Here is a 72,089-nt window from a genome sequence, read left to right as displayed (position 1 = left end):
ACTTACGAAAGTCCGTGTATAGTTGGCTGTCATTATTTTTTAATACGAAAAACAGCACATACTTGTAAGTCCAACGATTTTGAATTTATATTTTGAGGTATAATCGATGCTACATTTACTGTAGGCACTATAGTAACTGTAAACTTGTGTACGCACGCTTATATTTAATCGGTAATGTCCATATACATATAAAGGTATGCTGTCGGAAGACAAACTGTGAAACTACGAACGATTTCCTTTTCTATTTTCTAACGTCTTAAAATGTATCACTCTATCAAACACTAAGTAGATTTATTCATTCGCACTTATAATCAGTAATAAGCAAGACATACAAATATAAAGGTACTGTGACAATTGTTCATATCGTTTGTAGTTTTTATGCCAGTGTCATTTTATTATACCACTACAATTTGGCTAGTTTTATCTGATTTTTCTTGAAGTTATTTTAGAGGATAAATTATTTTACCAGTACTACAATAAACGATAAATGACAATATTAATTCCAATTTTTTATATTGCACTATTTTGAGTTTTTTTTCGTTTCGGATGGAATTTATCCATTATTTCATTTTAATTACTTTTGTCGTCTCAGCAGTTTCGGATTATTAAGTGACTTTGTAACATTGAACAGCAAACTGGTTACCTATCTTAATCTCGAATTTTAATATTCCGAATATCATAATCCAGAAAACGTTTGGACATTTTTTCATAACCCCGAATTTTAAAATTTCGAAGTTTTGTTTGCCATATAATCGCAACTCCGAATTTCATTTGCCCATTTCTTTATTTGTACGACGTTTTACAATCCAGACGAATGAGTTCCAGACATACGAAATCTAAATGCACAAAATCCAGATGACCGTAATCCATATGCACGAAAGCCAGATTTTTAAAACACAAATTTTTGAAATACAGTTAATTGATATCCAGACAAACAATTTCCAGATTTTTGAAATTCAAATAAACGATATCCAGCAAAACGTAATCCTTCCAGGGGGACGCCGCACGAACCTAACCTAACCTTCTGAATAGATTTTAACACTTTAACCTTTCTGTAATGGGCAAGTAAAACAATATCGAGTCGGTTCTGGCACTCGCCGGCCGCTGTCGCGGCACGCTCGCTTCGCTCGCTCGGCTCGTGCGTAGGGGGTCACAGTTCAAACCTAACCTAACCTACTGAGTCGAATTTGACACTTAACCCTTTCTGTAATGGGCAAGTAAAACAATAGCGAGTCGGTTCTAGCGTGGGGGTTGTAGTTCAAACCTAACCTACTGAGTCGACTTTGACACTAAAACCGGTCTGTAATGGACAAGTAAAACAATAAATTTACTTACTGACAATGTTTATTTTCAGTCGATAGTAAAGGTATAATCACGATTGTATGGAAATCAAATAAAAAGATTATGAAAATCTGGCAATAGTTTATCTGTTAAATGATTATATGGGAACCAAATAAAAAGATTATGAAAATTTGGCAATAGTTTATTTGGAAAATGGTACGATGGGAAACAAAAAAAAGTATTCTGAGAATCTGGTATAATGAGATCTGGATTATGAGAATACGGGAAACAAAAAAATACTTTTAAAAAATCTGGTTTTGGTGCATCTGGAAATTGATTCATCTGGGAAATTAAAAAAGGAATTTTAAAAATTTGTCATTCATTACACCTGTCTTTTAAAAGTTCTAACAACCGTTTTCGGGGTTTTAAGATTCGGGTAATAGAAATTCGAGTTTTTAATAGGTTACCCAGCAAACTACTGAACATTAAAGATATCCAACTCTTTTTTTTTTTTTAACATATATCATGTGCAATTTAATGTACACTAAATTACGAAACTCCCACACGCATACACAAACACGCACGTGTGCGAAGATGTATGTATGAGCATGAATATTTTTTTTTCTAAAACTACAAACGACACGAAATCCAAGGCTCATAATTGTTTTGAATATATTAACTTATTGAACACTAAATTTTTTGTTTTTTATTGCTTACAGGGGTTCAGCAGCCACTACAAACATATGAGTTTAGCTACAATCAACTACATTGTTTGTAGTTTTTCAACAAGTGTTATTTATTTTTTAAAATCTCGTTATTGTGACCTTCTTGCAATAATTTGAGATGAAACAACGCAAATAAAAAATTTTCTTGCCACTACAATAAACTACAATCAATTTGGAACCCATTCCAAAACTAATCAACACGCTATTATTTATATTTTTTACTTCGAACGATATCAATGATGTTTTCTAAGTAACTAATAAGACTACAAAAAATTGACCTATACTACATTTATTGGCATCGTTTGTAGTTTTTGAACAAGTGTTATTTATTTTTTAAAATCTTGTTATTGTGACCTTCTTGCAATAATTTGAGATAAAACAACGCAAATAAAGAATTTTCTTGCCACTACAATAAACTACAATCAATTTGGAACCCATTCCAAAACTAATCAACACGCTATTATTTATATTTTTTACTTCGAACGATATCAATGATGTTTTCTAAGTAACTAATAAGACTACAAAAAATTGACCTATACTACATTTATTGGCATCGTTTGTAGTTTTTGAACAAGTGTTATTTATTTTTTAAAATCTTGTTATTGTGACCTTCTTGCAATAATTTGAGATAAAACAACGCAAATAAAGAATTTTCTTGCCACTACAATAAACTACAATCAATTTGGAACCCATTCCAAAACTAATCAACACGCTATTATTTATATTTTTTACTTCGAACGATATCAATGATGTTTTCTAAGTAGGTAACTAATAAGACTACAAAAAATTGACCTATACTACATTTATTGGCATCGTTTGTAGTTTTTGAACAAGTGTTATTTATTTTTTAAAATCTTGTTATTGTGACCTTCTTTCAATAATTTGAGATAAAACAACGCAAATAAAGAATTTTCTTGCCACTACAATAAACTACAATCGATTTGGAACCCATTCCAAAACTAATCAACACGCTATTATTTATATTTTTTACTTCGAACGATATCAATGATGTTTTCTAAGTAACTAATAAGACTACAAAAAATTGACCTATACTACATTTATTAGCATCGTTTGTAGGTAAAATAGGCTGAAAAAAAGTAAGGTTTTTTTTAAAGCGGGTTCCAGCGTGACGGAGCTCCTAAAATCGCTCGAGGGATAAACATTGAATGGTCTAGTTTATAGAATTGTTTAGGTATTCCGTGTACATGGAATTGTCAAAGTTGTTTGGCTATTCAATAATGACTAAATGAAACGACTAAATTCTGAATTGTTTACCACCTGAAGTTATAGGTACTTCATATTTCAAGAGTTTACTAGAAGCTTCGAATTTTCTATCATGCTCTACTGTATAATTTATTTAAATATGAGCTAATTCTTAGGTTACAATGCGACAAACAAGCGAAAAAAATCACTTAAGTACTCTATACTATTGTTTTCGCCTATATTATTACCTGACGGTTACCACCAGCAATCATATTAAACTTTTTTCATAAAACTGAAAACATTGAAAAAAGTGGTACGTACTCGAGGAGCTAAACAACGTCAAACGTAGGTAGCAACGTTAAGCGTAGCGCGTAATCGAAGTGCACCCAATTAATCAACTCGGTATAACAAGTTTAAACAATCCTCAATCATGGGAAATTGCACGTTCACTGCGATTCAGTGCAGGTCGGGGCAAAGCAAACAACCAAACATCCGGCCATGAATGAAAACCACGCCGTAATGGAAACAAAATGTAATTATACGAGCTTTCCCATGTTTCTATCAATTTGTTTATTCATATTTTATGCATTATAAAATGCCAGGTGTGTTATATTATTTCCACAATTTTCACGCGTGAAGTTTACACAACAGTACACTACGCAATATTTTAATCTGATTAAATCTGTTAACATAATATTACCGTAAGTAATTTTATTTGCTTTTAAAGTTTTATTAATTTTGACTTACGATTATTGCGAATCGATAGCATTATAGGTTCGGGTTGAATGGGCCTTTAACCATTAATGGTGCATATATCAACTTTTGGTTACTATCTAGGTAAATAAAGCATAAAAATAAGTACACATGATAAGATATTATTATGAAAGAGAAACGCATTTGGAACAAGTGTTGCCTCTTGTTGTAATAAGAAAAAGTAATTTAACCCAAAGTACTCTCGTACATAATTTCCTAGCATATTCTCATGTGGCCAGAGTTTTAGTTTTATTATAGTCTAGAATATACACTACACAGATGCGTTGCGAGCATAAACCCTTCTAATAATTTACTTTTAACGGTGTGTGAAGTGGTATGTTTATGTATTTTAAGTTTTATTATACACAGTTTGCATTCCATCTTTGAAACAAACATGTTGTTGACTGTTTTAAATACTAAGAGAGTACTATATATTGGTCAAGCAGTAGATAGTAGTGGCTAAGTATTAATTATTTAGTATTTAGTAATGAGTGGTAGTAGTATGTGTATCATTATTGTAATTTAGGCTACATTTGCCATTATGCTGATGACAAATTCCTAGTAATTACGTTATCATATTGTATTGTAATTTGCTCTACTACTGTAAAGCAAATAACTGAATCAAACAATGTCGTATGCCTTAAAGTTTATGATTATAATGTTTTTTTCATTAATTCAGAATGCTTGGGGCATCAAACTGTACTGGTCTATTTATTGGAAAAATAAATTATTTCATAAATATCTAGTAATAAATAAATCAGCGAGTCTGCATACAAAATAAACCTTACATAGCAGATAAATAAGTGAAGAAGAACTGACAGTTCCGTTATTTACTACTATGGAAATTACCGCCCAAAATGCTCTAATAAATCTTGCCCAACCATTTCAGAGACAACTGGCCTATTACCAAACAATTTTGCCTCCTTTTATGACTGGATTTCTTTAAGAATAAGAAGACCATATCAATGAAAGGATAAATAATTATTATATATAAAACACAAAAATTCAAATAACCTTGCTTACAAAAGAAAAATGTCTTGACATTGCCCTGTTTATTGGAGCTTTGGGTGCATTTATACCTTACATAAATGGATGTTGGAATATAATTATTATTAAAAAGTTTCTCAATAAAAAAAATAAACTTCTATTGATAAACTACGTTAGAGGTATCTTATGAATTTGATATCTGAAAGCGTACTTTGGTTGAATTACCAACTTAAACAAACTTTGTTTTATTTTGAACTTGATTTTCACATCATTTAAAAAAATCTGTGCTATTAAGATATAATAGTTATTAAACACACATAATAGTTATCTCAGATACCTAAAAAATGTATACAAAAAAATTTAAATCTAATATCTCTATTTTATGTTCATTAGATAATACATTTTGACGTATAATTATGCCAGACGATTAAAGTGTTAAAAATTTTGTCGAAAATCTGTCAAAAATGATGAACAAAACGAAATCTTTGAAGATAAAATTAGAAGCGTTCTTTCAATTTTCTAGACGACTAAATATTTTTCTTTCAAGCGAGAAAAATACAAAACAACGAAAATTAATTGTTTCTGTATGGGTTTGAAACAAAGCAAACGGCGCTGTTGATGATCGATAAATCTATTCTGAAAATTTATGAACAAAGGAAATGTTTCGAAAAATTCACTTCCATTCGCGATAAAGGAAGCTCCAAATATTAAATGGTGATTAACTTTTTACCGGCTTATATTGTTTAGGCGCGGGTCAAACACAAGCGGCGCGGGCGCGGGCGTGCCATAAGCGCACCTCTTGAATCTGTTTTGCACCACGTCCTTCTTATACATTTTGTATGAAAGAATTTTGGAAAGGCGACGAGGCGGCACGCCACGGTTGCGCCGCGGGCGTACCGCAGGCGTACCGCAGGCGCGCTTCCCCCATCGCATCCAAATAGAGGTCAATTCACGGTCATACACAATCAAAAACAAATCGGGTGGTAGGAGACGGTAGCCTGTCAGTCAAAAATGTGTTCTCTCTGTGTGGAATTATATAGAGCTGCTATTAAATACCCTTCTTCGTTTTGTTTTTAAAGGTGAATTGAATAAATCGATGAAATGATTTACACAGGTGATGGCAGTAGGGAAAGTGAAAATGAAGAAGAGCATAATGAAAGTTCCCATGTATTTACAATGTCAGAAATAAAGATAATCCTGATTTTGATTGTGTTTTTTATTTATTTGTAATTGTAATAATATTGTGGAATGATCAGTACTGTAAATACTTTTGAACTGAGATTTTAATGATAAGATTTATATGGTTTAAATGTAAACCTGTGTTTGAAAACCATATTTTATCTATACTAATATTATAAAGAGGAAAGGTTTGTATGTATGTATGTATGTATGGTTTTCACGCATAAACTAGGTACTGGACCGATTTTGATGAAATTTGGCACAGATAATCTTTAGACCCTGAGAAAGAACATAGGCTACCTTTTATTGCGAAATATGTACCACGGGCGAAGCCGGGGCGGACCGCTAGTACAATATAAATTTTGTGTTATTTTAACCTTCTTTTCTTCCATCATTACACCAGTACTACTTTAAAATTATGTACTTTAAAAGTACTATAAAATTTTCCAAGTAAATTCCAACATTTCCAACAAAGATATATTTGCAATCGTGGGGTTATCCTCGCTATTTACTTACAAGGAATTATCAAAACAAAATCGTTACTTTCAAATTAACGTTACTTTCAAATCTCTTTTAGCACAAAAAACATAATTTTACTAAATTATGCATGAAGAAAATGCATTTAACCACTCTATATAAATATCATTTTCGGACGCCAACAGCGCGCCCGATGCGCGCCGGCAGCGCGCCCGAGGCGCGCCGGCAGCGCGCCTGAGGCGCGCCGGCTGGCGCGCCGGCTGGCGCGCCCGCGGTGCGCCCGATGCGCGCCGCGCCGCTTGTATATGTCCCGCGCCTTACGAGTGAATTTTGTCAACGTTTCGTGCGCGTAGCAAAGAGGAAAGTGATTGATTTTTCAGTGTTTAATATTCATTAAAACTTCATTATTTTTGTAATGATTAATATAAAGAGCCATCATTTATTCACATTTAATATTTGTATTTACTTATCAGTAATTTAATTTTCTTAAAAGCATTATTGAAAAATTGATTAGTAATTTGAAATGGGATTCATTTTAAATTAGTTCTGTATATTTTAAAATGTTATCCTGTTTATGTTATGTTATGTGAAATATTATGATACAAAAGTAAAATATCGTAAAATATTTCAAGTGAACTTTATAGATAAATAATAACGTTTAAATAATTAATTTATGTTAATTTAAATATTGTACGTTTATGTAATATAAATATCACTTAAATAAATTTGTTTACTCTGCGTTGCACGTTATAAACGGTTAGTTAGTTTATTTTTATAAATAGTTATTCCTAAAGGCTAAAGTGAAGCTGGCGTATCATTAAAAAAACCTATCAATAGTGAGCGTGCATTTCCAATTAATACCTCATCGAGCATTTATGATACTCGCATCAAAGGTTCGATTCATCTATTGTGGTCGAGTTTAATGTTAATAGGGGTCGATTTTCCTGCTCCGTAGATGGGAGAATATCCAAATGAAAGAGTGCTTTGATACATGTATATGTAACTGCAGTGCGGCAATACTATGCCAGAAATAAAAAAATCTAGCAACGTGAGAGCCCAGTGTTTTCCATTACGGTAATGGAGTTACTTTTCACTAACATTTTTGCGACCAAAATTTAAATTACTTGGCTTTTTGGATGACGCAATGGATTAAATAGAGGACAGTTTTATGGATTGTTTTGAATTTCCGAATGTTAGTGGTCACCAGGTGTGCACTCCGCCTAATTAAACCAATTTTAGTTTTTCCATGCATTCCATTTCTTCGTTTGTGTATTCGCGTTCCAAATTTACAATGTATTTTTGGTATTTTTGCTTTTGTATTAATTAATAACTGAAATATTGCTTTGAGATACGTTTGTATCAATCTTTTTCTGTACCTACATGTTTTACGATACGCAATTATAAAGAAGCTTAATCATATTATAATTATATTTAAAATGAAATCATTTTAGTTTGAAAATTATCTCTATAGCATGTAAATCAGCAGTTTGTGGCTTATTATCTCTTCTTAAATCCCCTGTTAATTTTGAGCAGAATTGTTACTATGATTTAGATGCAGTGAAGACTAGGTTATGTAGGTGTGTGCTATAAATTAGCAGCTAATTACTGCTAAGTGTCTAAAGCAAAGCCACAGTGGTGCAAGTTTGGCCCATAAGTCAGTTGCTATCGAGATATAACTACGATATTGCCAAATATTATTACTTCTTCCTTATCACGTGGGAATCAGATGGGATGATTTTATTAATTTGGAAACTAACATATTACTAAACGTTGAGAATTTATTCGTGCCTCTATCCTAAAAGAATAGATTCTTAGCTTCTCCTCATATTTATTGAACGTAGAATGTTCATTGGGAACAACATTTGATTTAAAAAACTATTACGACTACGAATGACTATTCAGAAACACTTGCATCAACAATTGCACTTGCAACAGTTTGCATCAATAAATAATTTGGAAAATCCAAAAGTGCACGCCTCATAATTTTTTTTAATAATTATTTATTAATTATTATTTTTGTTTATTTAATAACAATTAAACCACATCGAATCAGACCCTGAAAAATGAAAGGGTTCTATTCCTGAGCATACTCAAGCGTAAGAGAAAAAAAAGACTGGATTAGTAAAGTATTTCGGTCGCTATCGTGTTAACAAGAAAATCCTCCGCACATACAGACACACGGACGTCCAAGACAGAACTTTTTTAAACTGTTTTTTAACTAGTTTAAATAACAAAAATGACATCAAAAATATCATGAATGTTAAAAATAGTGTTTTTTCTTAATATGTGTATGTATGTATTATCTTACAAGTGCAATGTATGATACATAAAGACATTTTAAGTTTGAAAAATCAGATGTTTTGCACGAAGTGACAGTAGTACCCACCTCAACGCTTCGCTTATGAGGCGTGCAAAAGGTTCCGAGTTTAAATTTGCTTGGATTAAATTTGCAACTGCAATAAATACTATTTTCTTTAAAATATATTATTTCAAAAACTATAGTTTGATTGCGCATTCAATATTGTGAGAGGGAATTATGACAGTAATAAAGGCTGGTATCGTCCTTGTATTTGACGGATGTCCTCGAATATGAAATAAATAGAAAAAATAAGTTTTCAATTAATACTTTCCAAAGTAAGTAAGTTCAAATTGATAAAAACAAAGACGTATTTTCAACGAGAAACTTCCAAACTATCCGTGAAGTAGTAATTATTTAAATCAGTACACTAATGGAGTTTAAATGAGGGTGCCAGCTTGCCCCATTGATACCTCCACGAATACGAACCGTTGACGTTAATCACCCTGTCAGACTTGATTAAATCTGAAATACGAGCCGTGGCGTCTATTGAGACAAGTAAATAAATAGCTGCCTTCAAAATCGTCGCAACTTGCTAACGGGTCAAATATATATCTTTAAGTGACAAAAGCGTTCCCACCTTCGAAACAAAAGAAATACAAACGACCGTGTTGCCATGAAATTAATTTAAAGCCATGGGGACGAAAACGTATACAAAGGCACGCGAAAATAAAAGCAAAAAAATCTTTAACAATTTCCGAGGTCCCTCTAGATAAAGGTCGCAATTACTGATCTTAAATCGACGATCCTTATAATAAATGGAGCAGTGAGCGTTAGCACATACTGTTCAGGAAATTCTTAGTTTCTTGCTTATTTCGTGAACAACATACTCCGAAAGGGACATCGCTTCGGCTGCTAGTGACATAAATGTTGATAACGGTACTTAGACAAGTTTGTGTATTAGATAAATGAAAGTTGTAATAGTTATATGTGAACCGATGGAGCGTAATGCGTATACCGGCAAGTTGTTTCTTTCTCACGCACTCATACTTACTTACAACTAAACGTGCTCGGAGGAGCGTAAAAATCCTTTTTCTAAAACCCTTTTACGATGAGTGAAACAAAATACGTAAAAGAGAACAAACGGAAACATAAATAGAAACGAAAAAGATCCGGAGTCATTAAGTGAACGTTTTGTTGACAAATCTTCCTTTTTGTTTTAATATCAATTTTTATTGCATCATCCTAAGGCATCATCGGTAAAAAAATAAAATTATACCCACCGTTACACAAATGATTTGATCATAACATTTTTTACGTTAATAATGAAAATATTGTTAATGGAACGTTTTTAAAAGAATATAAGCACTTGATTATCGTTTTCAATAAAAATAAGAGCTTGCGAAGCATAAATGGACAATTAAAATTTAAATTCAAGCGAAAAAATTTCACGCAAATTTTAAAAGTGAATTGCATAATTTACCGAAATAAACTGCTTGTCTATCTCACGCCTATTATGATATTTACACGCGGTTTTCATTTGAAAAGCGCTGTTGCATTCACGTCAGTGAAAATACGACGGTACCTACACATACTAGAATTTCCTGAGTTAAAAACCTGAAAAGTGTACATCGAGCACATTGTACGAGTTCCGTCAATTTCACGTTCATGTTCATGAGAAATGTTTTGTGAAATGAAATGTACAGGGATTACAAACAATAAAGTGTTTATCCACTCGCCATATCGCCTATTCATTATTCAGGCTTTGATTTCGAGCGCATTGATGAAATATATAACTCCCTGGTTAATAAATATTACGTCCGACAAGTTCATTTTATAATTTATACGTAATTTAAGTATTCAGATGCAATAACATTATTTAAACCGATACATTTAACACGCATTTAATTTTGTATTTATTAGGGCGTCTGTTTCATACATCTTGGAAAAAGAAAAGGAAACGTATGTTTGTTTAGTCGTAAAAAGCGGTAAGGTAAATGATCTGGAACGACGATATGGTCTGAAACAAGCACTGTCTGCCAAAGATCTAACGGTAAATTCTTTCCAGGGTAATCGACTGAAATTAACACGTACAGTTTTTAACGTAATTAAATCATTAACCATTAAACGTAAGGGTAATAATTTAATTGATTGCATTTCGAATGAGATTCGTCAATCATCAATCATCATCAATGAATCACTATGAATTACTCATTATATCTATAATTTATTATGGTGCAATTGTTTTGAGTGAAGTTATCAATAACGATTAGAATTTATTGCACTACAATAAAGCATTAAATCTTGTACATTTCCGTTTAATTGAAACACAAAAGCCTGTTTAAAGTTGCCTATTTATAGAAAGGAGTATTTGTTTCATAAATAAGCAAGGTAGCTTCCAACTCAATTACGATATTCTAAAAGAACGAGTAATCAACAAACAATGAAATGGAAATATTAATACGGCAAGTTATATGAGTACTTCTATTTTAGCGAAACGGCAAATAACAGGCAAAACAATGCATTATTGTCATAGCCTTATAATTATTACAGGGTACAGGTACACCTTCATTCCTTACGCTCCTAAATCACGTTTTTGTTTGGCGATGGCAGCTCTTTGTTAGAGATCGCAATGCCCAACGACATGTAACCCCGGGCATATACCACGATTCGTTTCACGATCAAGAACGTACGTTATATACCTACAACAAACAAAGGCTCTAAAAACATTTTTTATTCGACCCGCTCGAAACAATGACGATACTACCCAGGCCTCTGGCATATTTAATGACGCCTATTGTGCGGAAGTCATATTTGCAATTATTGCCGAATGCATCTAGTATTTTTCTAACAACTTTTTTCATAGTAACAATTTGCAACTCAAAACAATCACGATGCAGAATCTAAAGCGCTTAGTATCGTCTTGTAAAGTATCCATATCTTTTGTTAAATATCAATGCATTATTCCGGAGAGATTTTAATTTTAAAGAATGATAGTTTAATATTAAGTCGCATATTCTTCTCATCGATATCTTGGCACTTCTCCAGTTTAATGTTTCCGCAACAGTTTTAAACTTTTATTCAACGTATTCAAGTTCCACGTCTGTAATTCATGCGCTGTTATAGGTATTATTTATCAAGTTAATAGCGAAATTAAAATATAATCCGAATTCGTGAATTTGTCGAGCGCAGCTGTTGAATGATAATCCCGAATAACGCAAGTCTCTTGCTGAATATATTTTTAACGCAAATAAATACAGATTCGTCGCACCTGGCTGTCTAAATGTAGCGAATAATTAAGCAGAACATCAAGCGAAATAATACAAATTACTTAGGATCTTAATTCACCCTTTATTTGTGAAAATGCGTACACGTTAAGAGGTTTTCATTATAAGTGTGTACGCGTGAGGTGACAATTTGATATTAGGTTACCACACAATATACATTTGTGTAAAACATCATTGTTATTGTCTTCCTAGTATCTACTGAAAAATTTGAAGAAGTAACATTTTTAAACTATTTACTTTCTCAAAAGCATTCAGGAAACGTGTTTCGAGATATATGGTAGATTAATCTATTGATGAACTATTTTTCTTTACTATGCCTTGATGACGTTTTTTGAACAAAATTGTACCTAATAACAAAAGGTAGTGGTGGTTTTCTTTGAACAATATTTAATATCAAATGTATCTTCCATTCTTGCATTAGATTGTCTACACATATTATGTATATGTAATACCCATATAATATAAGATGGTAATCTCAAAGGATATTATCACATTAAACAAGCAGATGGTTTCATACAATAGAATTATATGTTCCATTCGCATTTTTGGCTTTTATGCTTACATAAACCACAACACAGCAGATAAACAACAATGTATAAATCTCGCCAGTCCGATTTTAGAGCAGCAATATGTTGAACTTACAGAATTTGACACGAGACACACATTATAGCATTTGCATTGTTTATTTATTTATATAGGTACGCGCTGTTGTTCAAAGCCGATTCAATTTATTTTAAATTAAAATGGCATAGCAAAAGTATTTAGGGCGACCGACAAGAACCTTTCCACAATAATGTTCTGACGGCATAATCTTAAAATTACCTTGTAGCTGTTGTAGAAATATCATGACGTGATTGCAGACGGGTCGAGATCGTAATTGCTTCTTCCGCCTCTTGACATCATTATCTTTGCCATTATGCACCGGACTGAGCTGTGACGACTTCAGTACTTTCGCAATCGTTTTAATAAAGTTATATTCTTCATCTTCATTATCACAAAATGTTTCAGCTCATATTTGGGATCAACCAAGATAACATTTTGTTTGAACATTTTAATCCATTAGATTGTGTTTTGTCTTTGGCTATTCAAATAGAGTTTTAAAAACAATTGCAATACTTAAACGCAGTATAATTTTACGATCTTACTGAAACTTGATCGGGAACAGAATGCTAATGTCTAAAAGTTATATAGCCGATGTTAACGATGCAAGAGATAAAATTGTCAGCCATTTCTCAAAGTTGTGATCGTAAAAAATTCTATGCGATATCAGAACGAAGTCGGCGCGATACGTTGGGCACATAAATAAAGGGCCGTACGTTGTATTGTGGGTATATTTTGACTGACCCACGGCTATCTAACCCGACCGTTGTACATGATTCATATTGCGTCTATTGCAGTGTTTTTGTTTCTTTAAGCAATTCCGTATAATTGATTGTTTATCTTACGCTTGTCACGAAATTTTTGTAACGTTCGCATATTGTACAACGGCTGTTGTAAATCGAATCATGTCATATCATATCATAGTGTTTTCCTGATGAATTAAACATTGCGAGGATGATTTGTAAATTATATTTGGAATTATATAGTAATGTTGTAAAGCTGTGAAAAATGGCTTTCAATAAAGGTAAATAAAAACAACAGTTCACTTTAAGAAATCAAAACATAACGTACACTACTTAGTTCTAAAATTATTATTTTTATTTAACACTTTAGCTTTTAGTTGGCTAGAAACTGGTGTAGATTATAAAGTGGGTTGTTTCAAGAGTTTTAATGTCATTAATGAAATGAATATTTGATGAAACAAGCTGAAATAGCGGAGAGATAAACATCTACAAAGCGAAAACTTTTCGGAACGGATTTCAAAGTAGTTATGTTTGAAGTTTTCACTTAGCTATATTGATGTTTTAGATGATTCGTGAAATACACGCTCAGATGAGTATGTAAATTTTCTAATTAACAAAATTTATTAGTAAAGTTATATTTAGACAGTTTTAGTTATAAATATGAGAACATCTATTACTTTTTACATGTATATTCAAAAATTTTGGGACTGCTATTGAACTAATACAAGTATTTAAATTTCCTGAAGTACCTATGTAGCATATTGTTATAATATTAATTGATTGTTAAGTCGATTACAAAATGTTTAAAGCAAACATACAAGATACAATAGGTATATAGGAAATTAAAATTATATTCAAGGATAGAATCTAGCCCTTATTATGAGTTATGACGAAGTGAATGAACCATGTAAATAAAAGAAGTTAAAAAAGAAATATGGTTGCAAATATAAACTTATAAATCATTATTACATAACACTGTTCAATCACGTTATCGCGTGAAAGTTGTTCTATAAATACAAGTTTCCATTCCCTATTATACTGCCTAAAGGATTACTTTTTAAATAATAGCTAATATTTTTCCATCTCACTTCAAGGAACATGACTTCATTTCATTGTTTACTTGTAGAGCGTTAAAGACGTGAAAGCTTTACAAACTTTCATATAAAACTTTATATAATATTACATGTGTAATATTAAACCAGTTGACAATACCTTCGTTATTAATTGGTTTGCACAAAATAACAATAGTACAATATTCAACGTTTATTTAGACAAAGCAACCTTTCTAAATTAAAATTTACTATCGAGATTGAATGGGCCTACGGTGCCGCCATATATTATTGTAATCACTCCGGCTCGCGTGTTCTATTTTGTGTGTCCATTTGAACCTTCGTGTAAAGCCCTTACTAAGATAATTAGCCAATTCGAAAAGGTGACTTGCTTTTTGTGTACCTGAATTTGAATCCGATTTTTATTTGACACTTACGTTGCTTGAAATAAGAGCTCAATTCTGTACTAAAATGGAATTAAATGAATGTTTAAAAAAGTGAAGATATTTAATAGAATTAGAAAAAAATCTGAGAGTCTAACTTTTATTTCATGATCTTATCTTTTTATTTGAATATTTGAAATATTTTTTTAAAGTAGCAAAGATAATGATTAGAAAGAATATATTATGTATTTAAATAAGAGTACTATTATTAGTTTTAGTACACAAAACTTTTTGATCGACTGCTTGGTTAGTATATAAACATCAAATGCATTCATGGAAGCTATGAAATATAATACTCTTTTGATACGAAGCTCTGTTATATTTATTTAAATGCAAATATTGTTAAAAAATAAATATTAGGTACAAAAAAATAGAGAAAAAGAACTTCACATGTAAGTATTTATACAAGGTGAAAGGTAAGACATTTGAAAAAATTAGACAGGAGCTTCTACTCATGAAACTGAACAACTTTTGTTCTACAACTTTGCTGAATTCGTAGAAAAAAAATTGGACTTTGTATGGAAATCTGTCAGCTGATTAGCGAAGTTTCCTTACAAAGTCCAATTTTTTTTACGAATTCAGCAAAGTTGTAGAACAAAAGTTGTTCAGTTTCATGAGTAGAAGCTCCTGTCTAAATTTTTCAAACGTCTTACCTTTCACCTTGTATATAGATCTATAGAAGTGTTCTTATCACTTCAAGTCATCAAATTCTATTGTAGTACATACTAACTGCCTCTTGTATACAGATATGTATTCTTACTCAATTTTAAGAGACTATAGTACTGAAATACTTATAGAAGAATTAGGGATTGCGATGAACTTAAACATACGTAACCTTTCCTGTAAAATATAAATCAATGGATATAGTGACTCGGTTCAACAAGGACATCCCCTACCATTAAAACCTTAAAAGTTCACCGATTGACATTCTCTTGAATGACACTATTATTTGCTATTATAGCCGTTTTGAAATCCGACCTTCATAGAAATTGGTGGTAATTTAGAGAAAATTGCTTTAAATTGCTACAAAATCGATTTACGTGTTCATTTTTGTTGTAAACAAACAGAGGTTGTAGATTTTGAAACGTTTTATTTATGGTTACTTATAATGAGAAGAGAGAAAGAAAAAAAAATCAAATAATTCTACATTATAACCACAAAGTAGGTATATATAAAAGTAAGTTCTATATAAATATTTTGTTTTTATGTTGAAATTTGAAATATCAAGCCTACTCAAACAGTCGGAAAACTTTCTAACATCTGACTAATTTATTTAAGTTTTGATGTAATATGAGATTCAAATCTCATACACTGAAGTTTCGTAACGCAAGGAGCTAGTTTGTAAGTAATTTGTTGTTAAATGTACGATGTGGGAGGTAAGTGGTAGAAGGGTTGTGGTAAGTGAGACGGGCGTTCGTGATTGCAGACATTTATCTTGTAGCTGGCTAATTAGCCATTGTGAGGTGCTAGCCAGAGGTGAAGTCGATGCGTGCTTAAAATTCTGAAATAGCTTCTATTTATAGATAGTTTAACCGCTATGTTGTATTGGGTACCGAGATTTATATTGTATGTTGAAATATTAATATGATATGGCAGAGAAGATTAAATTTCATAATAATTACATATATTTAAACATCATAATTTAAAAAAGGCTTTGTTTGCGTCGGAGACAAAAATATACGTCTCCTCAGTAATGTTTGTTGAAGCCTAAGCATGGTATATGTTCTACGTTGCTTTTCTACGGAAACTAAATTGATCAATTCAAATTGATCTAAATTGATCTCTGTAGCGGTGAAGACAATTTATTTAAGTAGAACTAATTAATTTTTTAACTTTGCCTTCAAGATAAAAATAACATTTACGTATTGTATTTATATTGTGTATAACATAAATAAAAAAAACTGTAGCAAAACCAAACCCTTATAATGAAAAATATACAGATTGTATGTATTAAATGAGCAATATGACCTTTTAGTGAGCAAGAGAAATACATTACTTCAGTTTATTTTTAAAACCCAATAACCTTTTTATACTGACGTTAAACAACGATATTCTAATAACTTTCCGTACTTAACTGAAACGTATAACATTACTACTTCAAGAAGAATCTCTTGGGTATGTAGGAGGCACTGTGTAGCAAACGCGCTCAATATCTTTATAAGTTCTTCACGATGTTTCACTTTGTCACAAAGCCAAAGCATTTGATTTTTATTTGCTTACTATACTAGATTTTATATAATCTTTGACGACAAATACAGCTTATTTTTACCTCAGATCAGATTTTCGCTGAGCGCAACATTAGAATTATTGGTTCGTTAGAATTTTATTTGCTTCAAAAGTTAGTCGACGAGTATTTAGTAGTAATTAGCAACACGAATTTAGTATGAGGGAACAACGAAGTCAAAGAAACAGGGTGGTGCGGAAGGTAGAGCCTCGCATTCAATAAAATGTATATGATTACGAAAAGCAAACAATGAATATTCAGTAAATGATAATTGTTCAAACTCAAACTCAAAAATTTATTTATTCAATTAGACTTCTTATATAAGCACTTTTGAAACGTCATTACATATTTTCAAATTTTACCACCGATTCGGAAAGCAGTATCTACGGAGAAGAACCGGCAAGAAACTCCATAGTTGTTCAAGAAATTTATCTAATTCCAGCAACACCAATTAAGTAAGGTATTCGAAAAGTTAATATTAAACCAATTGACTAGTCACTTTGCATCTAATAATTTTTTTATAATAAGCAAGCCAATAATAACAATTTCCAGTCTAAGCCAATTAAAGGGTACCTATTTGAATAATATTGAAATTTGTGGAACGGGTTCAACGGACTCATGTAAGCGCATAAATATTTGGATATAATAATTATTAACATAATATTATATTCGTTACAATTATTTTATATCAAAATATATTAATAGTACTAGGTATATTATTAGTTATCATATTACAGTTTATGTTAAATAGATTTTATAAAATCTATTTTAATTCATATATTCATCAAATATTGACGAATTGTACGTTAAAACAGTTTGAACATTATTTTTCAACTCTCGTCTAAATCAATTTAGTAGTTTTTGCGTGATTGCGTAGTGTGCAGACCAAGTTTTACAACACAGTACCTACCTACAAAGCTACGAGTTAATGTTAGTAAACTACAGGAATATGAGAACCATAACACTGAACACAGTTCAACTTGTAAACGGTAAGAACCATCGAAAGTTCGAGATCTTATAGGAACATATATTCAGGCTGTATAAAGAATGGTATGGTTCAAATTGTATACGGAAAGAAGGATCGAAAGTTCAAGATCTTTTATATAAAGCCTGTTTTATGAGTGCAGTTTGAGTATGCAAATTGTGAAGGCATTTCGCCCACCGCGTGTGTTAATGAAGCCCACTGAGCGGACGTGCAAGCCGTAAATACTGCGCCGTACTGTTTTTCCGTTTCCTGACCACCGTTACCATTACTCCTGCTACACGTCTTATTCAAATTACACGCTCACTTAATTTTATACTTATGCAACTATGTTAAGTGCTATTTCATAGTTATAAATGTAAATCGCAAGCGATAAATTTTGTACGTAACACCGCGCCTCTAAATTGCTGTAATTAATAAATATCGCATTTATGATTAATTTGTGTAAATGAAGTGATAATTTATGTGTAATTTTAGATATGTTAATAACCAGCGACTTGTTATATTAATTGCGTTTTATAATATGATGTATATTTTTATATTGGTTGAAACAGTAATTGATATTCTAAGCGTTTAGTTACAAAAAAATTTGTGACTATGTAGTTTATTTAATTTGTTTAAATATATTATAGAATGCCTAAAAATAAACCACGACAACAGCAATGAAGATCGATTAAGTATAGGCATTTTATATGTCGTAAAAATAAAGCCTTTATCGCATCTTACCCTCATATCCTTGTGATGTAGACATTCAGAATCGTATCGCTGCCTAGTAAAATAAAACTTTATTGATATTTTATGGCGGAAACGTCAATGTAAGGGTCAACAAGTCCTTGTGGATCAGCTTCCATCGCGTACTTTTCTGTATTTATGATCCTTACGTTGTACTTTTAATTTGATGATTATTTTAGAAAACAAACAACGAAATGTTTTTTGTGGATTGTTTTATTGAAGTATTATTTGTACAAGTTAGTGGATATTCGTTTTTTATCTATAATTATTTAACATCTATTAATACTCTAATACCAGCTCCTCTGCGGTAGGCCGTAGGGCCTGCATACAGCATGCATTTAGCGAGGTTGAATGGATTTGTGAGATTCATCTGTCTGTTTGTTTCACCTTTATAAAGTTCAATTCTTGACCTAGAACGGCGCGTTTTATCGCCACGTGCTATTGCTGCGTTTGTCCACCACTTGATTACACCGAGTGTAGTCGCCGATTATAAACGCGCGAATGCACGATGCACGCAGCGTTCACATACCATCAATATAACTTTATTAAGACGTGAGTAGGTACCTAAAAATGGCTCTGAAAAATGAATTTTTCTTTCAGAATATTCTTATAACAAAAAGAAAAACAAAATCTGTTCTTTAACTATGGCTATGAATAGTATAACTTGACTGTTTGACTTTGGATGTCTATATGAAATTTGCGTTAATAAATTCTAGAAAATAGCAATATTTGATGAAATTCTTTTTAGATTCCAGACGTGAATAAAGTAGAATATATTGTTTAAATTAATATTTTTGATGAACGTGAATTACGATGTAACATAAAAGCATAAATATTGATAGGGATGATATATATATAATGATATATAATGAAGTCTGTCACGTTCCCTACGGTGATTTAGGGTAACCGGAGATTTACACCTCCCTTCAGGTCTTCTATTACTTTCTAAACGCTCGTCGACAATCCCTTTTGAGTATGAAAACGCATCTGAAATACTACCCCTATGAGCTTACTGTTGCTCATCATAAGCCCGAACGCCTAACTCCTATGCATGTACAAAATTAGCTACAGCGCATGGAAATTGCAATATATAATATTGTTAGTTCATACAACAAAAAACAAACACATTTACTAACAGTACCAATGCGGAGTATTGTACGTTGTTACTTTTAGGCTAGTAGTATTACGCCAGAATAACTAAAATCGTTAAAAATATTTTTGTTACAAATGTATCCATTTATTATTTTAACACGTTCACTGCATTACGAGATCTATCAGATACCTTGCAGGACTTTTGTTTTGTGCGTTGAATATAATCGTGTTTTTTCACTCCTTGCGGGAGGATCTAACTTGTAAAGTTCTTTGAGTATGAGTAGGACAAATATATATATTTGCTTCCAACTTAAAGCTGAGTTCAATAACATTAAAAAATAAATTAGAGATGGATTAGGTCCCTAACGCACAGTACTGTAATTATATTCATTCCTTGCGTTAGGAGATATGTCGGTACTCGTGGAAACGTAGGCCTCGTAGACGCAAGAGAGGGAGGGTAGGCGGCGCGGGCGCTGCTTGATTCGGTTTAGTGTTGTCCTAGCATCGATGTGGGAGCTCGCTCGTTTTAGAAATAATACTCGCGTATCTAGGTGTTGATTATTTTTTATAAACAATGAGTTCTTTTAAAAGAAAAAGGTGTAAAAAATCTATTTATTTTGGTGAAATTTCTAACAAACTCAAATTCAAACATTTATTTATTCAATTAGACTTCTTCTACAAGCACTTTTGAAACGACATTCCATATTTTTAACATTTACCACCGATTCGGAAAGCAGTATCTACGGAGAAGAACAAAAAATCAAAGCCGGATTATACTGCTGCATCGTCCAGTATAATAAAAATTTTGGAAAATGTTATGAAAACGAATTGTTACCATATGCGTGCAATGCAAGCAATCAATTTGCTTACCATGTTTTAATGAAAAACACTTTGCATAATTAATAAAACTATTTCAATCGACAACTGACATTCCCATCACTACTTACTACACATATTGAACTATCTTCGGTTGCGGTACGAGATACAATCGATATCTAAATTTTTTTTGGTATTTGTAGTTTATTCAAATGTCATAACTGCGTGCGAACTTAGCAAAATATAAAACAATAGACTATCTTTCATCCACAAAAACTTCAAAGTATATGTCATTGTTCTCTGGAAGATATAAATTATTTTCAAAACTGTATCTTTAGGAGACTGATTAGGTTTCAAACGCACCAAAGGGTGGGTAAGTTTCGAGATCTTTTAGGTCTCCAAAGCACCAGCGGAAAGTTCTTTGAAAATGATGGCGCAGTGAACGTGTTAATTGAGCAAATTGTCGTTGTTTTAGGAAGGGTTAAAAGGTATTGATCAGTATAAGGTCAGTATTTACTTTAATCGGATGATAAATGTTGATTTTATAAAGATTTTATATTATAAAATGTCATGTTGATTTTTGTGAAGAAGATCGTGTTTATTTTTAAATATCCTGTAAGCTCCTTCAAGTGCAATGTTTACGCTGGACTGGAGTGATATAATACAATATGAGACTATTCTTAATCATGGAATTCTGAAAAAGTAGACATAAATATAAAATATTGTTAACATTTTTTTCGATACATTTTAACTTATTTTTCTAAATAATCATAGTAGCTTGGAGTGAAGTGCTACGAAATAAGCTACGAGAAGTTATAAAACTGTTGGTCTTGTCTCTCTCTAAGAATTTAATAATTATGATGCGGTTGGTCTCCAATTGAAAATATTTAATTAGAAGAAAAAGCACTGGTAAAAAAATACTACTTCGTCAAGACAATATATGAGTGAACGTCAATCACACACTGTGTCACGTAATGGGGTGAAGCAAACACGAAGAGTGTGATAAATCTAAATTCGTCGATCAGCGAGTGCAGCGAGCGTGCCGTGCTCGTTCCAGTAATAGTGTTACAGACTACACAATGCAGATACCCAACAGATGTAGTGATGAAATATCTATTTATTTATCGATATTAATATATTATGAAAATAAATACGTATTACATTGTTCCTTTTTGAAATTGTATCCTTATGAATTGATATTTTTTTCTATAGTGCATTGAATTTTTGATTATCTTTAGGGTAGGTTCTGATAGTGTTCATTTATAATTTTTTAGTTAACACTATTGTATGAACACTATAAAAACTTAAATACACAACCACCTTGATTGACAAATTTTTATTACAATAATCTTTTATCATACGATTAAAATATACTATGAGTATATATTAAAATATACTATAAAAGTAGTGTAACTACTTCAATGTATTCAAACTACTAGTGCCAGTTTTCTATTTTCATTCGCACGAGAGTTAAAAAATGGAACAAATACACATGCCACTATCCTGTACCCTACGTTGCAGTTAATCGGCGTGATAGAGTAGCAACTATACTTTGTCACGAAGGTACGGACGTGATGGGCAGTTTATTGCTACGACGGCACTATCGCACTCTTTGATTGGCAACATAGATGCGTGAATAAACATTGATCCTGCTTAATCGACTTCAGAATGAAACTTTCATTTATCTTTATTTATGTTTAGTGGCGTGTTTGTGTACTGGACGAGGCGATTGGCTCATTCCGCTTTGAATGTTATTACCTATATCGTTTATGTTGCTTCGATTAAGTTTTGGTATTTTGGTTGTAGTTTAGTTTAAGACATTGGCTATAGATGATAAATTTTACATTGTTATGACACTTGAGTATTATTAAAGTTAATAAAAAAATATTCATCCGCGGCTATGTAAGTTTCTGTTGTGTAAATAATTATGAATATATGTAAAATAATATACTGTAGAGGAAAAGTGTGAAAGTGTGTTTGTTAGAACATAGGAGTAGTAATTCCTGGAATTACTGAACCAATTTAGAGAGAGAAGATTGCAATATTGTTCCACGTCTGAGCCCAGTTGAAGTCGGGGTGCGCAGCTAATTATATGACATCATTCCAAGGTATATACTCTCACAAAGAATTATTTTTCTTAAAATGTTTATGCTGCTTTTTTGCTGAGCTGTTTTTAATTTAAATACAAATCCTACTTAATATTATAAAGGCGAAAGTTTGTATGGATGTATGGATGTTTGTTACTCTTTCACGTAAAAACTACTGAATGGATTTGAATGAAACTTTACCACAATATAGCTTATACATCAGAATAACACATAGGATAGGTTTTATCCCGGAAATCCCACGGGAACGGGAACTATGCGAGTTTTCCTTTGAAAACGCGGGTGAAGCCGCGGGCGGAAATCTAGTATATAATACAGCGTAAACGTTGGAACGTATTATTTTTATTTTATTAAAGATGCAATTGATATAAATCAAATTATATAAGTAATGCAAAAATTCTAGTTTCTTTTAGTAAGTGGTCTCGAAAAGTAATAAATTCATTTGAAAGTCATATTATGAAACATCGCACCAACGTAAATATGTATAAATAAAAATACATTTTTAGGAATTCTTAACCTTTTTTGAAACCCAGGTAACTTATAGTTCCCGAGGTTAATCCTCAAAGGAAACATTTTATTCTGAACACTAAAAAAGGATACCTAGAGGTCTGAAATAAAGAACTATATTTAAGTAATATAATATGTTTATTATAAATACTTTTTATCGTTGTATCATTTAAACGAACTTTATTTTCTTATAGAATGTGAGTTGGATCTCGTCAACGGCTTTCAAATCGTTTATTCGACTGCTATGGTATTACATCCGTGTTTATATTCACTGGAATAGTTTTCAAAGCAGTGTTAATTAAAAGTTTTTATTTCTTAAAGCTCGTTTACAATCAAGAGTTTTGCGAATTCTCATATATTAACGTATATTATATATGCATAACAAAATAGGAGATATTAATTACACGAGATATTAATTACACGATAAAGTACACGAGGAAAATAAATGAAAGTTCGTGGGATTTTGAATTCTCAGAATTGTATTAGAAATTAGAATAGCCTTGATTAAAAAATATACTCAAACAAACCACAATAAATGATAATATTAATCAATGTAAAATCTTATTCAAACAATTATAGTGTGAATTGTATTCTAGACCCGTTCGTAGTTTAATTGCTGTTATTAAAAAATAATAAATACACATTCTATTTTTTAAGTTTTTAAATATGTGTAAATGGTTAGTAATGATATGAAACTATTAATTAACAATCATTATCAAGCATGTAATTATCTATTCTATTATCACACCTAAGTATAGGTTAATCAGTATCACCTGTTGTATGGTTAAAAATATTTTTATATTGTACCTTTTTATTTGTTCGGTAGGCACATGGTAGGCACCATATTAAATTAGTTTTTCTTTAAATATCCGAATAAATAATGGTGATGATAAAGTTTATAAAATAACATGTAAACATAATGCTTGAAATGTAACATCTAACAACCGAAAATCTAATTTCAGATGTCTTTAATTTCAGTATGTATGCATTAATCTTGCCCAGCTTTTCACGAGAAAATCATCCCAACTTCATGTATGATGTAGGATGCAAATTTGCTTAGACTATTCGGTTAGCTGAGGAACATGAGTAGTTTGTCACGAATAGGACACGTACGTGTGCAGTTTATTGCCGGACCACGTCTGATTGAATATGCTGACACATAAACATTGATATAGACATAAAGTAACAGGTAATATGAGACTTCCTTGTCAAAATAATCGTGTAGGCAATGGCAGGGTAAATAATTGGAGCATCGTTATAAATAACTTATATTCTGTACCTATTTTTGTGTTTTAGATAATAATGTAAAAGGCAATTTACGAACGGACACACCAACGCCCATCCTAAACAACTAATGACAGAAGTTTGAAATTTTCAGAGGATATTGATGGACGATACACCTACAAGTAGGTATTATTTCTGAAATATATAATATAGTATTATTTCGGATTTCCACAATCAAAGTATGACAAATTATTTCTGAGAGAAGATTAAACAGATATTTTTTCATTTCATTCGTCGGTGAAAATTACGTATATAAGTCCTCAATATAAAAGTTGGGCATCAAAAAAATTTGCGTTGAAAACATTGCACTATGCATTGGCGGATGAATAGACAGCTGCAAACTTTGTAGGTCGAGAGAGTATTTACCTTACAGCTTCGCATGCGGGCGGATATCCGGATATAAAACAAACATTTGATTAGTTCAAAACTTTTTAGTATTCATACACAGGCTATTTCCATTAACGAATTGATTCCCTATAATAAAATTGATAAAACACATTATTAAACTGGAGAAAATTAAAATAACTTTCCCCAAGCGTATTTATAAGACGAAAGAACAAAGGAAGGGAAATGCGAAAACTATTTTATATTTCTTCAACATTTTACAATAATGAGTACCCGTGCAATCGCTGTTGGCTTTTAGACTTGCACTTATTATATCTTTCCCTTGCTCTATTTCTGTAGAAAATTGTTACTTAATCAATATTTTTTTAATTTCTGGAATTAAAATAAACGCATGAAGAAGTGGTGGTCTATAAAAGCATCTGTTGATTTTTTCTTCTCCTCCATTTCTGAGAAAGGTTACTTACAATATGAAAGTTTACCATCGAATAGCATACCTTGCAATCTGACATTGAACAAATGAATCTGAAGTTATTTAAACTAAAAGTGAACTGTAAGATATAGTCTAGTACTCTCGAATGAGGGCTAATATTTTCTTTCCTTTTTAATTCGCTTCGCTCGGGTTAAATGCACACAACGAAGTTATCACGTACAAGTCGTCTTATCTTAAGCACGTAGCTCTCTTGATGCCTATTTTATTAGCCATTGGAGTCCTTTGAATGCCATTGCATCTGCAGTGCACTAAACATGCTCTTTTTAATGCTCTCTTTCGTATGTAGAAAATTCCGGTGAGAGAAAATGTAGATGAAACAGCTGGATAAGAGAGTGTAAAATCTTGATGGCGTGAAATTCTGGCACGGAAATGCTAAGATAACTATATTGCTCGATATTAAACACACACCACAAACAGCATAGTATTAGAACAGATAATATAGTACCTACTATGTTATACCTATACGTACCTGTGCTAAAACTATGCTAGAATCAAGAATATTAATCACGATGAAATGTTTGTTTTATGAATGCAATTTAATGAAAAGAGCAGTAAATTTCGATACGGTGGCTCTACTTGTTCTGTGCATTTTAAATAAAAAAGATTTATAAAGTACTAGATTTCCGCCCGCGGCTTCGCCCGCGTTTTCAAAGGAAAACCCGCATAGTTCCCGTTCCCGTGGGATTTCCGGGATAAAACCTATCCTATGTGTTAATCCAAGTTACCCTCTATATGTGTGCTAAATTTCATTGTAATCGGTTCAGTAGTTTTTACGTGAAAGAGTAACAAACATCCATACATCCATACTTACAAACTTTCGTCTTTATAATAGTACATATTAAGATTCAAAAATTCAAAAATTCAAAATTATTTATTTCTTTCCTTTACATTAATAAATTAAAAAAAATTAAAAAACTTAAACAAATTTGTGATTGGAACACTCCTAGTAAGCAAATAAAATGCTTGTGTCAGGACTCACAGGAGGTTCCACTCTTCCTAATATTCATATAGAAATATTCATATAGAAATAATAAATTATATTAAGCACGAAATAATTGAACCGAAATAAACAAAAAATAAATATTTTCTTATGATAAAAGATATATTTTTAAATGTCCATTTATTATAATTCCTGTAATAAGATTTGTTCCTTCACACGAAAGCAATTATACACTTAAGTAACTTATCGCAAAAAGACGGTGAAATGATTTTAATTTTGAAGTCGTAAATACATTTTTATCAACACCCTCATTTAAAAGGAATATAAATTTTTCTTTAGTCCGACTAACCTTCTTTGCTTTAATTGAGTAAATCCTCTTAGAGACATTTCTTTCGATAAAATCTTTTTGGAAACGATATCGTTTTGAATAATGAAATATGCGGAAAAGTAGCTTATTCTGCGATTTTATCAATTAGTTACATCTGGCTAATTAGTTATAGGCTCTCCTTTAGCGAAAAATGTCTATTTGTTAAAGCTGCTAAGAAATAACTCATTTTTTTTTATAAAAAAATTAGTAGCTTTTTATAAACGACAAGCTTCTATTAAATTATTTCTCGTATTTGAGAGAGAACGTAAAATGTAGAATTTAAAGATTGATAGGTATTTTTTGGGGGACAATTTGGAAAAAAAAATAGTTAATGATATGGTATTTGAATAAAGGTATAAATTAAATAACGTGCAGAGCACTTGTTTTTGTTTAAATTAGAACCTTTTCATGGTTATATTTTTTTCAAGATATATTTTCATCATTTATTCAAATCTTATTCCGAAAGAACGTTTAAATCTAAACGTTTACTTGGAAGTTGTAAATATGATTTGTATCTAAATTGCTATACATATACTGAGCTATATTTCTCGTTATGTTTATTACGCCTATTGTGTACACATGTGGGTGATATAGCGCCTTAATAACTCAACTTCGTTTTCACATGTACTATAATTATGTGGCCACGGAAGTTCGCCTAATAACATGCCTAGTGAATAGTGATAACGTAAATAGCTATTTCGGTACATTACAACTTCAGTTTTGTTTATTAGGATGTTATTTATTTTGTTGACCCAATTAGAGCAGGTTTCATCACCGATTATATAGGCCTTTAATTTATTCTTGAATGAAGACACTGAAGATCTCAAAAATTTTGCCACCATAATATCAATACCTATAATATTCTTACTAGAATATAGCAATCATATGAATCATTTGAAGTTTTTCGCGCGTGTAAGACTTGAAGTGTCGATTAATATTAAAATAATCCATACGTCGAGGGTCGGGTTTTATGATGAAGGATAATAAATAAATATGTAAATATTTAATCCAGACTTGAGAAAAGTCTTTGTTGGGGCTTAGCAGCTTTAAAACAACCAACAAATAGGCGACCCTCCAACGCTATAAAATGTGATTTATATCTTTAATGTAGTTGGATGTACGAAATCCTAGAACATATTATAGCTTAAAGGTAATGTAAACTTGCCTAGTTTTTAATATAAAGTTTTAATAACGTATAATCTAGCTAGTGAATTTAGTTCATGAGGCCAATGTGAAAGTTGAAAGTTACGTAAACTTCGAGGAAAACTTTAGTGTAACTTATATTTTTTTACTCACTGCATATGGTTATTGTTTGAAACTTTGTAAGTGCTGAATTATGGACAACTTTAATTTAAATGGAATTCATTAATATTTCGACCAACAGATCAGAATAATAATTAATAAATCAATAAACATTCAACGATCATAAATAATTATTACATGAATAAATGAAGTCGTTTCTATATCAGACATTTCAATTGGCAGTTATATTGTATTATTATAAGATGTTATCCAAAAATAACCTGGCGAAATATTTGTAATTATACGCCTGTGCCTATAATTTGGTAAATACAGGCCTAAATATTTAATCGGAAGTGTTGTATAATGAATACATATCCACTATTTCTGTTCTGAGACTATCTACCGTTCAATTAGGTCTAGTTCCCAATATGTATAATTATAGTTACCGTTATCTGCCATAACGATTAAAGTTATCTTATCTCTTAATTAATTTTGTAAAACAGTTAGGGCGAACATTACAAGAGGGAATGTAATGTAGGCTCGGTTCTCGTAAACGGCACTTGCAAATCCGTTTATGTTCCCGCAAGCCCACTTTCGGTGAATTGTTACGGTAATGGTTTAGGTGTTGCACACACGACGTGCTTTACAGGGAACGTATAAGGTGGAACTAAAAATGGTACCGTGTACACAAAGCTTTGTAAGATTATTTCTTAACGACCTTTCTGGCAACACTAACAACACTTCTGGTGCTAAAAGGTTTGGTGAAGTAAGTAGTTTGTTGGTTTTTTTAATGTTCACAGTTTACTTTTTATGCTTGAAGTGCATAAGCAGATATTATGACTTATACCTATATTATCGACATGTGTGTATAATTACCATCGTTCAGTATGTAATAACATACTGTGAGAGGTTTTGTTAAAAGTTAAAGGAAGCAACATACCGATGTACATAATATAATGATAGGTAATTTGTTGAGGCTCCATTCCATAAGGTACCTATTTGTTTGAATCTACAATAATTTGAATAACAGGTGCAACAATAGGATCATTACTTTAAGTTCAAGAGAACAAGTCATAGAGAATAACAAAATACGCTATTGTATATTCCAACCAATTTTGTAACTTGTTAATTGTTCCCATTTTATTTATTCATTACCCTGGTATTTCAGTAATAAGTGTCCGTTGTAGGTCACCTGACTCTGTTTCAGACCTAAACGATCGTGCGTGCTCAAAATAATTTCATTAAGTGCGAGAGGCTAATAATATTGCTTAAATTGTTACATTCAGTAACAAAACTGAAGGTTTGGCCGTTATTTTAACACGTGCCAGTTGTTCGTTAAATTGAAATCGTGCTTTTAACGAGTTCGGATGGTATCGCAGTCAGATCAATAATAATAATTAAAAAATCACCCATTTGTTAGCGGCAGTTAATTTTTGATTGACTGTTATTAAGGACGATTATAGAAACATGTTTTAAAACTGTACTTTCAACACTTGGATCAGGTGATAAAAATAATTCTTGGTTAAGTTGATTTATTACTTACGTGTAAAGAACGTAACAGGAGGGAAGAGCATAAAACAAAATTTTATTAAGTATATACTTACACTAGCTTCCGCCCACGACTTTGTTTCCATCCCCGTTTTCCCCCGTTCCCGCAAGAATTTTGGAAAATCCTTTCTTAGCGGATGCTATACTAACATCTACCTGCATGCCAAATTTCAGCCCGATCCGTCCAGTGGTTTGGGCTGTGCGTTGATAGATCACTATATCAGTCACCTTTGAGTTTTATATATATAGATTCCTAGTTTCATAGAGAGAAAATAATTTCAAATATCTATTTCTGTGTTCTATTAATATTGAAAAGTGTTATTTTTTCTATTATTTCATTATCTCTTTAATTTAATTCCTATCCACTGCAACTTTTTAAACATATTTTTTTTTGTAGAATTTAGATATTAAAGTAATATTTATTTAAAATTAATTACATACACGAAGAATATCAAGCGTTATACTTGTTCGAATGTACTCCTTTATATTTTATTATTATTGAGCAGAGAACAAATTGTTATAAAATATATTCTCTCACCATAAGGTATTCTATTTTTACCTTCCTCCAGGCGATCCTTAATGAAATAGAAATACGTTTCTAGAATATGATTATTTCTGTTTTAGCTTCACTTTTAAATATTATTCTAATATGAAGAAGAAAAATTGTATATATACAGCCGCACATACCGCACTCTACATGCTCTATGCCGGAAATACGTTTCACGCAAAAAGCTGTACGTAAAGCCCTTCTTTCTCTAAATGTGAATAAGTCATGTGGTCCCGACGGTATTCCCCCCATTGTGTTAAAGATGTGTGCCCCTGAACTGACTCCAGTTTTAACGCGTCTCTTTCGGTGCTCGTACTCTTCAGGCATAGTCCCAAGCTCCTGGAAAACCTCTTTAGTACATCCCATTCCCAAAAAAGGCGATCGCTCAGACCCGTCCAATTATAGACCTATTGCTATCACCTCTCTGCTCTCAAAGGTAATGGAATCAATTATCAATCGCCAGCTTCTTGAGTTTCTAGAGGAGCGCCAGCTGATTAGCGATTGCCAATACGGTTTCCGTAAAGGTCGCTCAGCTGGCGATCTTTTGGCGCTCTTGACTCACAAATGGGCGACTGCTATTGAGAGCAAGGGTGAAGCTTTAGCAGTTAGTCTGGACATAGCGAAAGCCTTTGACCGGGTTTGGCACAAGGCACTCCTATCAAAGCTACCATCATATGGGATTTCCGAGAAATTGTGTCAGTGGGTCACCAGTTTCCTCACAGAGCGGAGTATCAAAGTCGTTGTCGACGGTTCGTGCTCCGAATCTAACCCTGTGAATGCTGGGGTCCCACAAGGCTGCGTTCTTTCTCCAACTTTGTTTCTTCTGCATATCAATGACATGCTACTATCTAGTGGCATTCATTGCTATGCAGACGACAGCACTGTTGACGCACAAAATGCGGCCGATGCAATATTTCTCGGGATACCGTTACTGAGCACCGGAACGAACTTGTGTCTCAAATTGAGAACTCTCTTGAGGAGATCTCCAATTGGGGTAAACATAACCTTGTTGAGTTCAACCCAAAAAAGACACAAGTTTGCGCGTTTACCACCAAAAAAACTCCCTTCGTCGTGTCTCCGGTTTTTCAGGGCATTCCCACCAGAGTCTCAGCCAGCATTAGTATACTTGGAGTCGAAATATCGAACGATGTCCAGTTTCGTTGTCATCTGGAAGGAAAAGCTAAGCTAGCCTCCCAAAAACTTGGTGTGCTCTGTAGAGCGGGACAGTATTTCACACCCGGCCAACGCCTACAACTTTACAAGGCTCAAGTCAGGCCGCACATGGAATACTGTTCCCATCTCTGGGCCGGAGCACCCAAGTATCAGCTCCTTCCTTTTGACCGAATCCAGCGACGAGCTACTCGATTAGTGGACGACCCTCGTATTACTGATCGGCTGGACTCTTTGGCTCTCCGTAGAGATGTTGCATCTCTCTGCGTATTTTACCGCATCTACCACGGCGAATGCTCTGACGAACTGTTTGGAACAATACCGGCTGCTGAATTTCACCATAGAACTGCTCGCCACAAGTTGAAATATCACCCTCAACATCTGGACACTTGGCGCTCTTCCACCGTGCGATTTAGGAGGAACTTTCTTCCACGCACCACTCCTCTGTGGAATGACCTCCCGAGCTCAGCATTTCCGGACAGATACGACTTAGGGTACTTCAAAAAGAGAGCGTACTCTTTCCTAAAAGGCCGGCAACACACCTGCAACCATACAGGTCTTGTGGGTGATTATGGGCGGCGCCAATCATCGCATTAATCCGGTGACGCGCCAGCTCGTTTGCCCGCTAATACATTAAAAAAAAAAAAAAAAAAATACAGGGTGTCCCACTGTTGGTATACTAAGCTCAAAGAAGGTTATAGTTTTGCATACGCTGATTACGTAAAAAATACTTAAAAAATTCCAGACGCATTTTTTTTTCAAATAGATGAAATCTTAAAACTCTATGTGTACACCCATAACAAGCAACCCGCCCAGCTTTGCCACCAGCACGTGGGCTATCGTTTAAGATTATGTTTTCATAGACAAAATGCTCACATTAGAGAAGCGTTATATGCCGGCTGCGCGAAACCAGAGAAGAAAACATGGATTTTCAGGAAACATTTAGCAAAAAATTTTTGACGTAATTTTGTTGTTTAAGTATTTTTTTCATGATCAGTATATGCAAACCTATAAGTCCCTTCGCGCTTAGTATACCAATAGTGTGACACCCTGTATACAGATTTACAATATTATTCGGAGAATAATATCTTTCATAACTTTATTTCGAAATGGTAAATTATAATATAATCGTGTAGTTATTACTCTATGTAACAAAGTCACACCATAGTCAATGAAAATCGATACGAAAGTATGATACATCGCTACATTTCACTACAGTTTCAGATCACGAAGTAGTCCTGTGTCAGATTTAAAGTAAATTGCTTCAGTCGTGCTCGAGTAAGGCATCCGGAATCGAGACTCAGGCCCTTTGGGAGCGATTGTCGTTTCTTTGCTGCTTGAGAAAATCTATACAAGCTTTAAGAATCTCATTAGATTTTAACGCTTTCCTTGTATGTCAAGAGTGCTTGTATGTCAGCTACAATAGGTGTAATAGAATTGCTCGTTTAATTGGAAGTAGCTTCGTTTAATACGTCTTAGAAAACTGACTTTTGTTACTCGATACTATTAACAATGGTGATATATATTGTATATTTAAAATATTATTTAAAACGAGTGACATATATTATATAATTAAGTACCTATGAAACTTTACAATTAGTGAGCACATTTGAAAATGAATCTTTGTTCGTCAAATAAATTCAAATTATCGACTACTTTAATATTTACACAATTATTTGTTATGGACCTATCCCAATTCCTATCATCCACTTACTGTTCATTTTACTATGCACATAATATTATTACATTTTAGTAATTATGAAATATTGAATAGTATAGACTACAAGCCCGCATATGAAAAAAATATGGGTCAAATGAACCACCAGGGGTCATATCTAGAACGAAAGAAGAGCAAAAAATAATAAGATTCATCACTATGCCGTCACTTGTAAGCTGTCCAACTGAGTGCAGATGAGAATTGAAAAGTACAGGTAGACTCGGTAAATTTTGGTCATATATTTTTGTACGGCATTCTTAACCATCGATAGATCCATTAAAAATAATAAGAAACCGCTCAGTGCCGTACAAAAATGTTGGTCCACCAAGTCGGAATTTTAATTTCATTTCCGAGAGTTACCGGGGGTAAATTTGGTCATTTGACCATGTACGGCATCTGTGTCATACTATTGCTATACTGCTTTTAATCCATTATTCCGCAACGCCGTACAAAAATCATGGGGACAAGGGGAAAAAATCGAGAGTTGCAATCCCCTCTCTTTCCCCACTCCAGGGGGTCATTTGACTAAGTACGGCTTCGGTTCCAAAACATTATCTAGCACTCAAAAGTACTATTAAAAGCAATGCCGTCAAAAAATAATTGTTCTTTTAAATGTATACCAATAATCATCTTAATTTCATCGAATTCTTGATATAAAGAGCTGTAAGGTCATTTGACCCTGTACGGGAACTTTTTTTTAACATGATATTGTAAAATTCAATTGTTGTATAGTATTGCCGTTCAAAAGAAACCGTTCTAAAAAAAGTTATAGAGAAATGCAAAACCAGAAATTTTGTTAAAGTTTAAACATCGTAGATTAATGAAATATAATAGTTTTCTACACTTTATTCGTTGTTTTAAATAGTATTAACATAGATAAATTAGGAAAAAACGATGCCGTACATTTTTGTGCAGACCACATCTTTTAGGCTGATGAAAGCGACGAAAGCTACAATTTTAAGGGTGCTTTATGGCCATTTGATACAGTACGGCATTAACATATTTTTACCCAACTACGGCAAAGCAAAAGGAGGGTTATGGTTTTGACAGGTCATGTATGTATGTTCATCTATTCCCTCGTAACTTCTAAACTACTTATCAGAATTCGACAAATAACATATCATTAGAAGCATCTGAATTGTTCACTGGATAACCAGCGACCAGCTAGCTAAAGGCTATATGGGGTTTCACAAAATCTTATGTGGCGCCCTCTAGCGGACAAAACATAAAGAGTAAAAAAATAAAGTTAAGATAAATATGCCGTGTTTGGTATCATTTGAAAGCGTTTTACTTGTACATTTTGAATATGTATATAATACTAGCATTTGCTTGTGACTTTACCTGTATTCATGGGCTGATTGCATATAATTCACATCTTTTCGTTCATAGCTTTTTTATTAGTTCATCAATTTAACGGAGTCCATTCCACTTGACTCCGACTTTCCAAGGTGATAATTAACCACCTCGAGCTTCTTAATATTAATGTATATTTATATTTTATTATCAAAATATAAAGCAAACATTTCGTTATATGGATTTTTTTCTTTTTCAGATTTTTCCCCTTTGAACCAACGAAAATGTACGGCACATGAAAAAATATTATCTATGCACAAAATACTTTAAAAATAAATTTATTTCGTGCTGTGTCAAATGACCCCCTGGAGTGGGGACAGAGAGGGGATTACAACTCTCGATTTTTTCCCCTTGTCCCCATGATTTTTGTACGGCGTTGCGGAATAATGGATTAAAAGCAGTATAGCAATAGTATGACAAAGATGCCGTACATGGTCAAATGACCAAATTTACCCCCGGTAACTCTCGGAAATTAAATTAAAATTCCGACTTGGTGGACCAACATTTTTGTACGGCACTGAGCGGTTTCTTATTATTTTTAATGAATCTATCGATGGTTAAGAATGCCGTACAAAAATATATGACCAAAATTTACCGAGTCTACCTGTACTTTTCAATTCTCATCTGCACTCAGTTGGACAGCTTACAAGTGACGGCATAGTGATGAATCTTATTATTTTTTGCTCTTCTTTCGTACTAGATATGTCCCGTGGTGGTTCATTTGACCCATATTTTTTTCATATGTGGGCTTGTAGTCTAGTATTTTGTTTGAGCTCTACCGGATTCAGCGATTTGACCTACACGACGTCATTTTTATACAAAAACGGAACAAACCTTCATAGCCAAGTGTGTGAGAGGTCACCCTTGCCAACCCACTGAGAGGCTGCTGATGTTAATAACACAAAGCATTTTACAAATTATCACCCGAGAGGAAATGATTGATGAAACTCGCGCCTGGCTTACGGACAATAACGTTAATTCCTAAACTGTGACGCCGCTGTGTAAATCTTCCGTGGCAATAGAATCTACAGAAGATAATTATGTTATAATTGTATAACGTCTTTCTAATTAGGTGTGTATACATTGTTTATAGGCATATAATACATATGAGATTAATGAGAAACGTTTGGCTTTTAATAGTAAGTTAGTTCTTTGATAGTAATAATTACTTACAATTTTAACCAAACTCATAAGTCATATGGAAATTCGATATTTCTTCTCAGAATAAGCAAAGTATTTATAACTTTACATATAGCGAGATTAAAATGAATATCATGTTTGCGTCAGCAACCTTGTGCATTAACCGGTTGGCTCATGAAATTAGGTTGGGGTGGCCGTGTACAAGTTTAAAGCGAATTACCGGAGCACGAGTGCATTCGTACAAAGATTTAATTTAATATATTATGTACTTACTTTCTAACATTGTTTGTACTACAATATGAATTATCTTTTAATTGAAGCAATTGTGTAGCCACTTTGGGATGTTTAATTGTATTACAAAATAGAGTTATTGTCTAAATCTGTAGCCATTAGATAATTTTAGGTTTCAAATAATTTTGGATTGATGAGTGAATTATTAATTGCTAACCAATGATTTGTTTGAATGACTAGCGGATAAAAAATATTGAATAAAACAATACAAAAGGGTGGGTGAGACAGCAAGGAGAATTGAAGAGTAGTTGAGAAGTTTATTTTCATTCATTTATCTATTTAGTCATTATCATTTCTATTCTTGGTATAAAGCTACCTTTTTTCATAATTCGAATTATAAGCTGTTATCCTCTGTACAAAGCACCCTCTTCCTCATTCGGTAATATAAAAATAATCGACCCAAATAAGTTCAAGAACTGCCATTATTTTCGTTCCAAATTTCTTTATCAATAGGCGAATACCGTGAAATACGTGACTAACACGGTCCAGTAAATTACATTGAACAAAATGGCCACCGCAATAGAGACTTAATTGAGCACAAACAGAAATAACGAACGCAACGTTTACGTCGCACCACGAATTCTGATGAAGTTACTATTCAGGACGAGTCCATTTCGCAAGTACTACGTAAGGATCGGCCATAACTAAGATAACAGTCGTCACGTGCCACGTTTGGACGTCTCGTGTGACAAATTTACATTCTGAAAGCGAATCCGCGAATATAGTTGGTAGCGCAGGTGCTAGGCCTCGTCCGGACAAACATGAAATATAGATTGCTGAGAACGCGACGTGCATGATATATCACGGCTCCGGATCTTTGAAACAATATATTTGTAGACTCACGTTAATCTTCTTAAAATATGCTTCGACTTTAAACTTTTGAAGGAAAGTATTGATATCTGAAATCTATTACAAACATTCTAAGGTTTGGATTAGTCCTTAAAAATCATAATGCGATCATTATTTTATTTTTTCCTTAATTGAGTCTACGTAGATATTTTTAGGAAAGATCACTCGTTTATACAATAAATAAAAATATTTCAAAGGAAAATGAATAATAGTCTTCGAGGCACCAAAAAATTACCCCTATTTACTAATGAATATTTTCGTCAATTAAAAGTTTTTCTTTATGTATGATAAAATACCATTAAAACTTTTCGTTTTAACACATCATTAAGTAGCACCATTGAAAGTTTAAGGTACTTTTAAAAGTTAAATATAAAAGTAGACAAAGGTAAGTGAGGATGAAGTGTTTGTTAAGAAATTAAACGTGAAGGTAATTTGCACAAGTAAAGCGGCCCATTAAAGTTTCACTGCGGAATAAGAGGTTTTTAAACACTTATAAATGCAGCTTTAGATGCTCTCCGCTTTATTTTAATTTTGGATTATTTAAATTTCCTCTACATTTCCGCAACTGCACTGCGAGATTATTAGATTATTATGAAAAACATAGATAAAAGAAAGATTTAATAAGCTCTGCGTGGTAACAACATGAAATCTCTCATTAATTAATTAAAGCTACGTAAATGAGCTTTCTGGCTCTTTTTACATTTTGTATTTTTTTATACTCTGAACTTTATGAAATCGACATAAGTTTTTTCTTGTTACTATTTTGAATTTATTTTATAGATGGCAAGTCATTATTAATTAATTGTATATAAAAATAAAATTATACATTCAGATAAAAACTATTGAATTTCTAAACAGAAAACTTTATAAAATTGCATGCTTTATTGTATTTTTTTAGTAGTCTTGTTAATATTATATTTAAATACACCTTAACGCATTTAAACCTCTCATATATGGCGTCTATTACATAGTTAAAGGTAATGCTCGTATTAAACCAATTTGTGTACCAAAATCTTACCCTTCTGTTACCCCATATCCGCAACGTAGATGTCGTCGAAGTAATAAGCATTAAAACGCCAGCTTACTTTAACGAATTAGTCAAATATTACCATAATTACCTATATCTCCAACAAACATACGTTATTCTTGTATAACCATAGTCCATATTTATTATACGTTTATCCAGATTGATATTTGTGTAATGCAACTCTTAAAGACTCAATGCAACAAAAGTGTAGTTGGTACCGCATTTTTTATTCATTCTCACAGAATCATTAGGTTCAATACATGCTGAGAAACTAAAAGCATGTGAAGAATAAAAAAGGAAAAAATAGCCTAGCAATTCGAGATCGTTAATGTACATACTAAATGTTAGTAGGAAACCGCTTTCTTATCAGCTTTACCGCAAAGCCCGTAAGTGGATCAAAGCGAGTTTCACCGATACGTAGCCGGAACGCTTCACTCTTGAAATTCTGGTACAATCACAATTGTGGCCAATTATATACTAATTGACTCTCGTATTTTGTACAATACTTGCATTTTTTATTTCTCAACAAACACTTGAGAAGATCATGGAGAGTGTATCTATAAATGGAAATAAACTGTATTTGAAAGGATCTAAAAATAAAAACACTTCATCGAAAAGTTTAATGTAACAATATAATTTATATACAAATAGCATTATGATATGGCAAGTAGAACTATTAATAATAGCACATGAATTCTATGTCTATATCCACGGCTCCGTTTGAGCGCCTCCAGTTCGCTCACGTCAGGCGTTTCTTCGAAATCTACTTCATTGTACTGCATCTCTTCAAATTTCCCCGAGAGAGCTGTAAATATTAATTGGGAGCTGTTATCTCACGTATATTGAATTTGATTGCAAATTAGAATTAACTGCACGGTCGAATTAATGAACCGAACGGACTGCGACAATCTGATTTAGGTGTGTCAATAAAACTATACACGTTGGCCATGTCTCCCACGCACAGCTGCCTTTGAGATATTGACAGTTATAACTGAGTTATCCATTTTTAGTTTATATATATAAGGGATATAAATAAATGGTTAACAAAAAATTAAATTGTATAAAGTTTAATTAGGCCTACATTATTGGAATAAACTCTAAAAATATCTCGTAACTATTGACAATTTCGGGTTATATGTAGGTATATTTCATAAGAATACAAGTAATTGAATAAAATCAAATATTTCATTTTATAGCTCTTTTTTTTTCAAAATGAACATCTTTAAAAGATAGGTGGTGATATGTATTTGAGAAATTTGTTAAAATCTTAATGTCGACAATCCTAAATAAATTATCCTTTATCATAATTACTAAAGTTTTATACAATTGTATCTATAATTTATTCAACGCTAAATCAATTTATGAAGGGGGTTCTGTATGTTATTAATTGTTGACACGCAATAGATACGAGTATTATAATCGATCCGCATTTCAATGAGGGTAATATTTACAACTTTCAACAATATTTCTCCGTATTATTGAGAACAATTAATATTTTGGTATAAAAAGTAAAAAAAAATAATTAAATATCCAATTTTTTAACAAACTTGAATGTACTGAATAAGCTAAGACCTTCTTGCTAAAAAATAGAAGTTATGTTGTTTGTTAAAAACCGTTTAAGATAAATAATAAGTGACACGATTTCACATTTTTATTAAAGAAAATACGTTTTGGCCGGTAAACCGTGAACCTAGCACATGCTTACACTAGGGGCTAGATATCCCTATCTACAAGGAACATGCAGTGAAATATTACGTAGCGAGATATGTAAACGAAGTGTTTCATGGATAAATGAACATGGTAACTAGGGCTTTACAGGAATACTATTCAAGCAAATGCCTGTCTGTTACTGCTTGAAGAATCCATTCATTTGCGAGTTTGCAATTCAATGGCATCGCGTTACACGAATTGTCCATTAGATTGATTTAATATTTCATTCAAACTGAATTTATACATTCGATTCATAATGAAAGTTTAGTTTTGAATGGCTAATGATTTTAAGGGACAAATTCTAATATTTATTTTTGCATCTTTCTCGATGGGGTTTTTTTAGGTATTTTTTAAATATAAAACTAATTTCTGCTCTGAACTTGTAATTTTCATATAAAAAAGTTGAAAAGAACCTTAAAAATTACGAAGTTTCAGGTGTCTAATTTATCATAATTTTCGTTTTAGTCTAGCTATTTTCGTTGTGAGCTGAATAGTGATACATTATTCATATTTTAATTAATGTAAAGGTCACCTTTTGTACAATATTTAATATAATTGTAACATTGAATTTGTATAGTTTGTCATGGATTAACAGAGCTTAAATGTCAAAATAGATAAAGGTATACTTACAGTAAAGTTTTATAGTTCCATCAGTGTCTCCTAAGGAGTTTTTTGATATACAGCTGTACGTCCCAAAAGTACTTCTGCCAACTTTCTTTATTTTTAATTTCATATCCACTTCGTAGCCTCTCTCGACGGCCGTAATCTCAAATCTTTTGTCAGCTAGAATTCGAATAATTCGATTACCAAAACACGATTATTTTTATCAAAAGAAAGTTAGCTAAGATCGCTTTTAGATTTGTATTATTATGAAATAATTCAAGCAAAATTATTTGTGTACTTTTATTTGTGTTCAATGCTTTACTTTTAATGGATGAGTAGAAGTTTTTTTAAGCATTTTCATATTATCTGATAATAAAAAAAAAGACGGGTTGCACTCTGGGAGTGCCGGCAGAAGTGAAAACTTGATTATTAACGTTAAGCATGTTTGATATCCATCCGACTTACGCTTTTTCGATCAGGTCACGTGTCCTGACGCGAGTTTAAGATTTTATACCCAACGCCGCTAAAGAAGTTTTCACTTCAAAAAATGTGTGCGTGTACAAGTGTACACACGTAAGAAGTGAAACTTCTTTATGACCTTATTTTTCAAAAAAATAATTTACTCTATGCAACCTTACAGAAATACGTCGAATCACGCGTGGTAGGGATAAGAAAAAAATGGCGCGTAACGAAAAATGTCACGCGTAACGAAAAAATGTTGCACTAAAATTTTTTCCAATCCCGATATAGAAGTTTCACTTCAATAACAAAAAATACAATCCAAAAATGTCCAAAACATTTGATATAATAATTTAATTAATACTAAATAATTTGGTTGGAGAGTTACAGCACTAAATAGATTGCCCTATTTCCCTGTTGTCAACACTTTCATTGTAGAAACTTACTCTGTGATATTATTTGATCGTTTATCGTCCAATAGTTTATTGACCTCGGGAAGGCTTCAGAATGACAGTCTAAATATACAGTATCGCCTTCCTTGGCTCCCACTAATTGGTTTTGTATTGTCATTATTGGAGGAACTGCAACAAATCATAACAAGTGATCAGTGCTCAGTTAAGTGCTCTAAGAACGTTTAAAATGTTCGTAAGTAATTGAGAATTTTCGCAGAACTAAAATAGTACCTGAATTTCTTGTCTATTGTATTATACGATCTTAGTAACAAAGGCTTCGCAACAAAGGTGGTTAATTCGTGACTCGCTTAATTTTCACTCAAGTTTTCCACTTGTTAATCAATTCAATTTTTGATTTTTATTATTTCATTAATTATCTTTGTAAATTTGAGTCTAGTGGTTTCCCAATTATATTGAAATACAGACTTGTTTTCTGGACCGTTGAGGTCATTGTAAAAACTAAAAAGCTTATAACTGCCAAGTAAAATATAACTTGTAGTTACATAATAATTATAATAAGAAGTCAATCAATGAATTTAGAAAAAAATACGTAATTCAGCACAGGCTTTACTTTTGAGTAGTAGATCTATTGTATAAAAAATAATAAAATCTGGAAAACTAGTCACTGTGAGTCACTACTATTTCACTTTCTAACAACTTTAATATGACACAAACAAAGTTGACATCAACAACGTATATTAAATTTATTCACAAAGCTTTTAAAAATACACGTTCAAAATGATTTAAAACACCATAGCAGTTTAAAAATCGTCGAACAATTTATCACTATAAGTTATCGCTAAATGTTGAACTATCGCGTGGTGTACTCACAGTGCACGACAAGCATGACCCGTTTGCTCACGGAGGGCGGGACTCCATTGCTGGCTATGCAGAGATACGCCCCCATATGCAGCCGCGACACTTTGACTAGGTGCAGCACCGCGCCGTTCACCGAAGTGTCTGCGAAATATAGCCGGCGTTAGCCGTTTGTGTGGACTGTTTTACAGCTTTATTCGTTCCTCTATTTGCTCTTTTGTTGCCGATTGTCATAGCGTTCTTTAGTACTTCTTTATCTAGGACTATCAATTTTATCAAATATATAAACTTGTGTTTCTTCAATCTTTACCTTTAATTAGTTTATGTAGATTATGATAGTAAATTAGATTTTTTAAATTATATAAATACAACAGTTTGTTGAATTGATTTTAGGATACGATATTACGCAATGTTGGTTAAATTTGTAATTAAAGCATTTTAATATAACCTTCTAGGAAAGCTCACTAATTTTGAAGGCTTTGCCGACCTCAATATTATACTGACATCATTCAGACAGCGGCAACCTTTATAGCTACAGTTATCTAGAGGCAGGATCTAAGATATGAAATTAGAAAGCAAAAGTCATGAATTTCTTTCACTCGGGGTGTTCAGGAGTTTCATAATGACGTGCGTACCTGCGGTAAACGTAGAACTTAAATAAATCTCAAACTTCGTCTTTATCGCGCAAATTATTTTTATCAGGAATCGCAGTTTTTATTTGTGGTAATAAACTGTAGTATTGTGAGGGCTTGACCTACTCTTGAGCACTTACATTTTGGTAAACGTAACTCGTAAGTTACTTACTGCATTCTTACGCAGATTTCTCTTTTTTATTTGACATTGAACAATGATGGGGTATTTTATGGATCGTTATCAGTCAACCTCATCTAGACAAAATATTAACCTCGTAACAAATAAAGCAGTCTTTACAAATTATTTACTTTTGCCGAAATCAGAAACGAGAAATACCTTATGAAAAATTCAACAACGTCGTGAATGATTTTGCTGGTTCCATTAAATGTTTGATAGAAATTTTCAGCGGATAAAGACAACGTTTCTTTAATTGAAATGTTCCTCACTTTGTGCGTCGCTGAAGTTTGCTGTGGGGAGCAAATCTCCGGCCTCCTTCCGCCACACTACCGTGGGTGTGGGGACGCCGTGGGCTGCACATCTTAGCGTTACGTTGGCACCTTCTCTTGCCACCTGGTCACTGCTCGTGGGATAGTCTAGGATGTCTGGTGGGACTGAAAATATAGCGTTTTATAATCATCGATGTTTACGAATTTTACAACACATGTGATGACTTGTGGTCAGAATTTTTTTTAATTAACGATTGTAGTTTTGGTAGACACCACAGATGAGACTTAAATGATAAATGACATAATTTGTTTGTAATTTCTAGTCGATAACGGGGCAATCCTTAGAGAGCAGTACTTTATCATAATGAAAACATAACATTGACATCAGGAGTATTAAGGAAAAGCTCTGGAATATTTTTGTTTTGTGTAAGCTCATGTCAAAGAATATAATTATTAAATATAAAAAAAAGAAAAAAGTATTAACGTTACGAGAAAAATGTTTTAATTTCGCCGAAGATGTCTTTTGCTTTTATTTAGATTGGTGTTAAGTGCTGAAGATTGCTTATCTTTCCTGATCATAGATTACGGTACAGCGTATAAAAATATAATATTAATAAATATACATAAATTTGCAATTCCAGATAGGTTTGATCATTTCTCGTTTTTGATAACGTTATTTCTTGCATGGAATAAAATAAAAGTCCGCTGACTGTAGCAAGTTGGGAACGAACACTTGAAATCAATTTTCCGTTTAGTCGGATATGGAAAATCTGTTAGTAGATTTCTTCATTTGCTATGGAAATTGAAATAAGTCTGGCGTTATATCGAGAGCCAGCACTACGGTCTCAAGGGATTAAAAATAATAATTTTAACGTGTGGAAATGAACTGCGAGTAACGAATGTACATAAAATCGAGTGCGGCTTAACAAAATTTACAGTTGTGTATAAATAGTGCTTTATTAAATCGTACATTGGAGTTTATCATCGAAATATTATTTTATATTTTCCGCTTTCGGATAACATAATGTTCAAATTAACGGAGCCTGTTGATGAAGGAGGTTAATTAGTAAAACGCGTAAAAGTTTTAAAAAGCGGTCGATCGTGTTATGTTGTTTGTGTTGTTATCAAAAGGGCGTAATCATTTAGAAATTTTCCTTGAACTCACCAACAACATCTAGATATGCCGTTTGGCTCTTCATAGGGTCTGTGTTGAGCTGACACATGTACCAGCCACGGTCACTCTGTCGTACGTCGTGAATGTGAAGGAACCAGACGCGCCGATCACTGTGGTTGACGGCAATTCGGTGGTTCTTGGTGATCACGTGGGTTGCTATTGTCAAGATCGTCTGCGTGTCCACGCGTAGCCACGCCACCTGATATTAACACTTCATTGAATATTTGCGGAAATATTCGGGTGGAACCTGATAAACGATTATGATTAGATGCTCAATGAGCAGTGAGCTCTCTACTGGCACAAGTAAAAATATATTCAGAAACAAGATTATACTTTATATTAAAGCGTTTTGACTTTTTCAAATAATTGAAGAAATAAATTGATAATATATACATAGCGTTTTTGTTAATTACAGCTCTAGGATATACAATATATATATATATATATATATATATATATATATAAGTAAATATATACATACATTTTTGATATACAATTAGAATTCTGGATATTTACATACATCTGAAATGTTAACATCATTAAAACACAAGCTTTTCTATTTACCCAACGTATACAACATTAGGTAAGAGTTGTTCTATTAAAGACTCTTTTCATAACGTTAATTGTAATATATTGAGAAAACCACTTACCCTGTAGGAACCCAGATCATTGACTACACAGGTAAAGACCGCTTCTCTTCCTAATGATACAGTCAAATTGTTAAGGCTGTCTTCAAAACGAGGTACTTCTGCAACAAAATGTTCTATAAAGAATTTTTTGCTGTTCTTTTCTTCACCATACTTATCAGATTAAATCATAAACATAATGACCATTCTTTCATCCAAAAATTCATAGAATTTTGCTTATGTTATTACATTCTATTTTGCTTTGGAGTACGAATTGCGCGAAGTTTTAAAAAGCCAATTTAAAGTTTTGATGGAAATGATTCCAAACGTTCTAGTATTGCAGTGTTGAGAAATATGTAATATAAACCTGGGCTTAACAAACTTACACTGTTGGTAAATTGAATGGTTCAAGTAAACGCGTGCAAACTCATATATGAACCAAATAATATGAAATATTCACGGTTCACATAATGTAACAATTTTTAAACTTTGTACGCACTTAAGTACTAAAGAGCTTTCTTCTAAGTATACTTTATCTTCGTAAAGCTTGTTATAATGTAGAGACTCACTCTGGAGGTGTATATAAGTTGATTAACTATACTTACATATTAACTAAATATCCTAAAGTATGCAAGAAGATTAAGTTTAAACCTTCTTCCAGTTAAATTATACCTAGTGGAGTAAATAAAATATTTTAATTAACATGTTTTTTGTTTTCCATTTCTAGCACCGTACATAAAACGATTTCTACTTATCCCGTATAAAGGATTTTACTACGAGGATCAGGACTGAGAATTTGTTAATTAGAAGTAGAATCACTTTTTTATAATAGCACCTACGAGCTGTTTTCCAAATGTCTCGCTCTCTCTCTCTTTGTCTATCAAAGTAAATCGGGCCATATATAATTTATTATATTATAGGGGTGAGTTTATAGATTATTATAATTTCTAAGATCACATACTTACCACAAAACATCAATAACCTAATAATTACTTAGAAAAGAAGAAAGCTCTTATAACTCAGAATAGTATAGGGCAAGATATAAGCTGTTTCTTATAAATATTTAATTTATTAATTTATTATAAATGACACCCTGTATAAGTATCATACAACATACTTTAGGATCCCATTTAAGAAACACATTCACATGTTTTGAAAATGCTTTCTTTCACCCACTCATTCACTCAACCACCCACTCACTTAACCTACCGACTCACTCAACCCACCCACTCCCTCTACCCACCCACTCACGCTACCCATCCACTCACTCTACCCACCCACTCACACTACCCACTGACTCACACTACATACCCACTATCTCTACCCACTCACTCCCTCCCTCTACACACTCACTCACAATACCCACTCACTCCTCTACCCACTCAGTCCTCTACCCACTCATTCCTCTATCCACTCACTCATCTACCCACTCACTCCTCTACCCAATCACATATCTACCCACCCGCTCACACTACCCACTCACTCCCTATACACACTCACTCACTCTACCCACTCACTCCTCTACCCACGCACTCCTCTACCCACTCACTCACTCACAATACCCACCCACTCTACCCACCCGTTCATGCTAGCCACCCGCTCACACTACCCACCCGCTCACACTACCCACTCACTCCCTCTACCCACTCACTACTCTACCCACCCACTCACTACCCACTGACACACTACATACCCACTATCTGTACCCACTCACTCCCTCCCTCTACCCACTCACTCACACTACCCACTCACTCACAATACCCAGAGTGGGTGGGTATTGTGAGTGAGTGGGTAGCGTGAACGGGTGGGTAGTGTGAGTGAGTGTGTAGAGAGAGGGAGTGACCCACTCATTCCTCTATCCACTCACTCATCTACCCACTCACCCCTCTACCCACTCACTCCTCTACCCACTCACTCCTCTACCCACTCACACCTCTACCCACCCACTCCATCTACCCACTCCCTATACACACTCACTCACTCTACCCACTCACCCCTCTACCCACTCACTCCTCTACCCACTCACTCCTCTACCCACTCACACCTCTACCCACCCACTCCATCTACCCACTCCCTATACACACTCACTCACTCTACCCACTCACCCCTCTACCCACTCACTCCTCTACCCACTCACTCCTCTACCCACTCACTCCTCTACCCACTCACTCCTCTACCCACTCACACCTCTACCCACCCACTCCATCTACCCACTCCCTCTACCCACTCACTCCTCTACCCACTCACTCCTCTACCCACTCACTAGGGCATGTACCCGGGTTTACCCGGTTCCGAAAAACCCGGGTAAACCCGGGTTTTTTTTATGTTCTTGAGAACCGGGTCTGAATAGTATGAAACCCGGTTCTCCCGGTTCCGACCAAAATATTAAAATATAAAGTATTATTCATATTTTGCTGCATTATTTTAACAAATTTATTCTATCTGGCAATGTCAGAATCACGTGCATCGCGAATTTTCGTGCCACGCCTCAAGCGTGGCTCTGATTGGTTGTCTAACCTTAGATGCTATAAGTTTCCCACGGGTGTATTACTTTGAAAAGCTGTTGATTTTACTGTTTCATATAATGATCCAGTCATGTTTTTGTTTTTGGTATCAAGCTGAAATTTATATCGAATACTCAAGTCTTCGGTCAAGCATCAAGTGCTGTGAAAAAGTCAAACTCACAAGCCAACGCATCAAAAGATACAGCCGTAAATGCTGAAAATTTCCGCAAATTTCGACATTCGCATGGGACTCAAAACCTACAGGGTACTTCTCATGAGAAGTACCCTGTAGGTTTTGAGTCTTCACAGAGCCTTTAAATTTGGTAAAAGTAAAGTCTTATAACACAGATAAAGGAGAAAATGTTAGAAACATAAATTTTAAAGTTACAACATTATAAAAAATAGGTTTGTGCGGAGCCCTCGGAGCGCGAGTCCGACTCGCACTTGGCCGGTTTTTTGCTTTACAGTTTATGAATAAGGAATGAATAAGGTTTAAGTTTATAATATGTGATATTATGATAACAAGGTACTTTTATAAGACTGATAAATAAAAAGAAGTATTGAAATTTTGTTTCTTTATTAATTTAATAAAATAAGACACAAGCCGCGTAAAATAAAAGGCCCATCAGGTACTTTTACAGTTACTTTTGTTTAATTTCGTATTTTTTTCTTAGGTATTATAAAAGAACCGGGTAACCCGGTTCTACCCGGTTCTGAGATCAATTTGGAACCGGGTTTCAGAAACTTGGAACCGGACTCGGTTCTGCATGCCCTAATTATAATTAGTTTTTAAGCAGTACGTAAAACTTCAAGCCGACTTAGCCACTGGTAACTGTTAGTACAGATAAAATAATCATATAGTAGCTGTCAGTATACTAAAAAGATGAGACTTTAATGTTCATAAAGATGTACACACAGAAAGGAATTAACAAATAACAAAAAGTTGTTGACAAATAAAACAAGGGGCCGATCATAAGCTTAAATTGTCCTCACTAAAGAGCAGATTACAGATTTGATTGTGCAAATCTCCAATTAATTTATTTTTTTGCCTTTTACCCTTTTTACTCATGAACGATTTCAAATACGTCGATGATTTAGGATAAGGTTGAGCAAAAAATATTTGTATATTATAGTATTCATTTGTCAAAAGATTCCAATGTTAAAAAAGTTAACAATATTTATATTTTTTATATTTCTTTCTCTATTGAATGAATATCAAGTCAATAATAAACGATATTTTCCAAGTAAACACTCAGTTGATTGGGTCTCAAAATCATAACGCTTCATTATTGGAGCTTACTGCAAATAAGTGTGATTAATAAATTTTATTTACAGTTACAATACACTTAATACGACTGATTAAATTGCTGATTTTATATCCATGCAACACGCGTGCCTAATTGAGCGAGATTGCAATTTGTTGCCTCAATTTATTTTAAAGCAAGCATCGACGTTACCCATGCTCGTGGATTTTATAATTGGTGCTGTATGCTAAGTGCTTTGTGCTATTTGTGTACGAATTGTGGGGGATGAGTGCTCTAATACGACTAACAAGGTACGAGCAAAGCTTGTATTTAACAAAGCCCAAGTTAAGCTTAACTAATAATTAGACCGTTGAAACGCGTCTATAAATATGTTATTCGATAGCGTTCGCCCAGCGGCGTGTTATGTTAAAATCTAAATGGTCGGTTTCCATACCTGAGCGTATCATTACTTACAAAATCGATATCAATTTTATGTTGAATGATAAGATATAAAAATAAATGATAGGTGGCTGTTGGCAAAATCAGGTATGTATAATAACAATATCAATAATGGTTAATATTGTGAGACCAAGTGTTCAAACTAGTTCTCTAAATTTACTTTTAACCGGCTCCAATGTAAACGTATAAAACGAATTTATTTATATCTGACTGTACGATTGTAGACATACAAAGAAAATTTTAACAGTTACGAGTTACGTTTATTCATTGAATGCTGTACTGACCTTAATAATTAGTAAACATAAAAGTTTTATAGTAACTCACATCATTAAACATGAATTAAAAATAAAATGAATTAAAATGTTTCTAAGTTCAGTAAGTGTTCGTAACTGACCTTGAAAAGCTAAACATGACATGCAAAGCTCTCACAGCTTTAGTTGAAAACTCTTCACAATCTTCAAACATGTCAGGAAATAAGTTTTATTTAATTATGCCACAGAAAATTTAATCTCATAAATGGTATTTAAACATTTTAATGAAATAGTCATATGTAGGTCGTTTTTTATAGTACTTCAGAATTCAATTAAGGTTATCATTTGATTTATTATCTTATTATATTTTTTTATTTTTAATAAAAGAATATATACTTAATATCTATAACTAATGTCTATAAGAAGATAAACTTGGTAGTTTAGGTCATGATTCCGCTCTCTAGTAAGTGCTATTTTACATTAACTTCAGCTTCGGTTCTAAAACAGGTCAATCTCGTGATGTATAGAAATATCAATATATATCTATAGATAATAATCGATTCTAGTCAACTATAGTGAATTATAAAACAACTCATAGAACACTTTCTACGTTGAATATTTAATTTACATATTGTTTTTAAAGATATGGTCGGTTATGAATATTATGGACGAAATATAAGTTGCAATCCATTTAAGTGTAAATAAATATGAAAAGAAGGGGCGTGCATAATGTGAAATGGAGATACATTTATACCCTTCTTTAATACGATGGGGTTCTCCATGGGATTGTGGGATGAGTAAAACATGGGTAAAGAGCCCCCGGCATACAACTTATCGTATGAAACAAGATCAGCAAGGTACAAGTAAACTAAACATATTTTGAAAAACTTTTTGGAAGATTTTTACAATAAAATTTATTGAATTTATTATATCCTAAAATAATCCTAACTATGATGAAAAGTTTATTTTCAATGAGACCACTGGAAAATTAGGAGAGGGATAATTTCATCAATTAAAAAGAACAATATTTTTAGTTTATTAATAAAATAGTTTTATCATAAAATTATACTCATCATAAAATAGAATTTGTAGGTACTCTTATTGTACGACATTGAATGATATTTGAATTTATGAAAACAGTGAAGTGGAAGGAGATTTTAATTATCTGAGGCTCGAAATAAAAGTAAACAGTGTCTAACAAATGGTTCCTACCCAAGCCCAGTTATAAATTTGAAACGATATAGCGGAGAACGGTCGGATGACTGCTTGTTTGCTAATTATAAGTTAAAGAAATGTTTTCGTTTCATTTCAACCTTAAATCAATTGAAAATATCTTTATTAGTTGTATAATGAAGAGTGTGGTTCAGTGAATATGGAACAGAGTACGAGTTCGAGCATAGGTTATAATATTTAAACTGCCAAACTCTTTATGAGTCCATCTCACGCAAGAATTCTCGTCCTTCCCAAGATTTTTGTGTTGCTAATACCTCATAATTACTCATTACTAATACTTAATAGTTCTAGAATCGCTTGACTATGAAAATGTACCTATATACATTATATACAAATTATATACATTAAAATACAACAATAAAGGATTAATTTTCCGTGCAATCCGAATAAATTCTGAGTGTTCCTTTGTTTAGTAAAACTATGTAAAAATTTTAAGCTATATTCAACCTTATATTTCTGATAATATACATATATATAAAAAATGTGTAATCTTATCATTACATCTTTAGTATTGCAAAAATCGTTACAGGATAATGTCAATATTCCGTGTTAATTAATTTCGTTCGGACGACCTTATTCATGTTTCTTTATTATGAAATAATAATTCGTATTGACTTTGGCAACAAAGATATTAACAATTCCTTTGATTTCGATTGTGTTGTACCTGTATGTTAAAATATTTACGTCACTATAAACTGTATGTTTGATATGTTTCCGTTTTTCTTATTATCATTAAACAATGCACAAATTTATCGCATTTAGTTAAAGAGATTACACTTGTAACTACATTTTGTAACAGATTTCCAGTTCCTATGTTATTCTGAACACGTACTCTTGAGGCTACACGTCATTCTGAGAATTACACACATTGCACTCAGTTTCTTTTCTATTATTTTTAATAGAGATAAATGGAATGTTTCTATGAAATTTGTGAAGAGGTTTTATAAAGAACAAAATATTTATTATTAGTTTATTAAGGGGTGATTTTTCAATGCTTGGATAAAACTTATCCGTCCAATAAAGTATATAAACAAGAAGCTTATATCTAATACACTGGAGATTGCACTATGACCATTAACTTGTAACAAGAAAATATGACCTTGAATGACGCCTGTATGTTTTTTATCCCTTTCACACCAACTTGCCAAGTTAGGTGTGAAAGGGAAAAAAAACATACAGGCGTCATTCAACGTCATATTTTCTTGTTAGAGTGCGTTTCACGAAAGAGTTCCCCTGCCGTTATGTTGGCATACCTGACTGTCAAAAATGAAAATATTTTTTTTTAATCAAAAATGACAGAGAAAATATTCTCCTTTCTTCCTAGCCTTATCCCGTATCTTATAGAGCAGGCTCCAAGGAGATGTTCGTTTGCATAAATAGCGGACCTAAATCTGACTTCTGATATATATTGTATAGATCCCAGACATCCTATAGACAGATGTTGCCAACCAGTTTTGTGGTTCCCTTCCCCGCACCCCGGTAATTAAATATGGCATACAAAGAAAAAAATAAACATTTCCAAAACATGCCTCGTGGGGTATCAAATGAAAGAGCTTACTGAGTAGATCACGAATATATAGCATACTATAACATTTCTTACACTTCCTCTAAGATTTTTTAGAAAATTTACGAAAATGGTCCATTTTTGAGTTAACTTTAAACTACTATAGATTGAAAACTCATGAATATATTTTTTAAATTATTACTTTAAATAATTAACAATAGTCCATTGTTTACGATTCAATAGTTCGTACAGTGAAATAGTTGCATGGGGGAGTGGGGGGAGCATCCAAAGATGGCGAGTATATTTTCAAGTTTATGCCAAATCTAATCACACAGAGGCTGATTCAAGAATTTTCTGCCATATTTTTCATTCTGTCAAACACAAAGACAGTGCAGAAATAATTATTCTAAGCCCTGACACCGATATTTTTGTATTAGGCCTTTATTTCTGGCATAAACTTGAAAATATACTCGCCATCTTTGAATGCTCCCCCCACTCCCCCATGCAACTATTTCACTGTACGAACTATTGAATCGTAAACAATGGACTATTGTTAATTATTTAGAATAATAATTTAAAAAATATATTCATGAGTTTTCAATCTTTAGTGGTTTAAAGTTAACTCAAAAATGGAGCATTTTCGTAAATTTTCTAAAAAATCTTAGAGAAAGTGTAAGAAATGTTATAGTATGCTATATATTCGTGATCTACTCAGTAAGCTCTTTCATTTGATACCCCACGCGGCATGTTTTGGAAATGTTTATTTTTTTCTTTGTATGCCATATTTAATTACCGGGGTGCGGGGAAGGGGACCACAAAACTGGTTGGCAACATCTGTCTATAGGATGTCTGGGATCTATACAATATATATCAGAAGTCAGATTTAGGTCCGCTATTTATGCAAACGAACATCTCCTTGGAGCCCGCTCTATTACGGGGTCGGCTGCCTAGAAAGGAGAATATTTTCTCTGTCATTTTTGATAAAAAAAAAATATTTTCGTTTTTGACAGTCAGGTAAGCCAACATAACGGCAGGGGAACTCTTTCGTGAAACGCACTCTACAAGTTCACGTTCATACTGAAATCTCCAGTGTATTAGATATAAGCTTCTTATATATAACACAATAATATTAAAATGTCACGTAAACTGTCAAATACGGGCAATAAGAATACGTTTTTAAAATGGTAGTTTTATACATTATTCGACGAATAAGTTTTATCCAAGCGTTGAAAAATCGGCCATAAAACATCAGGATATTATCTAAGCATAATAATAAGATTCAGTAATCTGAATCGTGCAGAAATAGTTAAATAGTTTGCATGAATATATTAAAAAATAAATAATACATAAATTTATTATTTTTTATTGAAAATTTATATCATTACATTTCATATTGATCTGAATAAATATTTTTATTTCGAGGATGTGTGACATCTAAGATATAATTAATTAATTGTGCTGTAACTTATGGAACAGTATTATTATCTAAAGCGATATTATAAAAAAAAGCCGAGCGAAGCCGGCGCAAACGAATAGACAACGATACAATTATTGTAAATAAAATAAGATTTTGTTTGATCGTGCCGACGTAAAGATTTAATACAATTGAGGATAAGTTTTTTACAAAGTCCGTCACAAAGGAAAGCACGTATAACCTTCGTTTTTCATTCAGAAACATTTCATATCGTGACATTTATTGGACAAGCTGATCTCGAATACATCCAGTGACTATTGTCCTATTTCCCAGACTGGCGTTATTTTGGACAGTTATCCAATTCTCAAATGAAAGTAAATAGAAATTTGAATTTTCCAATTGAGCTCTAGCGATTTAGCAGCTAGTCTTGTTTAGATCTGCTTTTAATTGATGTATTCATAACAGAAGGAACAAACAAATTGATCTAGAATAATATTATAGAGATCGATCATCTTCTCTTGCTGATCAAAGTGGCGGGGAGCCGCTAGAGTCAGGCCGCTGCAGCTGGTGATCGGTCGTTATGGAAATCTTTGGGGCCTATGAATTGCAGTGGACGTCCTAAAAGGCTGGAACGGGAACGGGAACGATCATATTCGTTTTTAAATGTGAACACTCATAATCTCCTTGTATCGCTAGTGCTCGGGACTCACTAAGAGATCTCTTTAAGAATACTGGTATCCTTACTGTACCATCACAGTATATATTTAATAATATTTTGCATGTACACAAAAATGCCGACGTACACACAAGAGTAGGAGATAGACACTGTTATGGCACAAGGAACAGAAATAGAATTGAAATGCCATTTTTCCGATTAGCTAAAGTTAAAAATTCATTTATGGGTCAAGGTATACGCTTTTACAATAGAATTCCTCATAATATTAAAGAGTTTGGTAGTGCTAAATTTAAAACTTATGTAAAAAATATATTAGTTCAGAGAGCCTATTATAGCATTAAGGAATATATGGAAGATGAAAATCCATGGAGGGTTGTCGCGTAAGAACCACAGGACAGTTCTTTGGCATATTATGATATATTATGTAGTTAGATTTAAGTTACAGATTATGTAATATTGACAATATGATTTTAAAAGAGCAACTATGGAGTTTCTTGCCGGTTCTTCTCCATAGATACTGCTTTCCGAATCGGTGGTAAATGTTAAAAATACTTATGTAATGACGATTCGAAAGTGCTACTAAAAGTAGTCTAATTGAATAAATAAATGTTTGAGTTTGAGTTTGAGTTTGAGTTTATTATGAATTTAATTTTTGCAACTAACACAATAGTATTTAATTTAAATACATGTAAGGGTACCTATGTGCGTTTTCCTAATCAAAAAATATCCTGTAAATTAATCTAAAAGAGTCTATAAGATAATAAATGTAGAGTTCATTATATCAGTCTGAATATAAAAGAAATATATACAAATAATTTAAATAGCGTTAGAGTAATTTACTTCATGAAATTCTGCGAAAAAAAAGAACCAAATACTTTCTTAGAGCAGTTTTTATAAAACTTTTTAAGTCAAACTTAGGAGACCATAATTAATTAAAGAAAAAATAACAATCGATATTTTTTCTACGTGAAATAAATATAAAAGTAAGTAATTATATTAAAGCCTTCTACTTTGAAGTAAGACGCTTAATTATACTTGAAAGGAAAAAGTGAAGAAACTTTCTGTTGCTTTCAATATAATTCTATTGTTCTCGCAAAGTTCTTTAACTGCAAAGAAAGGTAAATTCTGAGCTAATGAAGATATGGGTTAACTGATTTGATAAAATGCATTTCGTTTTGAGAAATTACTGACGATGAAATGGTTTTTTTAAATGTAAAAAAATCGAGGAATTCATTATTTAAAATTGAAGTAATATATATTTACTTAAACCGTGTACCTATTTTGCACAAAATACATGATTTAAGTTATTATAATTAGACAAAATTTATTTACAATTCGATTTGATTTTAGAGATGTTATAGTATGGCCATAATATATTTCATTAACACTTTATCGTATACAACAAATAACTATACCTTAATATTTAATAATATCGTTATCTTCGACTCATCTATATGTACATCCCTAACAATTTGAACGTACGAGTATATCGTGTGAACTAACAAGGCTCCTCAACTAGCGAGCCTCGGGGTCACTCTTGGCTATAACTAGCCTCATTTTATCTACGCCCATATATTTGTGTACGTACAATGTACAAACATAATCGTTGTCGCCTTGTATTCTCACACGTACAGTCCTAAGCATTTATTGTGCCTTGGGCAAATTTGCTTGCGGGACGCAATATCCAACAAAGCGGGCCTCGGGGAGCTATATTGTTTTATTTGTCTGAGTAAGTCGATAATGAACGTTTTTCCCTATACAAAGTCAATACTGCAAAATATACAATATAGCGAGCGCGTCAATATCGAATTTTCTTTTATTAAACCCATATACAAATGTTATGTATTTTGAATGTGTTCATTATGACAATTCCTGTTTGATGTTTTTGTAGCATTTTTGTAGCTTCGCAAAATTAAATATTCTTTACAAAGTGATAAAATTTTGTGGTACGCGAGATTTCAATCAGCGCTTTCCCCTAAGTTTCATTGTTTGAAAAATGTCAAAGTTATTAGTAAAGCTTATACGAAACGAAATTACAAAGTAAGCCTTTTAATTGACAATAAAATCTCAAGGAAATGGTAACAAATTGTGGTGAATTTAAGCTGGTTCGTTAAAATAGAGTGATGAATGAAACATGACTATTTCATTCGTTTAATAAAATTAAAATGAAGGTTATGTAGGTATTGAAAATTGAAATATACTTTCATAAAAGATACATAACCAAGAATCAAATCTGCGATTTTAAAAATAACATTAAAATAAACTACGTGTCCAACGAATAAAGATATTTGAGGAAGATGAGCGTGGAGATTGGAAAATATCCACCAGTTGCGATTGCGATCCTCAGATAAAATAAATTGGAAGAAAATAAATCCCATGTTATCTTCTTATATATAAAAATGAATCGCAAAATGTGTTGGTAAGCGCATAACTCGAGAACGGCTGAACCGATTTCGATAATTCTTTTTTTATTATATTCGTTGAAGTACGAGGATGGTTCTTATGTAGAGAAAACGTAAACATGTACCACGGGCGAAGCCGGGGCGGGCCGCTAGTTGGTAATATTTTTCTTGCTTAAGCGACTTTCATCATTGCTAGGGTAGAAAATTATATTAATTTGGTTACATTAGAACTTAAGAGAGAGTTATATATTATATATTTTTGCAAATATTTTAACGGTTTTCACAATTCAAAAAAATAATTTTGAGTAGGATTAGCGACTACACAGTACACACTGTCTGTTGTTGTGGCCCTTAAAGCGTACTTGTTTTATTTTCGGCTTCCCTTGTGAGTGATATTGTTTGTAGGGGCAAGCGACAGGGGGAATATTCGCCCTATAAAATGCGTCGTTCCACTAATGGTCTGCGTCATGCTAAAACTGCCCAATGTTCATGGTTTCTTAGTAACTTAGAATTACAAACTCCAACGAAACTACCAAAACTGAACATGCTCTCTGCGAAGTGCCGTTGCATCCGACAATTTGAAAATATTGGAGCGAAATAAAACGTGCTCTAAGATCGAGTGGAATTGCGTAGTATTGCGTGAAAAAATGGCAACTTCTTTTGGCCTAAGGAAAAAATTGTTATTATATAATTGCCAGGCACAGTAATCCCTTTTTGACTTTGATATTTATGACCAGTCGAACGCAAAGATTTATTGTTTTAAAGAAGGTTCGGTTTTATTCTTAGAATCATTCTCATCTATTATTCTCTAAAACCAAAATAGTGGGTGTATTTTAAGGCTATTGATTTCTGATTGCTTACTTATCCTTTGTATGTTCTGATTCGTTACTATATAGTATATAGTCCCTTTTTACATATTTTTAAAATTTTATTGCCAAAATTCTGTAGTATTTACTCACTCTTGTGGACCAAAACTGAAATATGCACCAAATATAATAAATAATATAGACGGAAACTATGCTTCAGTCATTTCATGATAACGACGTATATTGCAAATGCAAGTCGGCTATTTCATAACACGGGACGACGCACGGGACCTTTGTTTTATGTTTTTTTTATTCGTTTTATTCACACGAAATGTTTTGCATTTAGTCATTGTCTATGGTTTCCAAAAATGGCCTTTATTAATACGCAATTAAATTAAATTAATTATTAATTAAAAGGAACTGTACGTCGAAACTAGCGCATTTATTTAAAGAACCAAAGAATTTAATTAGGACTTCTGTATAATTTGCTCCCCTACTATCGTGTGGATATTCTTAAAACTTGGGTATAGCTGTTTTGTTTCAACGAGGATCAATCAGCTCAGATCTGTTGGTTTGTAATATTGTGTATGTTTCAGGTCATAGTCAGATAGTCATGCTAAAATAATGTATTCGAAGATTTTCCAGGACCTTTTTTCGTGTAAGATCAAAATTGGTCGAATGCATTGAAAGAAATGAGAACACGATTATTGATATCCAAAGAATGCTTTACAGAGTAGGCTCGAAAATTGTGCATTGAAATATTTGTACTGAAATACTATTTTTATATCTATACATTTTGTACCATTTCAACCTGGATTTTCTACGTAAATTGCTCTACATCAATGTCAGCGGTTTTACTTTAAATATGAACCTTAAAGACCGCAAACAGCAGAACCACAGCAAGCACTGCGATATATTGTATTGTCGGGTTAAATAAATGTTATATCAACGGTACAATAGTGGAACAAATTATACGATTTCTAATCTAGCAATTTCTAAGAACTACGCATTTGTTAGCATTGTCTAATCTCAATTTACGATCAGTATTTAATCGGTGCAATGTATCGTGACTCTGCAACAATGTTTGTCAATAAATATTTTCTATTTACGAACAAGACAATGCTTTCAAGCCATGTCGCTATGAGGTTGATGGTAATAGGTATATTTGAGTATCAAACCGCGGCTTCGCTATGCCGCTCTACCGTGCCAAATTTACTAACCTCAGGCGTCACGCGACCATCTTAATGTAAGAAGTTTATTCCACTTTAAAATAGACCTTGTGTAGGCGACCAATAGCAATCCATTAGCTAAAGATAAATTACAATCCGCTCACTACTAGAGAAGATTGAACGTAGGTGTAAACTCAGCATTACTTTGTACTAAGACAATTCCTTGATGTAAATGATAAAATTATACAACAGTGACATAAAATGATTGTTCCTTTGTTGATAAAAACACAATAATAATAAGGACTCATAAAAATAAATAATAACTATCATCGATTCGTAGAAATGTGAACATATTGTTTATTAGAACGACAAAAAATATTTCACCGTAGGAACAATTTTGTTTGACGAAACTTCGTTATTTCAATGAAATGTGGAAAGTCTCGGCAACAAATCATCTAACTTTTCAGATAAGAATTGACGCATAGATTATTTTAAAATACAGCGCGAGTATCTAACAAATTTGTGAACGATCGGCGTGATTCGACAACTTTTGACCAAGTTGCTTGTAAGTTTTGGGAAGTTTCCAGCCGTGTTTCCAAACCTTATCGTCCGAGAAGTAACAAGCCGAGATAAATGAAGTTCAGTTGTTCTTAATTTCATGGCTCGTGCGAAGTTGCCCGGACGTGATAGGATGGAGACGCCTTAAAACAGTTATTGCCCAATTATAAGCGCGATGCTGTAATAACGGACACATAATATAATAAGCTCTGTTCTAATGTGTTATTTATACTTACGTAGTCTATTTAACTGTAATATTTAATAATAATTAATTAAACTATACAGTATATTAAACCAGTTATAGTTTAAACAAACATTTACAATTTTATACAAACAAGATACTATGAATCCTAAACTATAAATTGAAACAGAAATGAAAAGGATTATCTCATATTTAATGTGGAAATACCAAAATATGTATGTTTGATGCAGCTAACGAACGCTAATTAGTGTGTATAAGTTTTCCTGAGTGGCTTTATGAGGTAATAAAGACTGTTGAAACAGACGACACTTATTTGTTGTAACCCGAGGCTTGCGGAAAATTAACATACGCTAATTCTATTTAAGATAAAATTTCGAAACATTATTTTTATATGAATGTTATGAGTTTAAGGATAAAAAATATTTAGTTAACTGAAAAATAGAAAGGTATTTGTTGATGAATAGTGTTGTCGTTTGATTTAAATACCTTCAGTATAATTAATATTTATAATTTATTATTAATCTGAATAAAAAAAACTTCTATTTTATATACCTAGTACAAATTTGGTACGACAATAGAGCAGTTGAGAGTGAGTAGATTTATATAAATAAATAAAATATCCGGTGATCTTTGTCTCTTGCAAAATGTATGAACTTTAAAATAAACTTTATTCAGTAAGAGTGCATACTATCCATTTATATGGCTTAAATATATCGACACGACGTTACAAGCGTTTTGTTAGTTTCTTATAGGTAGATGAATTTTGGCTACGGCAGTCAATAGCTGCCTGAATAGAAATATAGTTATTGTTCATTTTCTATACCCATGTCATTAGCTCTATTCTATTACTAGTCTGTCGTAATGGACGTTAACTTAGATGTTAATTGCAAGCTCTATACTAAAAATACACAAAAATTTATTGTATGCCTATGTGTACAAGTTAAGTTATATTTGAATTACATTACCTTTTAATTTAGGTGCAGTATGTAGAGCAATCGTTTAACTTAATATAAGACTATTATTCGCATTCCTATGAGAGTGTTCTACTGTAGTAGCGGACCTAGCAAGCGAAGTTTGTCGGCAGCTGGCCACAACATGACTCTCCCCGGAAGGTTATTGTAATGAAAATTGTTCAATGTATTCAACAATTGTTGCTTACGTAAATCAGTTTTGTAGTTCTAAGACTTGTTCTGTTATGCTGCGTAATAATGTCTGCTTTAATATCGTGTGTTTGGATCTGTTTGATTAAACTCAAACTCAAACATTTATTGACAATTAGACTTCTTCTAGAAGCACTTTTGAAACGTCATTAGGTACATATTTTTAACATTTACCACCGATTCGGAAAGCAGTATCTACGGAGAAGAACCGGCAAGAAACTTATATTTACTTCTAATTGCATTACTTTCAAAATTGTTTAGTTATTTTTTTTAACACCTTAATGAATTTGCCCTCAAACCACTAATAAAAGTTTTAGGGACAATGTATCTGAACATAAAAGATTTGCATATGATTGCACTAACGTTAAAGGTTAACTAATATTTAATGGTTATTAGAAATTCATATTTGTATTACTTAAACTACAATGTATGTAGTAGTCCGTGAATATTTCATTACAAATGGCAAGACAAATGGGTTTCCAAAGTTTTTCGACTGCGTTCTCAAACTAGATGAAACTATTCTTCACTCAAGGAACCAATCAGCTTAACCTGATTAATAGAGAGTATGTTTTAGTTAGAGGATCTTCTAAATTGGCCGGGTAAGTGAGAGAGACATCGAGGGCTTCACGCCACTAAGCCGGCTTAGATCTTGGGCTTATGTGAAACAACAATCACTTTTGCAGGTTTCGTATGTTTGTTATGATTGATTCTCCGTTAAGATCGTCCTTAGATAAAAGCACTCACGACGCTTCTATACTATTCCTTTGTTAAAGCAGATTTTTAGATGATTGTTTGCCGGTACTTTGGCTTGATTGGATCGCCTACTAAAACAGTAAAAAAGTAACTCAAAAAGTTGTTAATTTAACGAGTTTTTTTTATTATATAAATGTTTTCGGTTTCTCTAAAAGGACGAACACAATAAAGGTTATTTTTACAGAGCATTAACAAATTGATATATTACACTAATAACATACCATATTCCAAAAACATATATACAGAACCATATTAGTTTTTATATCTAAATGTAACGTTCGTAAAATATGATATCATAACCTTTTGAACAGCCGGCACGATCAACAAAGACAACAAAAATATAAAGCAAAAATGTGTCCTCATTTATTTAGACGCGTCAAGCGTGCGAGTAAATAGGTATGAATATACATTCAGTCACTCGCTTACAAGATTTGCTTTTTAAGTTATCTTCCTTGAGCGATGTAATCAGTCTTGAATTATCGCGCATACATTTGTTTGTAATACAAAGCATGTATGGATTAGGAGCAGAACGCTTTGCGCAAATGAGTTTGCCTTAAATACATTTACTGTTAGCGTACCGTACAACGTGACGTACGTCGTACCGTGAAATTACGGTTGCTGCAGTCGGCTTGATAACTTAAGTTTGTAGCATTTAGTGCTTCTTTTATCTATTACATGGATAAAGTCGGCAAAAGCGGTACTTTAAAGAAGTTTTTGTTTTTAAGCTATTGCATAGCTTCTATCGCGGGCCTTGAGCGCGGGGACCGAATCGAGAAATTTCGTAACGAAAAAACCTCACGCTCCCCACTCCGACAGACACGGAGGTGTGGCTTGAAGGCATGCTATGCAATAGCTTTACCGCGGCAGTCCCCGAGTGCCACACGTCTTTTTATTTTTTTGTGAGGATAAGTACTTAGGTTCAAATTAAGATATATGAATCATTTCCGATCCTTATTCCTAATTAATGGGTAAAAAAAACAATGTTTTCGATTGTGAGTAAATACAGATTCCATTGTTATATAAGTAAACACTAGAAGTAATAATAACTGTGGGTCTTTTCATTAATTTGTACCGATATAAGCCTTAAATTCATACAGTTATTATGTTTTGAAATTATAATATACACAATTATGAGATTCGTACTGTGTTATTATTACATAAAATATAAGTGGATTAAAACAAATTTTAAGCTTTGTGGAGCTTGTTATTTTGTTTCCCTTTGTTTTTATCATGTTTTCTTTAGAAGAAATGATAAAAACAACCCTCAAGTAAACATTGTATTCAAAGGGCAGAAGGCATACGTGATCTTAATAAAATTCATTTGAATTACCTTCACCCGGAATAGATACATGCGAATATGCCGAGTCTTAATCAAGAAATCTGTCTAAAAGCTTTTAGGGTTATTTAAGATTTTACGAATTTCTTGCTCTCTCTGGTATCTAGAATTTAACTGTCAATTATTCGAGATAAAATTAACCGTGGTTTCGATATAATTATACTATTATTGGCCTTTAAACATGTGCCTAATACCTATATTTATAAACATTTTACAACTAAATTACGCTCGTTACATGCACATTATATATTATCCATTTTCTTTTGAAGATATATTGGCACTTATTTTGTTTTATATGCAATAAAGAATTCATTAGTAGTGAAAGAGGCAGTTTGCGGGTAATAAAGTTATCTCTTCTTACTTATTTATGAATGTAGCTTAAACATTAATTGGGTTGTAAACATTTACAAAATGTATTTCAAATTTTATTATAGCTATTTCAATTTTGCGGAAATAGAATGACCCGCGAAACGAAACGGCAAACGATTCATTAGGACTACTCAGAATATAATCAAAAGGTATTATTATTACTGATCATTCTCTGTTTTGGAATTAATTTTGACTTTATAATAAACATGAATCTAAACTTAAATTAATTTGTTAAATTGCCCTGTACAATTAATATTAAAATGTCAAATTGCCTAATATTTATTTATTTGACTATTAAATATTACATGCCATTTTTAATATAAATAGATAAAATGGGTTACAGAAAGCAAACAATCATTAATAGTATAAAATTATTAAAGCTTAGTTTACGAGAATAATTGTAATAATCCATAAAAGCGCCGTTTACTATCAAACTATCCAATGTTCTTTCCATAACACATTTTATCTCAAGTGGGCAATGTATCAAAAGTCATGCAAAAATACGTGCTTGAAACTTAGTGTTCAAGAGTTTCTTCTGTTTTATATCACTTTAACCAAGGTAAACGACAAACTTCGGCCACATATCAAAAGTAGTTTGTTCCACTCCCTACGGCTAAAACTTTAATTTTTTCTACTTATATTCAGAATCAATCAGTAGATAATTTATTTTACTTTTTTGTGTCTCAGTATATCAGGGTTTGTCTTTTATGTGTATTTATATTTTAATCCGCTTTCATAATAATTTTATTTACTTTATTTTAGTATTGTAGTTGCACTATTTTCTATTTTCTAATTTGATAAAAAAGAGAACCTTATATGGAACAATTATTTTTAACCATGTCTTACCAACTGTATCCTTAAAACAAATCACAACATGGAAGACAAGTCCAAAATGTACATAAAACAAAAGTTTTCCCAACAACATCATTAGTTCACATCGCACTAATTGATAATAATTGATAAAAGTTCACTCTGTCATTATTACTTGTAGGTAAAATCGTAGCGTTGGAAGTTCGTAGCCGGCAGCCGCGTAACCGAGCTACGTGTAGTACTACGAAGACCGTAGACGCGACTGTGTTCGCGCGTACGGTATACTTAAACTTTCTAAATGGTGCACATGCGCTACCACGGATCTGAATTCCCCAGATACTAAACTAACGTGGCTTAAACTTTGATTTAACTGACGTGAACGTTACGTATAGAACACTTTGAAGTAAATACTTCAACCCTTAAAGAGTATGAATGTATTTAAGAATTGAACATTAATGTTTTATTTACAAATGAGACATTTGCACTATATTTGATTGTTTGAATTAATACTTGTGTAAATACACGTGTGCACGAACATTTCCTAGAATTAAATGTTGAGCTTTATAATTTATATTCCATTTAGCAGAGTTAATATTGCGTTGTTTTTGTGACGAACGTGAACATGTATTAAATGAAGAACGTTGTAAATAATAAAAACAAAATCAGTTGCTCCGAATTCTTTAATTCAACAAAATTAGAGAAGACAAAAATTGCACAAAATTAATGTTGGTTACATTTTTATTCTCTCTCTCTCTCCTCTCTATCTTAATATAAAATCATAATACATGAATACTGAATATTACATGAGATTCAATTTATGTTAAGGGGGCGCATAAAGCAAAATAACCAATCTTCTATTAGATGATACGTGTAATATGCAAGACCAAATCTAAAAAATAAAATATATATCAAACTAGATGATATGTTCAACGATTCTGTTTAATCAAAAACATAAAATATTAAAATTTACTCGATAAAAAAAAATCACCAAGTTAGCTCTAATTTTCACACTTTTACGTTTTCTACTTGACATGGTAATACTTATTATGATTTTTTTTTCATAAACAATTATATTAAAACATTTGCAAGATATTTGTCAGAGCATTTTGTGTAATTACTTTTAGTTTTGGTTTTATCTGCGATAAACCACTTTTATCGTGACAAAATCAAACGTTTATCTCGAGAAAAAAAGAGCGCCAAAAGTGGTTTATCGCAGATAAAACCAAAACTAAAAGTAATTACACAAAATGCTCTAACAAATATCTTGCAAATGTTTTAATATAATTGTTTATGAAAAAAAAATCATAATAAGTATTACCATTTTATTTATTTATTTATTTATGACACTTTATTGTAAATATAACAGGAATTTAAAATAAGAGAATACATAAAATTGGAAAGTGTACAATAGGCGGCCTTATTGCTTAAAAGCAATCTCTTCCAGGCAACCATAAAAATAAAGGATATGTAAGACATTGGTAAAAAGCGAGGGCGCATCAAAAAGATTTAAAAAAAAGAATAGATCACACAAAAAAAAATTCATTACTAATTAAAGAATAGACATAGATAATTCAGTATATATGTATTAATCAAGTTATATTTATATTATACATACAAATTAAATAAAAATAATAAGTTAAATACAAATTAATAAATATATTTAAATATATATATATATATATATATATATATATATATATGCATATAAATACATATTATACATGTATATAAATACATATTATACATAGTATATATAAAATATAAATACATATTTATAAGATAAAAAGGAAACTAAATACTGGAGAAAAAGTGCTCTTTTACAAGTGACTTGAAATGATGTGGTGTTTTGGCGCGTCTGATAGTCTCAGGAAGAGCATTCCACAGCCGAATCGCTAGGACGGTAAAGGAGGAGTTAAAAAAATTGGTATGGTGAATAGGGGTGGATAGGAGAAGGAGATCAGAGGAACGAAGGGAAAGGGAACTATTGGAGTTTAAATAATGAAACTGATTTTTGAGATAGACAGGAGTTTTGGGGTTAAACAGGACAGAGTACAGGAGTTGAAGGATGTGAGTATTCCGGCGAAGGCGAATAGGTAGCCAGTGTAATCTTTTGCGAAAATCAGAAACATGATCGAACTTGCGCAAGCCGAAAATGAATCTGATGCAAAAGTTTTGCAGCCTCTCGAGAGCATCAAGTTGATATTCGTGAAGATCGGGATAAGAGGAGTCGGCATAATCTAGGAGAGGAAGCAAAAGGGATTGAGTCAACGCAATTTTGGTAGAAATCGGCAGGAAGTTGCGTAAACGACGGAGAGAAGAAGCAGAAGCAAACACTTTTTTCTGCACTTCCTTGATTTGATCACACCAAGATAAACTTTCGTCCAAGTGCAAGCCAAGACTTTTCACCTTCTTACAGAAAGGAATCACTGTCCCGTCTACCGCAATACTAGGTAGGGTTTCCCAGTTTATACGACCTATAAGCTGTTTACTGCCTAAAATAATAACCTTGGTTTTGTCAGGATTAATTCTTAAACCATGGTCTTTACTCCATTTAACGATGGTGGCTAGCTCAGTATTTATACGAAAAATCTCATTCGGTAGTTCTGATAATGAGGCGTGCGAATATAATTGGAAATCGTCTGCATACATATGATAAGGAGAATTAATATTACTGGATATAGAGTTAATAAAAATTGAAAATAAGAGAGGAGACAACACACCACCTTGCGGGACGCCAGCAGATACGTTGCACCAGGAAGAAGACAAGTCTTCAACCATGACACGCTGCCGTCGTCCAGACAAGTAACTTCGAAACCAGTCAATAACCGTTGGAGATATGTTGAGAGAGCGTAGCATTGCTAACAAAACATCATGATCAACCATGATACCATGTCAAGTAGAAAACGTAAAAGTGTGAAAATTAGAGCTAACTTGGTGATTTTTTTTTATCGAGTAAATTTTAATATTTTATGTTTTTGATTAAACAGAATCGTTGAACATATCATCTAGTTTGATATATATTTAATTTTTTAGATTTGGTCTTGCATATTACACGTATCATCTAATAGAAGATTGGTTATTTTGCTTTATGCGCCCCCTTAAAAAGCGTTCTTTAATAACACGAAATTTGACGATAAAATTACACACAATTATTACGAAAAGATGTTTGCCTCTTATTATTCAAGAACATAAATTACGTCTATTGTATTTAGCCACATACATTTCGATACGTATTCCAAAGGTTTCATTATATATAACACAACAGAAGGAAGGTAACAAAAGCCACGCTTTAAAATAATTAAACTTCCTGTAATATATAAATATATTACATCCTCAAAATATACTTCATTGTGTTTGCTTGTAGTTTGTTATGAGTTTGAAGCAACTGGAAACTTGTTCTGAATTCTGATTGTTTGTGAAGACTGGTCTCGGCAGCTGGCGTTTAACAGAGAAGATGCGGTCAAGCGAAGTATTTTCTCCTGTTTGCTTTAAATTCACTTCTAACTATTATTCATTGAATATTTCCACTTCAATTAAACTTTCGTACAATTTACGAGTTTGTAACTGTTTTTCTGGCGAATTTGATTGACATTAAATTGGATATCGGATGAAATATTTTGTTTTGTAGTTTGTTGATAAAGTAGGTATGATTCTCAAATAAATACGACTTAATTTCTTGATCTTATAAAATAATATTTTTTAGATTTAATAATGATTTCTTTAGATATTTATATAAATTAGGAACAAAGTATACGGAATAATTTTAAATATTTAAAAACAAGAAGATGTAATTTACTCTCAGAACAACTTTGTGTTTCGACATTGTTTCCTTCATTTTTGTCTCAAACGAAAATTAAACAGAGCAAATAAAATTACAAAAACCAGAAGTCTTTTATCAAAAGTACATCAAGTACACGGAGAAAATGATCTAAAAAATACTACAGCCTAAAGCGGATTTTTTACAAAACAAGCTTCTAGTTTGACTTCCACAAAAAAGATACGGGCTCCGTTTTAATTTGTAAAGAAACATGTTTGTGTTTTCGCAGCTCTTTTGTGTTTCGGTGGAACAAACTACGCCCTTTGTCTCCGAGCGGACGGCCCTACGGCGGTTTCCCTATCAGCGACTCGTCTAATTCATCTAGCTTGTACATATTAGTTTGCGTAGATAACATTTTAATGCTTCATTTTTGTTTTAAAGCATATTTTTTTACAAGGTATGTTTGTTAATGTTATTAGTAGTGAATGTTGTTTTAAAAATTTTGACTATAAAATTATACGTTTTAATTATTTGAATAACAATATTTTGTAGAAAATATTCCAATTGTAAATAATTTTGATGATTCTAAGAATTATGTATTTTTTTATTTGCTTCATAGGTCAATAATCAAATAAACATGTGATCGATATTTGTTCTAGGAAAAGCAAATGCAAAAATTGTAATCTAGTTCAAAATTCATGACGTAGCTTTCAAACTCAGTTAGATACTGGAATATTCTCGTGGGAAACCTGTTTTCCAAATGAGCCTTTAGCTCTTATGATATTATTACAGTCTGGCAAACTGGAACTAGTCAAATTTCATCTGATATGGAAGCGTTAAGTACTAGTGCATTAGGGAAAGCTTTAATGGCAAACACTAAAAGTGATTTTTAAAACATTAGTTAGTTATGGACTGGTAGAAATATGTTAGTTTTTTTACCAATTATACTAGATAATATAAAAATACAACGTTTACTTGAAATAAATTCTGATATAAAATAAATACAATAAATGAGGAGACATAACTAAGAATTCGGTAAAAACGTCTACGAAAGTTGTTTTTTTATAGTTTAAATAAGCACTGATCTTACTTTGGCCAAAAAAATAAGATATTTACTTGTTTTCCTATAAAATTATCTAACATTAATATTTAAGACGTTGTTAAGATAAATTTATATAAATAGGTATCAATTGTAGGTGTCTATGATCTGTGAAAGAAGATTTATATTAAAATATCACATTCCGATCTTGCTGCTCCGCTAGTGTATACCAAAAATAGAAATAGGTTTCATTGAAATTCAAAACTATTCAGTGATCAGAGCTTCAGCCTGATTTACTCTAATTTTCTGTATTTCGATACAATTAGCATTGTTAGAAATTAGCTTGAAATTTGAGCGCTATATTCAATTACCTTGTATTTTAATTATTCAATATTCTCATTCAGAAGTTGTGTATAGTAACCAATATAATATTAAATGCATCCAGATTTCTATAACAATAAGCTTTAGACCATAAAATATTTGAATGTATGGAAAGTCATACTAAAAATAGATATTCATTTCAAAGCAGTTCCATGACAATATGCCTTTAATTATACATGTATTTACGGAATAACGAGCAAAGAAACGTTACGAAACGTGAACAATACTTAAAAGATTTTGAAGGACAAAAAAGAACGTTAGATGTGGTATTAAAATTATTAATGTGTAAAAAGAAAAACTCATGAGGTTGTTACTCTTTGTATGAGCCATATTAATCAGGTAGGTTCGCGTTTACTTTCATAAAATCGCCGGACATTTTAATTTGTTGAACTCGGTAACAGGAATTTTTTGTGAGATTCTCGTTACCTGCTTTATATCAAAGAAACCAAACATTTTGAATTTACTATAAGTCCATTTTCAACTATAATATATAATAAGTATAATTATTATTTATTATATGTATAGTCAACGCAATGTTTTAAAATGAATGAATAATATCATGGACAAATAGAATCTAGATAATATAGAGATGATAAAGCATAAGATTTGACTAATAAGTTGTTAGAATACTGTGAGTAAAAAATTATTTACAACTACATATTGCAAATATATTCTAATCTACTACACCACATGATTAAGATAGGTATAATTATGAAGTTTGCTTTCAGGGTAATATATAATCTCAGATATATCATATCTCAATTTGTATGTGCAACAAACACACAATAATTACGTAGGTAAAACAATATGTAACCAAATTACACGGGTTGATATTAAGGCTTATTAGGTTATTTCGATAAAGGTAGTGACGTCACAGCGGGCTGTAATTGTCGCAGTAAAATGTAATAAGCTGGACGATGACAATTGGACGCAATGTTTTCAGCCACATTCGGTGCCAAATACTTATTTAATTACGTCACTTGGTCTGCGTTATTGTTTTAATATTCTCCGCGTTACCAGACAGTACAGTAATCTTCATTAACCACATGTTCATAAAAAAACATGCGGACATACGTCTTTTATTAGATTATATTTCATGTAAAACGTAATACCATTGACCCTACGTGTAATTAATGTCGGAAATATTGTAAATATCTCTTTTACTCATACTCGTATTTATAAAGGAATTGTAGAGTAAGCAAAATTCGCTATAATCTAGATTTATATAATTAGAATCCAGATTAAAAGGTTTGATCCAGATTTACGGTTTAGTGTAAGCTAAATGTGTATATGAAAATATGAATATAGCAATAGTTTGTAAATATTATATTCTATGTTGGTGTTTTCATTTGTATACTATGTAAACATTATATTATAAGCAATAAATTGCATTGAAGAATAAATATTACTTAAAATTACAAAATTATTTTTACAAAATATTAATTAATAGCGATACGAAACATTGATATTATTGCAATTCTTTTTCGTATAATGTATCGAATAACCACAACCAATTCCATCCTATAAATTGAACTGAATGCATAAATGAAAAGCTTATAATAAAAAATAGTTGCTCATTTAATAGTCATCAAAATAAGCAATAGTGAATATCCGATATTCAATCGATTTTTAATTACGATGCGATATCAAAAATAAACTGAACTATCTCGATCGCCTCTGGACATGGTTTGTTTGCGTTTAATTACTGTGTGTGATCGAAATTCTCGCCTAACTGTGTTACTTGATACTGTTCCGTACAACGAAATGTTTCAATGAATTTAGTGGTGTTCATTAATATGTAATGTTTGCTTTTGAAACAATATTGTTCGACTGTTTATTGACTAGTTTTTTTGTTGAATTAATGATGAAGTTGTTTTTAAATTCGTAACTGTTAGTTAATTTCTCTTGTACAAAAATTTTATATTTCTTTTAGGTTTATCAATTTCAACATTTAATTTGGTGTATAAATTATTCTTATAAAACGTTATCAATATCTCTTAATCTAAAATTTTTCGAAGTTAAAATATTTATTTATTGTAGTTCTTTATTACTATCGTAATAACGCCTTCTTGGAAAAAGTAATAGTCGAATATTTTTCTTTATACTACCAGCCCCCCTAGTCAAGTGGCTTTCTGTTAGCGTAGCGTTCAATAGAATAGACTACGAATGTATGAGATTGACGTAACCTGTAGATACGTTTATCTACAGCCTACGTCAATCTCATACATTCGTAGTCTATTCTATTGAACGCTACGCTAACAGAAAGCCACTTGACTAGGGGGGCAGGACTGCTTGAAATCTTATTTGTATAGACGAAATATCACTTTCAAATCAAGTAAAAAGGTTACTTGAGTAGTAAAGCAAGTTGATTAGCTCACCCTTCTCTCAGGTAATCCACTATGTTAATATAATTACGACCACAAAAAGGAAGCGAAATGTTTTGTTGTCTAAATAATTTTACTTGTAAGAAGCCCTTATTTGTATATTTTATTTGGGAAATATCCTGGGGCTGAATTAAATGGACAGTATATGCATTGCATGCTTTTTATTATTTACAGTTTTTATTAAGGGAGAATAGATACTTTGTTTTTGAAAGATGTCATTTATAGATTTTTTATTGTAGGTAAAACTGGCAATTGAGTTGGTGGTTCACCTAATGATAAACGACCACTACGGCCCATTAACATTTTTTGAGATGCCGTTTTAAAAGTAATGGTGAGGCATAGGGTAAGGATTGATTGCATGATGGTGAGGAAGAGGATACGGGCTTCCCATACAATTTTGTCTGTATGCCCTTTTTAGAATCGTAAACTATGCTTTTGATTATGACATGAAGATCTTCAGTAAAGTGCTGTGTATGAGTCTTCAAAGGTTCCTGACTTGATACAACCAATCGACGATAGTGTAACATAGGCGAAGCCAGTGTGCACAACTAGTATTTATTTAATACATATTCTATGAAATAATTTAAGTTTACTTTTGATTGATAGTATTTTTATTTTAAAAAGGCAACATATTTAAATGTAAACCATCTTCAGCATCAGGCACAAATTGATTTGTTCTTTCGTTAAAAATTAATTCTGCTACGCACGTGACCGTTTTTAATATCTAACCCTTGATATCTGGTCATACTATTATTTTGATCACCGCTATTCGCTTAACCCTAGCCCAATATCTTGGGTCAAGGGGCCTCGGGGGCTCGCGATATGCCATTCTGTTCATATTCGGTTAAAAACGAGCGCCTGATCCTGTGGCGATAACAGAATTGCTTTCCTTATCTCGCGTCGAAAATGAATTTGCCAACGCCAACTTACGCCAGCCCTGAAACAAATGTGACGTTTAATTTACCCAT

The 72,089-nt window shown here is 32.4% G+C and overlaps 1 protein-coding gene across 2 annotated transcripts; it reads right to left on the bottom strand.

Moving 5' to 3' along the window:
• Positions 1-38,399: 38,399 nt before the first annotated feature.
• On the bottom strand, positions 38,400-63,957 carry LOC149488485 (lachesin-like). Of its 2 annotated transcripts, none has more exons than XM_089695673.1 (8): positions 63,597-63,957; positions 44,735-44,847; positions 44,076-44,283; positions 42,911-43,075; positions 41,847-41,975; positions 41,010-41,144; positions 40,132-40,284; positions 38,400-38,596 (listed from the first exon to the last, which is right to left on the bottom strand). In XM_089695673.1, exons 1-8 carry the CDS (start codon positions 63,676-63,678, stop codon positions 38,445-38,447), a joined length of 1,137 nt encoding a protein of 378 aa, XP_089551799.1. In that variant the 5' UTR covers positions 63,679-63,957; the 3' UTR covers positions 38,400-38,444. The 2 variants fall into 2 exon arrangements, with proteins under 2 accessions (XP_089551799.1, XP_089551800.1); XM_089695674.1 differs by having other exon boundaries at positions 44,735-44,832.
• Positions 63,958-72,089: the final 8,132 nt, after the last annotated feature.

Source organism: Colias philodice, chromosome 5 (assembly GCF_061535455.1).
Source record: "Colias philodice isolate Cphi_HAF_F1 chromosome 5, ilColPhil1 Martin Lab GWU primary, whole genome shotgun sequence".
Lineage (NCBI taxonomy): Eukaryota > Metazoa > Arthropoda > Insecta > Lepidoptera > Pieridae > Colias > Colias philodice.
This window is presented reverse-complemented; position numbering and strand designations above follow the sequence as displayed.

Bases quoted from the DNA above. Each gene is read 5' to 3' on its own strand.
- LOC149488485 (XM_089695673.1), bottom strand. From the start codon at position 63,678: ATGATGTTGTTGGGAAAACTTTTGTTTTATGTACATTTTGGACTTGTC. The intron at 44,848-63,596 runs GTAAGACATGGT...AATTCTTTATAG, and splicing joins TTGTTTTAAGGATACAGTTG to AACATTTTGTTGCAGAAGTA. The intron at 40,285-41,009 runs GTAAGTTTCTAC...TTCGAATTCTAG, and splicing joins CGATCAAATAATATCACAGA to CTGACAAAAGATTTGAGATT.